This window comes from Hemibagrus wyckioides, linkage group LG29 (assembly GCF_019097595.1).
Source record: "Hemibagrus wyckioides isolate EC202008001 linkage group LG29, SWU_Hwy_1.0, whole genome shotgun sequence".
In the NCBI taxonomy this organism is placed as follows: Eukaryota; Metazoa; Chordata; class Actinopteri; order Siluriformes; family Bagridae; genus Hemibagrus; species Hemibagrus wyckioides.
This window is the reverse complement of record NC_080738.1, coordinates 10294010-10366098: the sequence shown is the minus strand read 5'-3', so window position 1 is coordinate 10366098 and position 72089 is coordinate 10294010. Positions and strand designations below refer to the sequence as shown.

Here is a 72089-nt window from a genome sequence, read left to right as displayed (position 1 = left end):
ACTAGCCACATATGTAACTGACATTATTTCAGACATTATTTTTCATTATTTCATTATTACATATTCAGATTTTTGATGTTACTGGGCCCTGTATCTTAGCAATAAGAAATAAGAGTCTTTCCGTTGGATTTGTTCCAGAATATTTAAAGCATTCTACTGTTAAACTGTTGTTAAAAAAATCTAACCTTGATGTGAGTTCCCTCAAATTTTAGGCCAAACTCTAATCTACCTTTTATTTCTAAAATCCTTGAGAAGGTAGTTTCTGTCTAATTATTAAATTTTTAGTGTCAAATGATTTTGAATCTTTTCAGTCTGGTTTTAGGACATTTCACAGTACAGAATCAGCTCTCTTAAGAGTGTCAAATGATATTTTATTATCTGTTGATTCTGGGAACTCAGTAATATTTCTGCTGTTGGATTTGAGTGTACCCTTTGATACAGTCAATCATGACATTCTTATTTGTCGTCTTAAAAGCTGTGTGGGTAATAAAGGTCATGCACTGAACTGGTTCAAATCTTATTTGAACAATAGAACCTTTTGTGTTTATATAAATGGATGTTTATCCTCCAAAGCAAGTCTGACCTGCGGGGTTCCCCAAGGATCAATTCGTGCCCCATTTTGTTTTCTTTATATATGCTTCCTTTGGGCTCAATTTTTAGAAAACACAGAGTATTTTTTAATTTTTATGCAGACGACACTCAAATATATGTGCCCATCATGCAAAATGACAATGCTGGTCTATCTGCTTTAACTGCCTGTTTGTCAGACATTAAGGCTTGGATGTCCAAAAATTTACTGAGCTTAAACGAGTGTCAAATAAGGCAATTGTGTTTGGACCGTTAGCTTTCTCTGGCATCTTAAAACAAGTGTTGGGCAGCTTAGCTGCTTATGTAAAACCATCTGTTAAAAACCTAAGTATTGTCGTTGACTCTGCCCTGTTATTTTATAAGCAAGTAAATGCAATTGTCAAATCATGTTTTTTCTAGTTAAGACTACTGGCCAAAGTTTTTAAACCCCATGAGTAATTCATGCATTTATATCTTCTCGTCTGGACTATTGCAATTCAATTTATATAGGTACTGGTCATTCCTATATGAACTGCTTGCAATTAGTCCAAAATGCAGCTGCTAGACTTCTTACCGGCACATATAAATTTGAGCACATCACTTCCGTCTTACTCTCTCTGTGTTGGTTGCCGGTTTAAGATTTTACTTTTTGTTTTTAAGGCCTTAAATGGTCTGGCACCTTCTTATTTATCTGAACTTGTGACTGTTAACATACACTATATTGCCAAAAGTATTCGCTCACCTGCCTTGACTTGCATATGAACTTAAGTGACATCCCATTCCTAATCCATAGGGTTCAATATGATGTCGGTCCACCCTTTGCAGCTATAACAGCTTCAACTCTTCTGGGAAGGCTGTCCACAAGGTTTAGGAGTGTGTTTATGGGAATTTTTGACCATTCTTCCAGAAGCGCATTTGTGAGGTCACACACTGATTTTGGCCCCAAATTGTGCAATAGCCTACCTTATCTATTAGGATAATCCCTACAGAATTGCTGTTAGAGTAAAACTTAAAACTAATCTTTTAGAAAAGGCTTATAACATCTGAGTCATCCTGAGAACAATCCTCTTCATGTACTATTTCCTGTACCATGTCATTTGACTGTGTTTTATTGTTTCGATTGGTGCTTTATTATTTTGATCTTATAATTTTTGTACAGCACAATTGTCAACGACTGTTGTTTTATTGTGCTATATAAATAAACTGAACTAAACTGAACTAAACTAAACTAAACTAAGTGGTTGACACGACAGGAAAGGAAAACAGAAGGTAGGGTGTGGCCCAACACAAATGGGAACTGACAAAGCAGGCTATGATGAGATACCTGCCAGCACTCCATCTGGTGGTCTGGCAGAGAACTGTCCCAGTAGCTCCTGACACCTGGATTTACACTTAGAGCCCTGATGACCAAGCCAAGCTATTCTCCAGCAATCTTTTTGGATCTCTGTCTAGTATAAAACAACAACAATCTCAGAGCAATCTTTAGGCTATCCATGTGGGGCCATCTTGAGAAGCATCACAGAAAAGCATTACCTTTTCTCACTGTGAGACACAGGGTATAAAATGAGAATTGCTAATCACACACACATATGTCTGCTCACCCCATCCTTCATTAACAAGCAGAACTTGTTCATGCTCCCACCGCTTAGTGACATATGATGCAATGTATATGCAAACCGAGATAACGTATGCCTGTATCAGTGTTGGGTAGGTTACTTTGGAAATGTAATAGGTTACAGATTACTCTGTTTAAAATGTAATAAGTAGTGTAACTTTTCAATTACTTTATAAAAGTAAAGTAACTGATTACATTTGATTACTTTTAAGTTTCTAATGGATATTTTCAATGAAATCATTTCCAAACATTTATCCCAGGCACGGTTAACCTTACAGTAGAACTCAACTCTGTTTACTGTTAGAATTTTAAATCTTTCATCACTTGAATTAAGATTATATTCATTTAATTTTAAGCACAGAACCAGACTTCATAACAAAAATTGTTTGATACTGATTTAGGAATCAAATCTTTTCATAGCTACGACAGGACACACTGGCAAGTAACAATGCCTTGGAAAAAAAAAACATACTCTGGAAAGAGTCATCATAATGTACGCTACAGTGCTAAAATATCTAAGTTATATTAGATCTGACATTACCAAGACATTTTCAAGGAGGAAAAGTGTGAGCTATATATTTTCTGTCTAAGGGTTCATAAATAGAAATGTGCCTGGTAAAGGTAGCTAGCAGCAGGGACGATTTCAGGATTTTCATTTAAGGGGGGCTCAGCCCCCAATGAGGGTACAATAAATAAATAAATAAATAAATAAAAAAAATAAAAAAAATGCAATAAAGGTTTGACTAACAGGGTAGGATGGTAAACTTAATGTAGCATTCCACTGTATTGCATAGATGTGTATAACATTTGAGTACTGAACGAGCCAAATACGAGTCTTGCTGATCACACACTCACACACACACACACACTCACACACACACTCACACACACACACTCACACACACACACACTCACACACACATACTCACACACACACACTCACACACACTCTCACACACACACTCACACACTCACACACACACACACACACACTCACACACACTCACTCACACACACTTGTCCTCTGATCCTCGCTCTGTGACGCCGCGGTCTGTGGATTGAAGAACGCGCTGAAAGACGGGAAGAGCCGAAATCTGCCGGAGTTTTCATATGGAATTTAAAGGGGACTGAGGAGATCACTTATTCGTGTACAGTTTATGGACAATCGCGGAATTTTAGGGGGCTTTAAAATGTCCTAGCGACGCCCATGACTAGCTAATTTGTTGTAAATGTTATGAATACAGGTCTTGAGGACACTATGGGCTCGATGAACGCGCAGGCGCGTGTTAGTGGATTTTTTTTCCACAGAGCAGCTTCAGTAAATCAACTGACCACTCCGTCACTTTTTATTATACAGAAACGAGTAATCATTCGAAACTAAAGGGTCTGTTTTTATTTCTGTACACTCACAATAATGACAAAAATTTTACATTTTTAAATATATTATGAAATAAAGAAAGGCTAGGTTCCATACCTGCAGATGCTTCCTCAGGTTCAACATTGAAGCCTTTGATGCTGAAAGCGTTTTAACAGCCGGCAAACAAATTTCCCACTGAACTGTTATATTTGCCCCTTATCGGATTTCAGGATGAAATTATTTTTAAATTTCCAGGACTGAAATGCATTTTTATCACTCACCATGGTGGCAACTCTCAGACAGTGCATTAGCCTAAAGCTTTCCGAGAATGTGGATTAACGTAATTGGCTGACGCGCCGCAAATTCAAACCAGAGAACCAATCAAAATCACCAGAATAGCACCGCTTTAACAAACAACGAATTATTATTATATTTATTCAACATATACTATTTTTTTTAAAGAAAATATTCAGATGTAACTCTATTTGTAATCTTTAACATTTTCATAAGTAACTGTAATTTTAATTACATATTTTTCTCAGTAACTGTAACGAGTTACTGTTACATTTATTTTGTAATTAAGTTACGTAACGCCGTTACATGTAACTAGTTACTCCCCAACACTGGCATGTATAAACAGGGCACAACATGGATGACCAACACATTCAGGTAAATGAAAAAGGCAATAAAGCATAAAGAATATTGAGAAATTGCATGGTGATATTATGAAAACCACCCACTTGGCTTGTCTTTGCTTCGACAAGGGTCCTTCCAATCTCTTTCTTCCAGCAAAGATAGACCTACCTCTTTTGACCGGATCTTATATATATACTCTTTGAGTGGAACAAATGATTTTAATCTCAACCCTCTCTAATTTGTCGACAGCAAGAGAAGTTGGACTAAGGATCAGTCAGTCTGCTTAGGAGCATAAGGAGCATGCTAAGGGAGTCCAGCAAAAGACTTCATACTTTGAACATTTTTCACTTGAGTTCATACAAGATTCTGTACTGAGGTTCTTGTGTTTTCTGGACCACTAGGTCAGTCTTTAATTGTAAAATCCTGTCATGCCCTCAGACACACTAATTGCAGCAGATCTGTTCAGCAGTGAAATTGCCTTGGTATTGCAACAACTAATCAAAACAGCAGTGGGAATCAAGTTCTTGATGTTCATCTGGCCCAGTTGTATATCCTGTAATGGGTGATTTGGCTCTGGTGAAAAAGGTCCAAATGTGACTAGCCAAACCTTTCTCATTCATGGACTACCACCTCTAAATGTATACACCACTTTTCTGCCTGTATAGGCCAGACAGGAATATGGTTTATGAATGCAAAATCACAGAAATTAAGAAACAGCATAACTAAAACCACAAACTAAAACAAGTTAAAAACATGATGCGCTGAATATACATACCTTTAGTAAGTCTGTATTAATATGCCATAATTACTACTTCTCAAAAGAATTCTTTTTACTGTCTGACAAAAGGATGCAACATTGACATCACTGACGAAACTAGGAGAGGTAACGAACAATTTAATTGGTACCCGCCTACTATAAAACACAGAGTCACTGAATCACCTTGTCACTTTGTTTCTGAACAAGTATGCATGAAGATCTGAGTGAAAAAGAGCACAGGTAAGAGTTCAGTCTAATATTTCTTTCTTGTCATTTCATTTTTATTTAATTGGTTTAATTAAACTGCTGCACACAGATCTCAGGTGTAATGCACACAGCCCTTTCTCAAAGTAACATTTATCTTAATACGCATATGGTGTAGGGCCAGGCAGGCCTGGGATGCTGCTCGGGAAACACCGATTATTACAGATGAGGAAAAACCACGAAAGTGTCTGAGCTTCATCCAAATCATCACATGTACTTTTGTGGGAATCTTGGTGTTTGGGCTTGCTTTCTTCAGTAAAGTAAGCTTAATATAAAAGGAATATATATATATATATATATCTAATGCGTTTTTTTTTTCTTAAGGGCACTCATATATTTTAAGGCATTTGTATAGGATAAATATATTTATTAATTTCTGTTTTTATCTTCATTACAGGCATCTCTTTTGCTATTGATAAACCTCTGCAGCAAAAACTCCACCATAAAATCCAAACCTTACGCTCTCCTCTTCATTGGGTGCCTTCTGATTGCTCCAAGTATTTTACTGCTGATCAAAAGCATTTGGAAAATTACTTTTAAGGATTCAAAAACCCCGTCCATGCAGACATTGCTATGGGTAAGTTCTGACCATAATCCAAATATATAGGATATTTATAAGCTTGTAAACTCAAATAAACAAAACATCCTTTTAAATTTAGCACCCTAAAGTTGTTCTTTTTTTTTTCTTTTAAAATGAAAACTTTTGGAAACATTTCATTTTAATCATGCACCCAGTAGAATTATTTTTTAATATTACTCAGCTAGGGTACTGTGCTGAATATCTTTGTGGAACTCTGAGCCTAAAGGTTTTATATGGAATCATTCACCAGAGATTTAATTACAATTGATATATTTTTCTCAGTAACCTGTCTGGTTCGAGTTAAGGTTAAGCACATTTGTTTTATTATAAAAGCCAATTATAAAATTATAAAAACAGAGCTGTATGAAATTGGCTCTTTTTGTAGTTTTTGCGGTGGCTGACGCAAATGCAGGTGGAGCAAATTTTATTAAATAAACAATCAAAAACACTAGGAAAAGCTGAAATGCATTAAACAGGCAGAGATCGGCCCAATAGCAATCGGCCATTAACAAGCAGGGGCAAGAAAATGGAAGTCAGAGGAATAGAAACAGAGGTCAGTAACACGAGAGCTATCCAACAAACAAACTATGGCTATAGGCGAGTAGGGAATACTGGGAACACTGGGACTTGTTGCAGGTGGTCATGAGAATGCAGCACTATTACTTCACTCCGAAAACATGACATACAAGGGTTAAATAAATAATAATAAATAAATTTCTGAAAAAAACATTCAAATTGAGTCAGGCATGTTGTGAGGTATTTGGGAAACAGAATAATTTTATATATTTTTTCATATTCTTATTTCCATAACTAGTAGCTCTAGGAATTACCTTATTAGTTATTGCAAAGATAATAATAATAATAATAATAATAATAATAATAATAATAATAATAACTACCATCATTCTTACATAAGATGTACTTATATGAGATGCTTTCCTGCTCACTCTGCCAATTGCATCTGAACAGTCATTTCTTTGTACAGCCATGAAAGGAATTGAAATTAATAAGATGGAGTAAGATGATAATAAACTGTGGTTTAAGTGTGGTGCACTCTGTATAGTATAGTATAGTATAGTATAGTATAGTATAATATAGTATAGTATAGTATAATATAGTATAGTATAATATAGTATAGTATAGTGGTTTTTTGTCACTGGCCATGACTGATATTCTTCAAGATATACAGTGTGTGCTGAATACACCCCTGAATGTTTCTGAAATCTTTAGTATGACATAGATTGTTTAATCATTTATAGCCCGAGTCTTCGATGCATTTCTATGTATTGTGTATTACTGGACAATGGCATTAACATCAGTTTGCTAATCTGTGTTCAGATTGTTTCAGTGGAAACTTTGGTGGCTCTCGGATCTTCCGTCCTTACCCTGGTCACTATGCCCAAATTTGACGTCCTGACTAATGTGATGCTTCTGAATGGCATTGGTACATTATCAGCCATGCTGCAGGTGATCGCAAATACAGTCCAGCACGGAAGGAGGCGATTTATTGCAACTTCATTAGCCGCCGTCATTTTCCTAATTGCAGGTTTTTGCTTATTCGCTACTAACTACCTCAGAAAGCAATATGAAACGCAGAGCCAAGGGCTATTCGTTGGTTTAGCCATAGGAGGCACTTTCCTGGTCTCTTTGAACTGGTGGGAAAACTACGCCATGCTTTTCAACATCGTCTTCTTCCAAAACACAGTCCGGGACATCAAAAGATCCCAAAACTTTGTGAACATTGTGGCTAGCTTAGTGCGAATTGTTGTGACCTCTACTGTCCTTGGAGCATATGTGAACCTCTCGGGCCAGGATTGGTCATCAGTGCTGTCAGTCACCAGCCTTACCGAAACACTCGTCTTGAGCCTCTTCGCTATTCAGGTTCTAGCTTCAGCTCTGTGTCGATACATGGCTGTGGTTGCGTGCAAAATGCATGCTGTGCGCCGCAGCTTCCTCATCCCCATGATCTTCACTTCTCCAGCCACGCTGGGTGCCTTCTTCCTGGCTATCTGGATTCCCTTTGAGGAGTACAAGCAACAGGTAATAATAATAATAATAATAATAATAATAACAATAATAATAATAAAACATATCATTTTTGCATGTGTGTCTGTGGTGTCCTGGGGAAACATGCAGATAGCCCTTTACATGTGTCGGTGTTGTTCCACTATGTTTGGGTTCATTAATTAAGACACATTAATTAAGACACACGCAAAAACCTGATCACAGCATGACAATTAGCTATTAAACTTGCTATTAGTGTCTATTAGCTATCTTCTTTATGCATACTGGCTGTTTTTACCACTACATTTGTTGACCTGGCTCCTCATTTAGTTTAGAATTTTTAGTAAATAGCGGTATATTATTGGCAAAAAACATACTTTAGGTATTTTTGGTTGTTTGTTAGAACAATAGATGAATTTGTTTAGCTTTCTCTGTCTGTCTGTCAGTCTCTCTCTCTCTCTCTCTCTCTCTCTCTTTCTCACACACACACACACATAGTTTAAAGTTAATATAAAAAATGTTTTTTTGTTTTAAAGTTTTGCACTTTTTTCACTTTTTAGTTCAACAACAGTTCTTCCATACTATTTGCTGACTACTGTAGCACCTTTAAGACGGTGGAAAGCCCAGGCCTTGACATCATGAGAATGTTTCTGAGTAATTTAACTCAGGACATGTGTTACCACCACATGGCAGACAAGACAAATACAGTGGGAATTGGTCTGCTTGGATCGTCTTTGGTTAGCTGGTGGCTCGGCCTGGTGCTCTGCACACTCTACATCTGGTTCTTGAACATAGGACGCATTGTCAGGACAAAGGAACTGTTTGTGTGCAACCTTTATGAAGCAGCGTTCATTGATCAGTCCATGCTCCTGAACACCAAGTTTGAGGTTGTGCTCCAGCCAAAACAAGCCAGGTAGTTAAGTCTATGTGCTTAATGAAGGACAATGCATACTGATGTATATCATCATCTGTAATAAACATTCATATATTTTCATCAATAGGGAACAGGAGAAGGTGACCATCTACCTCTGTGCAACCATGTGGCATGAGACTCTAGATGAAATGATGAAGATGATCATCTCTATGTTCAGGTATTCTGGTGGTGAAAAGGATCTTTCATCTGAGAACTTCATGGATCGGTCTTAAATGAATGTTTTCTCCATTTCCTGCAGGCTTGACAAATACCGACCCAAGAAAAACCAATTTAATGATGTTGTGTTTGAGTCTCACATTTATTTCGATGATGCTTTCCTGACCAAAGACAACAAGCGATGTGTCAACGAGTATGCCGAGACCCTGGTGGAAGTCATCAGAAATGTTTATGTGTAAGTGATTACATTGTGAATAATATAGTAACATCTATGTGGGTTTAGAAAGAAAATAGGAAGCTTGGGACAAAGCTGGGCTCCGTATATTTCTATCTTTTAAGTATCTTTTGCGCTTTCTATCTAAGGGTCTCGGACACACAAACACAATACTCAAGATTTTCCACACTATCTAGAAGTTCTTGTTGTAGTAAAGCACCTGGTTCTGTACAGAACCAGTGACACACACACATTATGTTTTTTTTGTGTGTGTATGTGATGAGGACAAATAAAAAACAAAATTGTTTTCATAATCATTTGAAGGCACTATCAAGAAATGTTTGTAATGTGCCATAGAACACTTTAATGACACTGAAAATGATTGAAGTAGCATGTTTATTGTAAGAGAAAATTACACCTTCTAAATACTCATCTACTTTTCTTTTCCTTGTACTTATTACACCTCCAGTAGGCTACTTCGTTCATATCGAAATCGGAAATTTCCTGATCCTGACTAGTTAATCCTGTTTCTCATCATAGCCGCATAATATTTGATTATTATGTGACATTTTGATGTGATATGTATCAGTTCAAATAGTTTCTGACCTCTGTGGTAATATATATATATATTTATGAAGCCTTACATTATAAATGCTGATGTGGTCCAGGCAGAACTTAAGACATACAATACAAGTCTTTGTTCTTTTCCCCTCCAGTCAAGTCAGGTAAAATCCAGCATTTATTGGACAACCTAAGACCTAATACACCAGACACCAACAAGCGGTAGAGCCAATGCATATCCTGAAAAGAGAAAAAAAGGGTGAAAGTCATTCACAATAGATAGTATTGGAGGGTCTTACTGTGAGGACTCTCGACACCAGTGTAACACTCTGGTGGGTTTGGGAAGAGATAAATACACAGAAGGCAGGAGGGACAACTCAAATGATCTTTTATAACTCAGGGACTCACACAGAGACACACAGAAACATGCATAGTTCAGCTCCGCTCAACAGACCTCACTGAAACAAAACCTATTACCCAATAGTGCATGCTCATCCTACTCATGTGTTCGACTTGTCTCCATTCACATGTACTGTGTATGTATATACCACAAATGGCAAATGGCAACCACAAATATATAGAGCCAAATGCCCCAAAACACCATCAGTGCTGCAAAAGACCTGTGTTAAAGTATTAACACATTGAATAGTCATGTATTATATATGGTATAATATAATTATAATAATACATGTATTGTTTTACCTGCATTATGAAAGGAAAAATTGTGTGTGTGTGTGTGGTTATTTACAGCTTATTCACAGAGAATAGCAAAAGTGTATTCAGAGACAGAAAGCCGCTTCCCGACCAGAAAATCTTCCAGACACCGTACGGCTGCCGGCTGCAGTACACACTTCCACACGGCAACATCCTATTTGTTCACTTCAAGGACAAACACCAGATCCGCCACAAAAAGAGATGGTCTCAGGTGAGCTGCTGCAGTCTCACTAAATTTCCTGAAACACTTCCTCCACAGTTATTACTCTTAACAATTGTAGAGTGCTGCTATACTTTATTACTGGTGTGACTGCATACCATTATGATTATAAATAATTCTATTACTGGAATCATTCTTGGTGTAATTGATGAAGATGCAAACAATAACGAAATAAGATATTATTTAATGAGTATTAGATAATTGTTTTATATAGTTTACAAAAGATAAATCTGATTATATTTAAAGACCAATAATTATTCATTCATTCAATAATCATTATTACTATTATTTTTAAAATATGATTGTCTCTATTAATTACTGCAGCCCTACTAAAAACCATATTATCAGTATGCTTAAAGTATCCTACTTACAGGATAATTGTAAATATGCTTCTTTTCGCTAAAGATCATGTACATGTACTACCTTCTTGGCTGGAGGCTGCACAAGAAATACTATGAGATGTACCTGGAAGGGGATGAGCAGCTGATAGTTGTTGAAGACCAATTAAAAGTAAGTGTGATCACCCTAAAATGATGTTACATTGACATTCATAATCTAATCTAAAAAGAATTTTCTTTCTCCCCCAGAAAGCCAAGGAGAACACATACCTTCTGGCTCTAGATGGAGACACGGATTTCCAGCCTTCAGCCGTCATGCTTTTAGTGGATCGGCTCAGGTTGTACCCTGAAGTGGGAGCCGCTTGTGGAAGGATCCATCCTACTGGCACAGGTGATTAATAATTGAAGGGGTTGTGAGTACATTAGTTTTACTGACAATTATAAATATGTATCTATGGTCAAATAGTATTATGTGCATACTTAAGCACAAGTTATTAGAAAATGCCACCCAAAGGTGGGAGTGATATTCAAAACCCCTCAATGCGGTGTCCAAATTTGGTGCAAATGGTGCATCCACATCAGACCACACACATGTAGAAGAAGGAGCAGGGGTTGATGCCACATGAATGCATTTATTTTCCTCCGTATCCCAGACCAAAACGTGCAGCTGTAAACTGGTTTTTAACCAATTTGCTCTCAATCTGGTCCTTCACCTATTCCCACCAGTTACCTGGCTGTCCGTTATCATGCAACCAAATGGGGATGATGAAGTCTACATGTGTTTCTTTTGAGATGAGACCCCCACATTTGTTTGAATTGTTGCTCCTGCTGCATCACAGGGTGGCTGAACACTCAGGAAAGAGTTTACCTCTAGATTGAATTGTATTGCTTCGATTGACAGTATAGAAAATACCACCCATACACCTGGTTCAAGAAGGTCTGGTTTAATTGTAAATCACAGCAACTCAACAATGCACACCTCTTGATAATTCAACCTCCTCAACTTTATTATTTGCAATGAGTTATACAACATGTAATCACAACTTGTGGTGCATGAACTGTTTAAACAGTCAAACAGAGCTTTTATTGTGTGTGTCGCAGGTCCGATGGTGTGGTATCAGAAATTCGAGTATGCAGTGGGTCACTGGCTCCAGAAAACAGCTGAGCATGTGTTCGGATCTGTGTTGTGCAGCCCGGGCTGTTTTAGCCTGATGCGTGCAGAAGCACTCATGAGCGACAATGTCATGAAGAGATACACAACAAAAGCGACTGAAGCTTCCCATTATGTACAGTATGACCAGGGTGAGTGCAGCAAAGACGAGATAGATTACAGAGTTACATGTTGCACAGTACAGACTCTTCATTCCTATAGGTTTAATCGCTGATGATTGTTTAGTCTACAAGAGTTTCATTAAAATTCTGAAATGAAATGTTAACCAATCTGTCTATATCATTAGCTATAACATGGCAGTAACATGGCAGATACTGCTAAAGTTGTTGCACTGAGTCTTTTGTTACACTTACTTATGAGGAGAGACGGAGAAGCACATCAGTGCCCAAGATTGATTTAATTCAGAATTCATGGAGAAAATCCTGGTTCTCTCAGCAGTCTTGATACTGACAGAAATCTGCCTTTTGCCTATATTAAAAACCACAAGCCTCCACCATGTTTAATGTGTATTCACATGCAGCTTGTGTGTTCTGGCTCTGTGTGTGCAGGTGAAGACCGTTGGCTGTGCACACTGCTCCTGCAGCAGGGATGGCGAGTGGAGTACAACGCTGCCTCTGACTCTTACACCAATGCGCCACAGGAGTTCAGAGAGTTTTACAACCAACGGAGGCGCTGGGGTCCGTCCACCATGGCCAACACTCTGGACCTTCTTTCCAGTGGCAGTGTTACTGCACGACTCAACAAGTCCATATCGCGACCCTACATTCTATACCAGATTATCACCATGGCTGCCTCGATCTTGGGTCCAGCTACGGTCTGCCTCATGATTGCAGGTGAGAGTTTCGATGCTCAGAACTATTTCACCGTTAGCACTCTGTGTATTGTGCATATCAGCATTTGTGAAATTTGAAAGCCGATTTTAGTACAAGGCTCTTGGTGTCATCATCCTTAACCATCACTATGTGATGCTGTAGGCATGCATAAGGAATTTAAAGCAGGAAATGTACAAGAAACTTAACATATTTTCAGCTTTGAACTTTTGATTGAATCAACTTTTGATTGAATTTAAAAGTTTGACCATTTGAAATGGTTAATAATTTGTCAGTACTTGTACTGCATACTGAGTACAAATCCTCTGAGTGATGTGAAAGTGTCAATGCAACACTGGAATATTTCCCTATGGAAGATGAATGATTAGAATAATGAATAGTACAAAATAGAGTCGCTTTACCATACATCCAATGGGCTTATTGTAGGCTCTCATACACAATACTGTCCCATCACCATGATATCCTGTACTTTTCTTTGCTACAACAGAGCTTAATGAGTCTTTTACTCAAGTGTTTCACATATTAATAATTATAATTTAATTATAAATCAGGTTAAGCTGAATTCATTTTCAGGGGTGGGGTTTAGGGAAGTTTGGTCAATCAACTCCAATGCATATTCAGATGCATATCAAAAAGATAACATCATTTTTCTTCAGTATCAGACCCAATTATTCAAATCCGCGATGCAGTTATGAAGGTATTTATCTGAAAAAGAGAGATATTTTATTATATTTGAGACACGTTGTGTGAAAATCACCTCTCTTGTCAACAGGAAGCTTTAAGTTCGTTCTCAAAGTAGACGCCAACGTTGCTCTTGTGATGGCAATTGTTCCTCCTGCAATCTACATAATTCTCTGCTATTATCTCGGGCACGCAAAGTCAGACTTACAAATCAGCATTGCTGGCATCATGAGCATATTCTACGCTTTTCTAATGACAGCAACTATCTTATCAATTGTCGGTGAGTGAAGTTTTCTTTTAATTCAAATCTTTTCTTTTATTCCGATATGCCATAATGCATTGTTTTGATTAAACACAAGAAACATGGCCCTTACCATGTTTATGAGAACTTTCTACGATATACACTGCTACATATTCATCTTTGGGGTTTAATTTTATTGTGCTCTGCAACTGCTCATGGCTTTATACCTTTGCTTTGCTAATTTGGTAACAATAGGTAAATAATTCGCAGTGTCCATTAATATTGTAGTTTACTGTGACTGTTTGATTTACGATTTCCTTGATAAATAATACTGTAGTGAAATAATACAGGGCTGTACATTGTTTTTTAATAAATTCTTCTTGTATTCGTGTGGGTTTTCTCTGGGTAGCATGTTTAAATTAAGATAAGATAAGATAAGATAAGATAAGATAAGATAAGATAAGATAAGATAAGATAAGATAAGATAAGATAAGATAAGATAAGATAAGACACAGATGACTCTGTGCTGCTCAGCTCTCTCCTTCCCATGGCTCCCCATTTCATCTTTTCTGCTGCTCACTGAAACACAGAGCACTTGCTAGAAACATCCTGAACAGGTCCTTGACATTTACCTTTCTCAGCTCCGCCCATTATTCATAAACTGATGCTTGACCACACCCCTGCCTCCACAACATCATTGTGCATATTTCATACCATTATTGGTCTGCTTACCCAAAATCTGTTTCTGTGTGTGTTCAGGGGACCTGGTAATCCAGCAAACTTTCATGACCCCAAGTGGCTTGTTCTTTATTGGCATAATCATCATGTACGTTACCACGGCCCTTTTTCATCCTCACGAGTTCCATCTTATCATGTTTGGCTTCATTTACATGATCTGCATCCCCAGTGGCTACCTGCTGCTGGCAATTTACTCCATGGTCAACATGAACAACGTGTCATGGGGCACTCGCGAATCTGCCAACACGGCCGGCGGACCTGAGCAGAACATCCAGAAAAATGTCAAGTGTCAGAAGTTGTTCAAACTATGTGGCTACAACTTTGAGTTTCAGGTGAACAAAGAAGAAAAGGTGATAAGTGCAGTGCCAGAGAATGCTCCTGAAGCGACACTTATGAATGATGATTCTAAAGTACCCACCCAACCTATAGAAAGGTAATATATGTAAAATAATATATTAACATTTTAATTTTAGCTATTGTAACTGTTCAACTACTGTGGCTGTAGTGATAAACACTAAATTAATGCAATTTTGCTTCTTTCTTTTTTTTTTCAGACCTTTCAGTGGGAACTGTGAGTACACATATGTTTTTGACATCTCTTTTATATATTTCTATATAATACCACAGTACTACAGATAATTAACAAAACTTTCTTTGATAGATTTTATTCAACAGTTGGCAGAAAGCTCTGGTGAACTGGCTCTTAGGGAGCACAGATTTAACTTGGTGCGTATTACCGTTTCTTTTCCCCCAAATTACTTAATATGCATTTTATAGGTCTTGTGTTATATCACAGTCTCTTTCTTCACTGTACTACCTTTCCTATAGCACTGTATAAACTTATTGAGTCCATAATCTTGTATTTTGTAACTGACCATTTTTCCAATTTCGATGGTTTCTGATACCTAGGTCTTGTAATACCAAAATAACTTCATTGCCTTACATAAGTTATACTTGCCCTCAAACTTGCCTTAGTTTCTCAATTGGATCGGGGTCTGATTTTTGACTTGGGTAGAATTATACACATACAGGTTCTTGGTTTCTGTTGGAATTTTGAGGGTCATTGTCCTGTTTGAACCAGAAATAATAATTTAGGGGTTTCACAACCTTTGTGGTGAATACTTATGCAATAACAGCTTTTATGTTTTTATTTGTGCAAACTATAATAACTATAATGCCGCAATGTCCCCAATATCAGGGCCTATTTTGTGATCTATGAAACTCAGTTACATCCCTTTCACTTCCACACAACAAAATATAGAGTACATAAATAAACACATATAAAACTATGCACTGCGTAATGCATTATTAAATAAGGTGTGCATATTGTGAAAGCAAGTTCTTCAAGTTTGAGTACAAAAGTGGATTATAGGTCTTTAACGTTCCTCTATTGATTTGATTGGTGGAGCAGCATTCCAGCTATATTTCCATAATGGCACTAGGCCATGGGACGTTTCACTTAGTCTCTCTCCGGCTTGTAAAATTTCAATACCTAGTTCGAAATTAAAGTAATGTCATCCTCAGAGGACTTGACAGATTATACTTTTCAGTAATATAAACTTCTGACTTTTGAATATGAAAGTTTGTGAGATGAAGATGAAAAGCAGATGGAGGTGCCATAAAGCATGTGTAGCATCTTCAGGACTAAATATATATTTATCTATTCTAAATATTATACTCAATTCTAATGTCTTGTTTATAGAACTGTTGTGTAAAAGCAATCTCACAGTGATTTGCAGTCATAAATCTACACCAGTGCTGATCCTATCTAATCCGTACTGATTCCAATAAACAACAGTTCCTTTAATGGATTCATTTGATTTTGCAAAGTAATTTATTAGACTGCAACCTCTAGCCATGTACATCATAATAACCTTTTTATAAAGCTTTGTTTGTGTAATTTATAGATAATGTCTATTGTTTTTATGTCTATGGGTTGGCTTTTCACCATGTAAAAATAGTTGACTGCTCACAGAACATAATCCTAATCGCTTTTGTTTATTTATTTATAAGGAAGAAGAAAAGTTTTGGAGAGACCTAATTGAACAATACCTAAAACCATTGGAGACTGATAAAAAGAAGGAGGAAAAAATCAAAGCAGATCTTAAAGACCTACGCAACAAGGTGTGTCAGTAGGGAGGTTGACAAAAAACTCTGGCCTAAATAATATTTTTTTGTCTCTTTGTCCACATTGTCCCCATTAGACATTAAATGAAAATTTGAAATACTTAAAAGTAAATAGGACACTCTTGAAATTTCTCAATAAAGACATCAACCACAGTATATTTTGAAGAAAATGTATACTGGCAATGGTCTAATTAATCCTCTCTACATTTTCAGGCAACGTTTGTGTTTTTTATCTGTAATGCCCTGTGGCTCGTGGCTACTTTCTTTCTGCAAGCCATTGGCACCGCAGTGAGCATCACCATCCCTAAAGTTTATGCTAATGGAACTGTTGATCCTGATGCAAAGATATTTATCGATCCTATTGGACTGATGTTCCTTTTGAGTTTTGCAAGCCTCCTTACTATCCAGTTCTTAGCTATGTTGTGGCACAGGTACCAAAAACGTGAATCTTGTGCTATAATACATTTCAAAGTGCTTTGAATGATTACTACTTGACATTAACATGTATGTTTCTTTTGTTTTGTTTTGTTTTTTTGTTTAGAGTCCAGACTTTAACACACTTCATTGCTTACATTGGGACTGAGGCCGAGGTTAAAAGGAATATGAGGAGTCACACTGTGGCACTGATCCCTGAAAACAGAGATGAAATTGTGAGTTGTTTGTTTTTTTTGTTTGTTTGTTTGTTTGTTTATTTTTATTTCCAGAATTATTAATGCCTTGGAGTGATTGAGCGTTTTAATATTTAAAATTGTTAAGCATGATGACAGATTCATTTAATAGGTTTATTTTTCTCTGCAGAATTTTCTTTAGGAGGAGATTAACTTGATTGAATTGAAGCCTAGAGGTGCATGATCCAAAAGATGGTATATGAACACACAAACCTCAAGAAGAATCATCACACAACCTGCTTGTTGGAATTGAAAGAAATATATATTTTTTAAAACACTTTACAATCTGTTATCTGTTACTTCTCTTTCCACTGTAGTGATTCTTCTTCTTCTTCTTCTTCTTCTTCTTCTACTTGTTATTATTGTTATTATTATTTATTGTTGTTGTTGTTATATATAATTATCTGAGCCATTTTGCTGTTGTTGGATCTTAAAATTACATACAAACAAAGCAAAATTATTGTAAATTGTCCAAGAATGACTGACAGATCATAAACATGTTTATTATTTTGCAATAAACCATTGGACATAAAAATGGTATGCGAACAATTTTCTTTCAACCACACCTTTGTACTGCTAATTAAACTCGCCCAAAATTAAATGGCATGCAAACACACCATGATGTTCTGGGAGAAAATGAATCACCAGGAGTGAGGCCATGAATCTACAGTTAAGCCCTTTGTAAATATGAATGCAATTTGCCGTTCAATAGCAAGCGCCTTTGCTCTTCATATTCTGTCATTCTACCAAGAGGATTCAAATTGCTTTCACAGAACATTAACATAACCTTAATCCCATTTCACCATCACAGAGATGACTGCATATATAGATATAGATAGATAGATAGATAGATAGATAGATAGATAGATAGATAGATAGATAGATAGATAGATAGATAGATAGATAGATAGATAGATAGATAGATAGATGATCCATATGAACCAGTTATACTAAGCAGGTGTTAATAATCATAACAGTATAATTTGATTGATTGACTCCAAATTTGTTCTGCAGCAGGACAATAGAAATAGCCTTTATTTGTCACATATATATTACAGCACAGTGAAATTCTTTCTTTGCATATCCCATCCTTGGAGGTTGGGGTCAGAGCACAGGGTCAGCCATGATACAGCACCCCTGGAGCAGAGAGGGTTAAGGGCCTTGCTCAAGGGTCCAACTGTGGCAACTTGGCAGTACTGGGGCTTGAACCCCCAATCTTCCAGTTAATGACCCAGAGCCTTAACCACTTGAGCCAATGGGACAATGACCTCAAATAAACAGCCATGCTGTTGATATGCATGCTACTGATCCAGTTAAATCAGCACTTCGAGTATGGAGGCTCTGACATGCCACAACAGAAATGTGTTTGCCCTTGTCAGAAGATTGTGAGTCCAAATCTGTGGATTGGAGTCAAGAGAGAAAAATCAGCCGTACTCTAGGCATTACTGTCTCTATTCTTCCAGTCAGAGTGACACTAGCCAATCATGAGCAACAGTGATCATATGTTTGAAGAACAGGGCTGGACTTTTTCTAGTTCTTTAGTTCTTTCATTTCAAATAATATTGCTGAGATAAGAAATATGGTGTCATTACACAGCACAAAAAACTATTTCAGGCTTGTGTTACCTCTCGACTGGATTACTGCAATGCCTCGGTGTCACTGATCTTTTGTCTGGAGAACAAGGTCTGTGATTTTCTCTGAAGGTGTGTAGTGCTGTGATGCAAAAAGTGCAGAGTTATTAGATTCATGTGTCAAGGAAGCAAGTGTTAACCTTCACCTTCTTCGCCTGTTAGTTGTCATGTGATAGGGGAGTTTAAGTTTGCTTTAATGTCAAATGTTCCCCGGGGTAATAAGAAGCAATAAAATCTGTCTGTGCCAGACATACACACCTAATCAGAACAACAATAAGACAGCTGCATAAGAACGTCACCTGTCCAAGTATTGGCCAAACTTCAATTCAATTCACTTTATAGCACTTAACAATGGACATTGTCTCAAAGCAGCTTTACAGAAGTATAGAAACAGAGAAGAAAGAAAAAAGTTAAAAAGTTTAAAGTTAAGTATCTATTTTATCCCTAATGAACAAGCCTGAGGCGACGGTGGTGAGGAAAAACTCCCTGAGATGATGTGAGGAAGAAACCTTGAGAGGAACCAGGCTCAGAAGGGAACCTCATCCTCATATGGGTGACACTGGACAGTAAATACTGTAAATGTAAATAATGTCCTTTCTACAACAGCAACCAAGGGCTCATGAGGAACTATTAGGTAGTTCATTATAGACACTACTTCCTTGCTGTCGCAAGCTGACAGATAGTCTCCAAGTAGCTCTGTCCACAGCTCTCTCCTGGTCACAGGCTGTCCACACAGATCTATCCACAGCAGCAATATCAAACTCTTGAATCTCTAAGATCCTTGAAAAGTTTGTAGCACAAAAATGATGTGCATGCCTACATAAGAATAACATTCATGATATGTATCAGTTAGCATTTAGGCCCCATCATAATACAGAGGGAGTACTGGTTAAAGTGGTAAACGACCTACTATTGGCCTCTGACCAGGATTATGTCTCTTGTGCTGGTGTGCTTGATCTTAATGCAGCTTTGATCATACTATTCTCCCTGATAGACTAAAATAGAGTTTAGAGAACATCCCTCAGGTCTTATTGACTGATCGCTATCAGTTTGTACATGTAAGTTGTGACTTCTCTATGTACACCCAGGCAATGTTTGGTGTTTGGCAAAGTTCTGTTTAGTGCAGCAGTAAATACCTTGGTATAATTATTGACTTCAGTCATTTGATAATATCACTATCCTTCTTTCATTTCAGGAATATTGCTAAGATAAGAAATATTATGTATTTACACAAGGCAGATAAACTAGTTCATGCTTGTGTTACCTCTAGATTAGATTTTTGTAATGCCTTACTGTCTGGATGTTTTAGTAAATGCATAAACAAGCTCCAGTTAGTCCAGAAAGCGGCAGCTAAAGTCCTAACTAGAACTAGAAGATATCATCGCCCCTATCTTATACTACTTATACTACTTTCCAACAAATATGCATTGATTATAAAATATTACTAGTGACCTATAAAGCACTGAAAGGTTTCATGCCAATCTTTGACTATGATCTGCCATGTCTAATTTCAATAAAAGATGCAGGCTATTTGTTGGTACCTGGAATAGTGATGACCAGAGGGATTAGAGCTTTCTTTTACAAAACCCCATAGTTTTGGAACAACCTTCCAATTATTATATGGGACATATTAAGTCCAGGCTGAAAACACATTTCATGGGCGTATCAGTGAACTAGAATGTTTGGGTGTTGTTGTGCCCCCACTCTCACTCATTGTGGATAATACCACATAAGAACCATAGTGGTTGACTGCTATTGCCACAGACAGTTCTGCGCTGCCATTCAGTCTTTTAATTGTGAGGTGATCTACATCCCTGGGGCCAGATGACTGTGGGAGATTTCTAATGAAGGGATTGGCAGCAGACCAGATGGTTTCTTAGCCATGACTTCAGGCACTGCAGGTATGTGGCCGCAAATGTGTGTTTAAGTGATGACTGTGAATGGGTGGAGAAGTCACAAAAATCAAGCGATGTAATGAAGAGGTATAATGGATGTAACAAAACATTGCCACCACCTGCATATAATTAAAGATGAGCTATTTTTACAATGTGTGTTTTCAGTAAATCTACACCAGTGTAAAAACAGCTCATCAAAAGCTTGAAGAAGAGAACAATCTGTTAGTGTGTGTGTGTGTGTGTGTCTGTGTGTGTGAGAGAAAGAGAGAGAGAGAGAGAGAGAGACAGCACTGTCGTCTCTCATGACTGCCTTCCATCTTCTTCATGTCCTCCAGGGTATCACAGGATGTTTTCTAGCTTTAAGCACAATAAAGTAAAATATTTGCTTCTAAAACTTTGATTAAAACAACCCATGATCTGCATTTAATAGTCTCTTTCAACTACTAAATGGTCTTGCGCCACAGTACCTGATCCGTCATGCCTACTCCGATCAAAAGGGTGCCAATTAGTGTCCAATCAGCCTTCCAATTAGTGTTCGGGATTCAGACACAGTCTCAATGTTTACATCTAGGCTGAAGACACATTTGTTTAGTCAAGCTTTTAATATTTAGTTCTTCTTAGGTAAAAGAGCAGATCTGGAAGGTTCACGGGCATAGAGTGTTTGGTGTACTGGGATGCTGTCGCCTTACCACCCTCACAAGTCGCTCAGGTTTGCCGACTGTGAAATGGTTGGACGCTTGTCCCAGAAAGCCGTGATGTCTGTCACTTTCTGGCTCTCCCTTTTAGTTATGCTGTCATAACTAGTCTTGCCAGAGTCCCTGCCTGCACTTTACACATAACCTACATTGTCTTTGCACATCACATGATCACAAGTATACTTAATATCATTCTCTTTCTGTCTGTCTTTCTCTGTCGAGCTATACACCCCACTCCTGAGCTCCCAGTTTTCTGAGTTTCCAGTGTGACCACTTCTTCTTTCCGGACCTGCCCAATCCATCCAGACGCTCTACCCCTGGTCAGAGTCTCGTCACTTGGTGGTGCTCACTGATGCTGTGGATAGGTCTGTGTAGACAGCCTGTGACCAGGAGACAGCCGTTGACAAAGCCACTTGGAGACTATCACACCATCACAGATCTGCCATTACATCTGTCAGCTTGAGACAGCAAAAATTTAGTGTCTATAATGAACTCAGAAACTACACTGACCTCATAGTTCCTCATGAGCCCATGGTTGCTGTTGTAGAAAGGACATTATTTACATTTACATTAATTAGTGTCCAGTGTCACCCAAAAAAAAGATGGGTTCCCTTCTGAGTCCTCATTTTTTCCTCATATCATTTCAGGGAGTTTTTCCTCACCACTGTCAGCTCAGGCTTGCTCCTTAGGGATAAATAGGGATAAAATAGTTATTTTAGTTCACAAAAATGTTAAACACCTGCAGCAATGGGTCTAATTGAAATGCTAATATAATATATTACAATAAAACTTATATAACATATAACAAATATATTTTTTATTTGGAAAAAAAACAAAGCATGAAGCCAGTAGGTTAAGGTCCAGTAATTCTTTTATTTGCCATTGCTCAGCCATAATAGTGTTATTGTCATAAGTATTAAACTTTGGTCCTCCCATTTTAATACCAATAATAAAATAATACAACCGATTGCACCCAGTTTTCCTATTGTGTACAAACAGTAGAATCTATTTAAAGCAGCGCTTTTATTTGCATCATTTTTTGATGATTCACAAAGTTCAGCCCACAAATTGTCCATAAAGGAAACACCCAAATCCTTTTATTTTTCAATAGGAAGAAATTCAAGGTATTTGTTACTCCTACAAATTTGTTCCATCCATCATCAAGCTCTTTCTTTGCGCACTGGAAACTGGAACGTCAGGCCATTCAGTTTTATTTGTATAATGAAAATTGTATCGTGTCTCAAAGCAGGTTTGCAGGAATATATAAATTCAGGACATAAATTGTCATTTTCAAATTTAAGATGATCCCTAATGAGCAAGGCAGATCTGACGGGGTCAAGGAAAATCCCTGAGATGATATTAGGTAGAAACCTTGAGAGCAGGCTTAAAAGGAAACTAATCCTTAACTGTGTGACACTGGTAGTGTGATTATAAATAAATTCCCTTTTACATAACCCTAAGATAGTTTTACCATAGTCTATCTTGTCTAACAAGTCTATCTTGTTGAACTTATCAACTTTCCACTGATGGAGACCTGATAGTGGCAACTGAAGTTGAAAAATAGGTTTAAAAATAATAGCATCCACTGTGTATCTCCAGGCTGTCCATGTGAGGTCATCCTCAGCAGCAGTGAGCACCTCCAACTGATGAGACTCCAACCAAAAGTAGGGCTTCAGAATGGATCAGTCAGGTCAGGAAAGTCACATGTGTTCAGGTTTACTGGTGTCTCAGGAGTCATATGATTAGCTTGACAGTGTGTGTGTGTGTGTGAGAGAGAGAGAGAGAGAGAGAGAGAGAGAGAATGAAGGGAATCCGGCAAGTATACCTATGACAATATAACTAAAATGGAGTGTCAGAAGGTGACACAGACATGAGGGTGCCCTGAGACATAAAGTGACCAACCACTCCACCATCAACAAGCCTGAAAACTGTGTAACCACCCACAACTCTACACAGGTATAGACACTACAGTCAACGGTAAAACTATACTGAAAATACTGTTGTCATATGGTTATCAAAAATATTTTGTAAAAAAACCCCAAAAAAACATCTCCCTCACAAAAATCGCTTTCCCTTTCTAGATTTCTAGATTTCTGCTGGTTCCTGGTATCTATCTTTTAGTACCTGTCTGTCCCTTTTTGTACGGTTTGCCATCTCCCTCTACTGGTTTATACCTTACATACTTTCTCTCTCTCTCTCTCTCTCTCTCTCTCTCTCTCTCTCAACTACTCAGTTGTATTCTGTCTCAAATGTCAGCCAAATAACAACAACAACAAAAAACCTACAGTGGTCATGGTTAAGGCTTAGTGCTACATGTGAAACTCAGGAGTGAGGATCCATATGCAAGAGGCTTTTATAAAATAAAAATAAACCAGATTTCATGTTAATGGAAGGCAGTGGTTATAAACATACAAAACTTAAGAAAGTAAATAAAAAATAAAATAAAAAATGATGGTTCAATAATCCACAAGTCAGTCAGTATAGAATAAGACTCAGTTACATAAGAAATTACACAATAGTTTGCTTAAATAGCCCAAAATCCAGGAACAACACAGAAGCACTTAGACTTCAGATTTCACAAGAATTCTAGGAAATGTGGCCTCTGTTCTTAGGGACGAAATCCTTCTTGGCTCTAGTTACAGAAACCACCTCCCACCCTACTGCAACAGAGTCTTCTTCTGGGCCTGGGAGTAGACAATTTGTCTGGGATATCCCCTGTGGGGACCTAGGAGGGCTTCTCTGTACCATACCTGTTCAAGTCCACAAGTTACGGCATACAATGAGCCTGGCTTTTGAGTCACAAATTTGCTGAACATAGTATGGTGGTCCACCCTCAATATCGAGATGGAAGGAGGCTTAGCTTTGCTTAACGACCCCTAATAGAATCAGAAAATGTTAGCAGATTTTAGCAAGTATGGAAATTTGGTGCAATTTTAGATGAAGGAAGTCATTTTAGTCTCCATCGAAGGTATTGAACAGCGAAATTAATTCATTTGTTATTACTATATATACTGAAGACATTTGATTTTGAGATAAAAAAAAAATGAATATAAGAAGATTAAAGTCTTAATTTCTTGGTATTTACATCACACGCAACTTAGAACTTGACACCTTTTGTTTAAACCCACGCATTTCTCAAGTAATTAAAATATTTGAACAGATGACAGGCGTTTCGTGTTACCCAGGCGTGTCTTGCTTGATTGATTGTTAAAAATTATTAACAGATGAATGTATTGGTTTGTGCTCTGTGACCGCATTTGTTTTTAAAAAGGATAAACCAACGTAAAGATCAGAGAGCTGTGTACTGGAGAAAACCAAGCAATTTTGAAGCTGAGAAAAGACCACTCATGTTTGGATTGCACCTTTGGCTGTTCCGGGTCAGCACAGTGTATTCCTATATGACCATGTAACCAGCAACTTTTGTAACCCAGCATCTTGAGTGCAGATTAAGTTTACAAAACTAATGACAACATTATATGTTACCATTTACAGTGGATGAACAGCCTAATGGTTACACAGGTATATATGATCACTTTGGGGCTTTCTCACCTGTGTATCCATTATGTTGTATGTAATGTTTCCATTAATAAATTAGATTTGGATAAGACTTAGTCTACGTTCAAATAAACTGTAATACAGTATTTGGCCAAATGCTTGTGAACATCTGACAGTTTTGGAAAATCTTTGATCCATAGTGAAGATGGACAGGAGCTTTGTCTTACTCGTGCTCAGTCACCACAAGTCGCTGAATGTTTATCCTTCACCTTGATGTTAATTTCCAAAAAAAATGACCACAATTGAAAACCCGGCAAATGAAAGTCCAGGTGTTCTTGTGTGCGCGAGCATGGTCAGTGATTTATTCCGCTCTCTCTTGCCAATCTCCTTGCTCTTTACCTCTTCTGGCACTTTACAGTGCACCTGTGACCAATTTGCCTTCTTCACATATAGAGGGTGCACTTGCACGCAACAAAATACATGTTAAATAACACAGCATTTAAATCAACTTGAAATATATTTATAATATATTTATAATATTTATATATATATAAAGCTGAGCTGTTTGCTTTTTTGCAAAAAGAGTGGTATAAAGTTCCCCAACAGCAGTGTGAAAAACTGGTGGAGAGCATTTAGCCAAAACGCATGCAACATGCAAATAGGGGTTATTCCACCAAATACTGATTTCTTAATGTTATTTCACCAAAGCATTAACACAATTTGTTTAGAAATTATTTGCATTCTGTTTTATTTGAGTTATTAAAGCTCTGCATATACTGCATGATCTTGGGTTATTTTGATGTGTTGTCATTTCCTTTAAATATACACTCGAAATAACAATAGTTATATTTTGAATTTAGGAGAAATATTGTCAGCAGTTCACAAATAATGATACAAAACTATTCATTTCACCAATACATGAACCTGTAAGAAAAAACATAAGAAACTGATTATTTTGCAGTGGTCTCTTATTTTTTTCCAGAGCTGTATATATATGTCTCCTACATGACTACCATATCAATATGTAAAACTGCTTCTACTGGACCCTTAGCTCTAAACTATTCAGTTATATAACTGAGACACTTGTAAGTTGCTGAGGTTAAGCGTATCTGTCGAATATGATTAATGTAAAATGCAGCACGAGGGCCAGAAGTTATATACCTTCAGCTATACTTGGAACTTGCTCCACCGTTTCACCTACTTTTAGATCAGAGGTTAAAAACCAATCTCCCTAATCCTCCCAACCCTGCCGGTTAGAATAAGGCTTACAGTTCTATCACCAGTAATTGGACACCAGTAATCAGAGAAAAACAAGCCCATACAAGCTAGAAGGAGTTCAGAAACGCTCACAAAATAAAGCCTATAATTCACACCATGTCTAAGCCTATGGAAACCTGTTAGCCTAAAGCAGACAACTTTAAATCGTTCTGACTCAAATTTAATGGTTTAAACTCAAATACTTCAATTATTATGCTGACATTTATAAGAATATATTGTTTCGGCTGTTGTTATTAACATATATTGTTAATTTTCAAATACAGTGAAATGGAGAACATTCTTTCATTCCTCACACATAGCAGAAACAAGAAAGACTTTCTATGATGGAGGAGATACAACATTAAATAAAATTTCACTATATAATCTGTACAATCCTTTTCACACACAGTGTACAAGAGCGCTGAAAATGGCAGACTGGTTTAGTCATGGATATGAACACATGACCGAGGGTGTCTAGACCTTGATGACATCTGGCTCCAGTCCTGTGTACAACTGGGTTGTACCTTAAACTATTGTGTTAAACTGTCCTGTTGCCTAATGCGTACCTAATTGCTTTTGCCAGGCCAAGTCTTTCTCGGTTCATGCCTTGCGACAGAGCTACAAATTTTTTAACTGAATAAAATAAGATCTCAGAAAAGATCTAGCACACACTTTAAATCTGGAATGGTGTTGATGGATTAGACAGAATAACAGTATAACAGATCTCAGACAGAACAGCAGGATGTGAAGGAGCGAGGTCGGTATAGTGTTATTCCATGAGTGACCAGGTTATGACATCATCTAACTGTGTGGTAGCTTCCCAGAATTTCAACTTCATATATCTGCTGCTCAACAGTAATGTAAAAAGAAAGTCAAATTGCCAGTCATTCATCCACCTTGCTTTTTTCCAGGTGTTCCTTTCTGATTCTAGGTATATTTTTGTTCAATATAATTGCAGTCATATACTTATTAGGCTCCTTGAAGAGAGATTTAGGCGGGGAAGATTCCTTTACACTCCGGAATAAAAAGAGGAGAAGATATCTGAAACATACTTTCACATCTTGATATATAAAATTTCCTTGAATGTAAATTTCCTTGACCACCCTGACCCTTAAAAAAATTCAATCCAATCTCATTCCCACCAAATATCCATATTAGTATAGGTATTCCCATTGTGTGGCAGTAGCATCAGGCAGATATAACACATGGAAAAGGCAATGCAGCTTTGCCCTCCAGGACTTTTCTAATCCCAAGAAAGTAAAATGGCTGGAAAAAATCTTTCACATTTAAAATGGTCCTTATTCTTCTTAGCTAATGAAGAAATCATGGCTTGTGTCATAGTTGGTAGAAGTCAGTTTGGCACTGAACCCTTTTTAAAAACTGATTTAAAGAAGTCAATTGAGCTTTAGCTGGCTTTATATCTTGATAGCTTTGTCAATTCCAGCACCTTTCGTGACTGGTTCAAGGCTACTGCTGCCAACATTTTAGGAAGGCAATGCTTGTTAGAAAAAAAATTTCATTCAGAGGCTTTATAAAAGGACATTGAGTCAGCCTCTGATGACTGGTCACTGAACTGTCATAATGTTCCCTTATGCACTTTATGGATGACTGCATTTATTTACCCAGTACCCAGCAACACCTAACAGTATGCAGTATGTATGTACTGCTCATACAAATTAAAGGAACACTTTATAATCAGAGTACAGCGTCAAGTCGATCAAACTCCTGGGATATTGATCTGGTCAGTTAAGTAGCAGAGGGGGTTGTTAATCAGTTTCAGCTGCTTTGGTGTTAATGAAATTAACAACAGGCGCACTAGATGGGCAACACTGAGACGACCCCCAAACAGGAATGGTTTTACAGGTGGAGGCCACTGCCATTTTTTTCACTACTCATCTTTTCTGACTGTTTTTTAACTAGTTTTGCAGTGTCAGTGTCACTACTGGTAGCATGAGGCGATACCTGGACCCTACAGAGGTTGCACAGGCAGTCCAACTCCTCTAGGTTGGCACATCAATACATGCCATTGCCAGAAGGTTTGCTGTGTCTCCCAGCACACTCTCAAGAGCATGGAGGAGATTCCAGGAGATAGGAAGTTACTCTAGGACGGCTTTACAGGGCTGTAAAAGGTCAAATACAGGTCATATATAAATATATATGTGTGTATATATATATTGTGTGTGTTGTTTCTTGAAACTGTCTTAGCTGCTGTAACACAACAATTTCCCCCATAAGATCAATAAAGTATCTATCTATCTATCTATCTATCTATCTATCTATCTATCTATCTATCTATCTATCTATCTATCTATCTATCTATCTATCTATCTATCTATCTATCTATCTATCTATCTGTCTGCCCAAGCTGATGGCACAGATGTTTACCAGCTCATTCCCTATGCTTGTAATGATTAACGTGATTCTAATTAAAGATCCTCAACCACAATATTTATCATATTTTGATGTGACATTTGTCCAAAATATAGGGTGCCTAAGACTTTTGCACCCTAAAGCCTAGTCCACACTACAGGATTTTAAGCCCGATTTAAGCCCGATTTGCAAATTAACGAGCAAATCAGCGGGTGATCAGCGCTCGGCAATCTTTATGTGTGAACTACTCAACGACGTGTCAAAGAGGCTCACTGATGCGTCGCTGATAAAATCCAGATATCTGGCATGTTAAATATAGGCTTGGTCACACTACAAGATTTTAACCGTCGGCAGATCGCTTTGCTGTTCAGACTACATGACTTCACTGTATGTCTTTTTGTCCTTGTGGTGTTCACTACATACAGTGAAGTCATGTAGTCTGAACAGCAAAGTGATCTGCCGACGAATAAAGTCTTGTAGTGTGACCAAGCCTTAAAAGTCAGCATTTTCCAGAGCATCACACTGCCTGTGGTGGCCTGCCTTCTTCCCATAGTGCAACCATGTGGCATCTTTTCCCCAGGTAATGATGTAAAAGAAAACGTGCTTCATCAGACCAGATTGCCTTCTTCTCTTTCCTCTTTCAGCTCACAGTAGCTCTTGCGGGATTGGGCCAGACAGGGTAGCATTCGCTCTCCACGCAAATAAGTTAGTCTTGGGCACCTGTGACCCTGTCACCAGTTCACCGGTTCACCGACTGTCATTCCTCTGATCATTTTTTGGAAGGTATTAACCACTGCATACTGGGAACACCTGAAGAGACCTGCTGTTTTGGAGATGCACTGACTCAGTCATCTAGCCATTACAATTTGGTCCTTGTCAAAGTCACACAGATCCTTGTCCATTTTTCCTGCTTTTAGCACATAACATTCAAGAACTGACTGCTCACTTGCTGCCTAATGTAATCCTACCCCTTAACAGGTGACACTGTACCGATAATAAATGTTTTTCACTTCACCTGTCAGTGTTTTTCCATTGCTGAATAGAATATGCTGTAAATACCAATGTGTATGAATTAATGAATGTTAATAGCTTACAATATTTATGTGCTCATTCTTCTTCTATACCGTATTTAAGTAGGGTTACTATTCCTTATTGTTCTTTTAATATGCCACGTTACATTTGATTAAAAAGGGTTGATAGTTTCCTCGCTTTTGGTCTTTGCCCTGTATATAAACTAACCATTTCCTGTTGAAGCCACAGAGGGAAACTCTACTCAGTTGATCCTTGTACCTGTTTATGACCTTGTGCGTTATAAATGAGGCAGGGCTAAGGGTCCAGTCATAACTCGAGGAAAAAGACTTAAATAAACCAGTCTGTAGATGCGACTTGATTCCATACAGTTCATGGACTAGCAGAACAACATGGAGGAGCTGAGGAATAGGGGCCAAAAGAGAGAGGGGAGGCACAGGTACCAACAAATATAATTTGAATGATATATGACATATTTTGTCTAGTCGAGAATTAATATTAATATTTGCCATTAAGTGGATCAAGTAGATATGCAAGAGTTTATATTTTACAATTATTATTATTATTATTATTATTATTATTATTATTATTATTATTATTATTATTATTATTATCCATCTTGTTAGATAATAATAAGTTAAAAAAGACTATTTTGTTGTATTAAGTATTAATAAGCATTAAATGCCACTGTGGCCTACATGTAGTCCCAGGTTATGGATATAAAAGTAGCATGCCCTTGATTAATTTACAGTATAGACAGAATGTACATATTATTGTCACCCGGAAGAATGATTTTCCTTGAATTGCCTTTTCCAGAGTATATTTGAGCGTCTCAAAATTGATGCTACACTAATGCTTTTACAGGGACACATGGGATCCCTTTCAGCTAAATCCGATCGGAGCGGAGAAAGAAAAGAAGAGAACATGTTTGATGTTAATGCAGCACTTCATGGCGGTGGTTATAGGCATTTTAGTCTTGACCAGTGCCGTCATCAGCAAGGTGAATTGTAACACTGAATCTTCAGCACTACGTACACATAATTTATAAATCATTTATCGCATCATCTTCATAACAACAGCCACACCTGTTTCTGTTTATTCTACCAAAGTAACATCGCACACGATATGCAACTGCTGCTGTATCTACAGCGGTTTACAACGGAATTTATGATAGCACTGAGCTATGACTACTTTGTACTCTGTAATCTATATCATCCTGAATGTTCCTGAATAGTCCTACCCTCACTGGTATAACGTGATATCCTAGCAACGTGAACATAGAACAAACCAGTAGTCTTATGTATTGGTAACTTTTGCAATAAGGAAGTGAATGAAGAGTTATTACAGGGATCATTAGGGATCGTAAAAAAATGCAAATTCGCAGTGTCATGTGAGATCATTGAAGATAACATAATCGGTGATACTGTGTTTTTTGTATTATTATTTTATTTTTTTTATTATTTAATTTTTTCCCAAGATTTCTCATTTCAAAGTCAACACACGTCAGGGAGTCTCCTAAATCGACTTCACAAGGAATATGCAATCTATTCCTTAATATTTCACACAATGCACCTTTAAAGGAAAAATACATGCTGAATGATTTGCATATTAATCTTTTTTTAAACTAGTGATCTTCTTTTAAATCTTATTACAGGGTTCTCTCTTGACACTGGCCACACTTTCCAGTCCAAAATCCCTCAGGAATTCTACAGATAGGCAGTTCTACACCCTACTGCTGATGTGTGCCCTGGTAACACCCAACCTGCTGGTGTTCCTCAAATGTCTGTGGAAATGTGCCTTCAAAAACTATGTTTCACCCACCATGAAAATCCTGGGGATTGTAAGTTGATTTTATGCAAATAATCTAAACAAATTCTACACTAATTGCTGACTTTTTTATGACATTCCCAGCTTCATTTATATGTACTATGTGTTATAATACTATATTTATATGTTCATTTACAAAACCGTCTTTGTTTGCAAAGGGTTGGATAAGCGGCTAACGTGACTGAATGGCGGCAACAGTTACTTTTTAATTCTTTACCATTAATGATTAGTTTATGGATACAAATAATTAAATGTGCTGGAGTTTTGTTGTGTAGTGGAGCTTCATGTTACCATTTAGGAACATAAGTGTATATTTCTCTGTCTGTTTGTTTAGACAGATATTTTAATGATTTTAATAAACCATGTGAATTTGCTAAAGAGCAAGAAAAAAAAATCGGATGACTCTTCTGATGTCTCCAGCCCTATAGTCTCAGGTCTGAAGTTGGCTTCAGTTAAAAAATGTACATAAATGCATGTGACTGGAAAAAACAGTGACAGAAGATGAGCTACAGAAACAGCAATGGTTAATGAGGACTGCATTCCACCAGTTGATGACCCCTACTATAGACAATATATCATCTGTATCTGTTTTTATTATTTATAAGTGTATATAAGTCTACATGGATTTAGGGTCAATGATTCAGAACACTTTAGTGGCCCGTACATGCCAAGTGAAGTGGTTCATAAAGATGTTGTCATGTTATTTTGCAGATTTCAGGGATTGAGATCACGGTGGCACTGGGGACCTCAATCTTGGTTCTGGTTGTGATGCCTCAGTTTGATGTGCTGACCAACCTTTTCATATCTGGAGGAGTCTGCATTGGCACTGCCTTCCTTCATGCGTTCTTTCGACTTCAGAACCAAGGCTGGATGATCATCTTCCCTATTTGCTCCATTGTTCTAGTGTCCACCGGCTACAGCCTGCTGGCTATTGATTACTATGTGCGAATATCTTCTCATACTGCACACCAAGAACAAGACTGTTACTATTATGTTGCCATTTCTATATTCGCCTCTCTTCTAATTTCTTGTAATTGGTGGGAGAACTCTCTACAGGCCAGCAGCAAGATTCAGGATATGCTTAGTGAATTAGATAGCTTCAGAGATTCTGTCTTCATGTTTACCAGTCTCATGCGGATTGGTGTCACTCTCGGGGTCTACTTCTTTTATTATTGCCTAATAGCTGAGAACCGCATCAACTGGGGCGCTTTCACAGAAATTACACAAGATACCCTTGAGGTAGGCCTTGGAGTGTTTTTCCTCCAAATCTTCTGCTCTGCTGCCTGCCACTGGTTTGGGGTTGTGGCCTGCAAGATCCATGCTGTGAGAATGAGCTTTGCCATGCCAGTCTCACTGACAGGCCCTGTTACACTGATTGTAGGCATAACACTTTTCCTAACTCAAGCGAGCACCTTGGGTGTGGAACCAGAGACCTCATACTACTCTGAGTTGTCAGCCAACTACTCACCAATCTACAACCCATTTCTGGATTTTTGCTCTGGTCTTGTGAAGCTGAAGATCTCTAACAGCACTTTGCTGATCATCCTGGAGCTCACCAATAGTATCTGCCATACAACACTGAGTAGCCATTATGCAGTTTGGCCTTTCTCCATGCTTGCACTTGAGGGGGTCTGCATGTGGCTCGGGTTGATTACGTGCACATATTATGTGTGGAGCATGAGGGTGCCACGTATCGAACGGACATCACAGCTCTTTGTTCGGCGGCTGTATGAATCCGCTTTCATCGATCAGTCACTACTACTAAACACCAAAATGAAAGTGAAGGACCTAGAAAGGTAACATGATTCATTTAACTTGGTTTGAACACCAAGCCTAATTTTGGTGACAAAGTGTTTCTAAAACGTTTCTAAAATGTATGAATTTCAGCCTTGAAGAGGCAGAGAGTGTTGTCATATATCTCTGTGCAACAATGTGGCATGAAACATATGATGAGATGCTTAAAATCCTTACCTCAATGTTCAGGTAAAATTTGCTTTTGTGTTGTTTATGTAAGAATCATTGATCTACTTTAAAGGTTTAGCTCACTCCATTTTTTCATGGTTTTAGATTGGACAGGTACAGAGGTGATCCAAAGGAAGAGCATAAGAATTTCTTTGACTTCGAATGCCATATTTATGTGGATGATGCCTTCATGGTAGAGAAAGAGACTGGCACTAAGTTGGTCAATTCATATGTGGAAGATCTAATAAATGTGGTCATAGAAGTATACAGGTAAAACCAAAATTGTTTAAAAATGATATAGTTTGTGATTTATCAAATGATTATTTCCTAATTAAAAATTTAACTACTGTGCTGTTCAGAGTATTCACAAACAAAGAGCCGGATGAAGTGTCTATCATTGAGACTCCTTATGGTGGCCGGATTGCATTTGTGCTACCAGAGGGAAATATGTTGTATGTCCATCTCAAGGACAAACAGCTGATACGAAACAAAAAGAGATGGTCACAGGTGAGATGGAAGAAATTATAAATACTGAGCTGTATTTTGGAATAATGATCATGAACGGAAACTTTTGAAATGTCTCATAATTGAATGTTTTTTCTTTGCAGATAATGTATATGTATTATCTCCTGGGTTGGAAAGGTTACATAGTGAAAAATCCCCAGAAAATCACTGTAAGTCTTCTTATAATATCACGTGTTACAGTGTTTACATATTTCTTACATGCTAAGCACGTTAACTCATTATTCATGTGTGTGTGGGTGGGGATGTTAGGGGCATGGCTTGGCTTGGTGGTTACCATATTTGACTCGCCCCTGCAGGGTTGGGGGTTTGATATCCGGGATAGCCATTTGATTTCCTCCGGGTAATTTGGTTTCCTCCGCCAGTCCATGAAGGATGACTGGCATCTCTAAATTGTCTGTAGTGTGTGAATTGTTTTGTGAATGTGTGCCCTGTAATACGTTGGCATCCCATCCAGGATGTCCCCTTGGTACTCTTGTATTTATGTAACATACCTTACACCCTGAGTCCTCTTGGATAGGCTCCAGGTTCCCCACAACCCTGTGTAGGATAAGCAGTATAGAAAATGGATGGATGTATAGATGTTTATGTGGACTTTTCTTTATGTGTACTAACAGAGACAGAACAACATATGCCGTGCAAGTCTCATATCACTGGATGGAGAGGCTTACCTCTTACCAAACTTTGACAATGATAGTAAAAGGAAATACATATCAGATGACAACACTTATATCTTGGCTTTGGATGGAGACACTGACTTCCACCCCTCTGCTGTGATTTTACTGGTTGATCGTCTGAGAATGTATGCTAATGTAGGTGCTGCTTGTGGAAGAATTCATCCAACTGGAATGGGTAAGTATTCTTTGTGCTAAAAATTTCTCTCCTTCCTATTTAAAATGTACCTACTTCAGGTGGTAATGAAAGCTCACATTTTGATTGCAGGGCCAATGGTGTGGTACCAGAAGTTTGAGTATGCTGTAGGTCACTGGCTTCAGAAAACCGCAGAGCACGTATTTGGGTGTGTGCTTTGCAGCCCGGGATGCTTTAGTCTGTTCAGAGGGTCAGCTCTAATGGATGACAATGTGCTGAAGCGATACACCACCAAGGCCACCAGGGCTTCTGAGTATGTCCAATATGATCAAGGTAACAGTTATTCTCAGAGACCCACAATCCAACACCTGCAAAATAAAATATGGGGAGGTTATTATGGCCAAGGGAAATTGTAACATTTAACTAATTTTTTTAGGTGAGGATCGCTGGCTTTGCACATTGCTTCTCCAGCAGGGATGGAGAGTGGAGTACAATGCTGCCTCGGATGCTTACACTAATTCTCCTCAAGAATTTAAGGAGTTCTACAACCAAAGGCGTCGCTGGGGTCCCTCAACTCTTGCAAATACTTTAGACCTTCTACACAGTGGAAAAGAAACTGTAAAGAGGAACTCTTCCATATCCATGCTCTACATCTTCTACCAGATCTTCACTGTGGCTTCTTCAATTCTTGGACCTGCCTCTGTTACCTTGATGGTAGCTGGTCAGTATATCAAGGTTTTTACATTTTAGGGAGGTGTGGGACTCAATGCTGGCATTTTATTGATCAGAAAATGTCACTGATACATAAATATAAAAAATGGGCTGTTTTATATTAGTGACCTGAGACATATTTTTTTTTATCTTTCTCTTTTCTTTAGGAGCGTTCCAGTTTGTGTTTAGTATTGAAGGAACTCTGTCCATTATCATAGCCGTCATACCACCGGTTGTTTACATGCTAGTTTGTTTCTTTACCAAATCCAACTTCCAGATTACCATCGCTGCCATTCTCAGCGTTTTGTACGCATTTCTAATGACAGCGTCTTTCTTCTCCATTATTGGTGAGTGATAGCCTATTAGTCCAAACTTGCATATCTGTTATAGATATCTTACATCTAGAAAAAAACCCAATAGTGATATGGCCTTTTATAGCACTTTGTGATCCCTTTGTTCTACTAACATTTTCAATGTGGCAACAGGTGACATGGTGAAAGAAGGCACATTCATCACCCCTACTGGGATATTTCTGGTGTCCATGTCAGTTATGTACTTGGTCACAGCAATACTTCATCCACAGGAGTTTGGCATGATTGTCTACGGTCTCATGTACTTTATATGCATCCCCAGTGGTTACCTCCTCCTTACTATCTACTCCTTGGTCAACATGAACAATGTCTCCTGGGGCACTCGAGAATCCAACAAAGAAAAGGAGCAGAAGAAGCATGTTGGAGTTTTGTGCAACCGCAACTGCAAACTCTGTTGCTGGGATGTAAATATCCAAGTCACTCAAGAAACTGAAAACTTGATGCTCCAGCACATCCAGCAGGCAGTTAATCCAAATGGTCCAGCCAATGGTACACCCAGTGTTCCATCGGCTATGCCAGAGAAGGAGACAACTACACAGGATGCTGAAGAAAGTTTAAAATGCTCTGAAACTGAAAATCAACCTATTGAAAGTAGCAGAGGGCTGAGGGCAAGAGACATCAAGAAACTGACCAATGACAAGGAAGATGCCAAATCTATGAACAGGTAGACCTGCATTCAGCTACTTTTTACACTGAAATGTAAATGACAGTGTCTACCATGTACACTTGAATATTAAGATTCCAATTGTTGAATTAAATTGGTGAATAAAAATGATTCTGGATGTCTTAATATTTACATGAATTTTGATTAAAGACCTACATTTGAGGCAAGGGTCATTTTTCGTATCTGTCTTTTACAGTACAAGTGACCTCAGCATGGATCAAAAAACTTACACATCATATGAAGATGATGAGGATGATGATGATGATGACTTAGATACATACAATGATCAGGAGGAGCAAGAAAAGGAAGTTGTTCCCGAGAGCGGTACGTCTTAAAAATATGTTCTTTGATTTGATCAACTTAAATCTTTAGAAAGCAGTATTAGCAAATCTTCAAGGATCTACTATAATGGCTTCATTTTTGTTGAACAGACTGGGTCGGACCAGTGAAAACTGTATTCCTGAGGAAGCTTACCTATGCAAATCTCAAGAGGAACCTTCAGGAGCAGATTAGGTACACCCTCAGAAACAAGAACCAGGAAGACCTGTGTGAGGATCTTGCGAACACTCTAACAGAAACACTCAGTGACGAACTAAGGGACAAAGTGGGCCCGGAGGACATTTTGTCAGAGTGCCAACTGGAAGAACTACAGGATGCACTTAACGAGTCAGCAAGGAGGATCCTGAAGAGCAACCGCATGCAATTCAACCACATGAAGAGGATGGAGGCAAGAGTCAAGAGAGCTATTGAGAAAACCCTGGTGGCCCCCAAGGCTGTGAGACTGTCTGAAGTAAGGACAGCACTGGGCTCTTTCTGTCTAATTTCATCACATACTGGAACCACCAATTCATGGTCATCTAATTTGTTTTTCTTGATGGTTATTAGCTGCTCTTTATTAAGTTCAGCCCGGAAATTAGCAACCTGAAATTTATGAGGAGGGTTGGTCTGTACTGTAGATGATTTTATTAGTCATAACGATCATTTTTATCAAACATTTGTTTAACTATCTAGGATGAGACAGACTTCTGGAACAAGCTGATAGAGCGCTATCTGAAACCTATAAATGATCCTAAAAGCCATCTAGAGCAAGTGGAAAGGGAACTGAAATCCCTACGGAACAAGGTAACAATCTAGACCTTAACTTCACTAAAATCCATTAATCTAGTCCTTTACTTCATTTAAATCCATCTTTCCTACTCTGCTTCCATTCCAGGCAGTATTTCTGTACTTTATTGTGAACGTCTTATGGGTTGTGGCCACGTTTTTTCTTCAAGCCATTGGCAGTGACGTAATTAGCATCAAGATTCCTAAATATCTGCCTAATGGCAGTTTGGCTGATGAACCTTTGAGGGTGGAACCTCTAAGTTTAATGTTCTTGCTGTCTTTTGCCATACTTCTGTTGATCCAGTTTCTGGCTATGCTTTACCACAGGTAAAATACAGACAAAATATAGCGTGATACGGTTTAAGCAAGATTTCGTCGCTTTAATGTTGGATCGAGGATTTTATATGCTGTCTTGTTTTTTTGTCTCCGGTAACAGAGTGTACACCTTGATCCATGTGTTAGCCTACAGAGGCATGGAGAAGGACTACAAAGAAAGGGATCCAGTGAGTAATCATTTTGACTTCATACATTTGAACACATTTTATTTGGGCTTCGGACCCAATATACCAAAAATGTATGATAAAATCGGTTGGGTTTAATCTATTGACAATTATTTTTTTGTGCAGGACGAGGAAGCCATGATCTTGGAGAACCAAAATACAAATGATCTTGTCATAACTAGTGATGACCTGTGAAGAAGAGATGAGCGATTTTAGTATATTTATATTTACTTAAGACTGCACTCTTTTAATGACACTTTTAGGGTACAAGTTTTATTGTACTTAAAAATGCAAATGAAAATCCAACCAAGAGAAAGGGAAAATAATGACTCAAGTATGTGCAATAAATACCGGGTACTGTATTTATATATATATATATATGTGATTCTTTCATGGTGGAGGCAAAAGAGAAAAGCTGTAGCTGAAAGACTTTGAAAGTCTTTGTGTTAACCTAAACAGTCATAAAGTAATTTTTATTCAAATGAAAATGTTCAGCCTTCATTGGAAGACTAGTGAGGTTTTAATAAAGCTGGAATATCATATTATCATTTACATTCAAGGGCAACCAACTTGGCTTGTGACTAGGCTTTCCTTATTGGTGCTGTATACTGTAACTCAAAGTCACAGCTTCCTGAAAAAGGTTTGTCATCGTTGTAAAGGTACAAGGTCCCCAGATTCACAGGACAATGCTGTTTTTTTTTTTTTCAATACATGTTCCGTGTGGTACGGTTTTACAACCAAATGACTGTCCATTTACAACCTAGATGCCAAAGTACAAAAATGATGCTGTAATCTCTTACTGCTGGATTAGACTTAGCAATGCACAAGATGACTGCGTGATTATGTGATTTTTTGTTTTTCCAATACCAAGTGTAATAATTGTCTTGCTCTTTAATAGTATAAATGGTGTTTTTTTTGTTGTAACTTTAATCAAATGCTTGCTTAGTTCTTAATCTAGATTTTATGTGATTTGGAAAGCACATAGCATCATAGTGTATGAATGCAAAGTACTGTATTTTTACAAGGATCAGTATTTGTGGTGTAGAAAAGGTGAAGACAAAACAAAACAACACTGCTTTTTGTTAGCAATGGAAGGTGCTAGATAAATGAGTGTTGAATAGGAATGCTATTCAAATATGATTTTTAATATCTGAACACTTTATCCACAAATAACACCTTTTTGTTGGCTGATTGAATTTGCATAAATAAAGAAAAGATGATGTAGGTGGAAAGTGGCAGATTGAGATGAAAAAAGTAACATTATGACCACCTGCCTAATACACCTACCATCACAATTTGGCCCTTGTCTCTCAACTCGCTCAAATCCTTACGCTTTTTTCCTGTTTCTAACACATCAACTTTGAGGACAAAATGTTCACTTGCTGCCTAATATATCCCACCCACTAACAGGTGCCATGATGAGGAGATCATCAGTCTTTATGTTGAAGCCTAACCATCATGCCGTTATGCCAAACTTCCCCAAATTGCTGATACGATGGGGCAGGTGTCCCATATGGTCTAGCGGGCAGGATTCTTAGTTTTCACCCAGGTAGCCCGGGCTCAACTCCTGGTATAGGAATGCAGCTTTGTTATATTGCCTGCAAAACAGACAAGGTGTTCACCAAATCACTTATTTAATAACAGTTGTTGAGGGTAGGATCAGGGTTCAAGCCCCAGTGCCAACAAGCCCCACTGCTGGGCAATTGAGCAAGGCCCTTAACCCCCACCATAATACACCCCCCTCCTGCTCCAGTGGCACTGTATCATAGCTGCCTCTGTGCTCTGAACCCAACTTCCTTAGCTGGGTTATGTTAAGAAAACAATTGTTTTGTATGTGTGGCAATAATAAAGGCTTCTTATCCTCAGTTCTTCTTCTTGAAGCACATAGTTGTCTAGAATGTCTTTGTATCATGTAATATTAGAATTTCCTTTTACTAAGAGACCCAAACCTGCCCCAGCATGACAATGGTCATGCTTAACGAAGACATGTTGTGTTAAGGTTGGAGTGGAGGAGCTCGAGTGTCCTGATCAGAGCCCAGACCCAACACCAGTGCCTGATCTTACTAATGCTCTTATAGCTGAATGATCACACATCCCCACAGCCATGCTCCGACATCTAGTGGAAAGCCTTCCCAGAGGAGAAGAGTAGAGCACATTATAACAGCAAAGTGGATTAAATGTGGAATAGGATGTTCACATAGATGTGACAGTCAGATGTCCTGCTGCACCTGATACCAAGTGTATATGAGTTTTTTGCATACAACTTCTTCTATTCTTTTTTTAGTTTGAGTCCCATTGTAAGCTATTCTTGGTAATCACCAACATGTCTACTAATCGTGCACGCACATACAAGCCACTTTTATTAGGGGGTAAAATCTGCGCCTGACGGAGCACCTACATGTTTTCAATAAGTGACCTAGCATTCTGTCACAAAGCAGAAGCTGCCTAGTTCTCAGATTTCCCACCATCTCTTTAATTGCCCAATTAGTAGTTAATAGCTTTAATTAGACAGTAATTATGGGTATTTTTTATAATGTGGTAGTGAGGAAAGTTTTTGCTGGTTGTAATGGATACAAATGATTATGTAATAAAACCCACAGTTGCAGAATGTTCTAGACATTTAGTATTTTTTAATAAAATCTATTTAAATCATTACGGCTGTTTTGTTTTCATGTATTAGAAACCTTTTTACATGTAACATCTAGAGCATGTGCACTCCCCCTTGCTCCCTAAAACATTTTTAGATTCCTGTACAGTTTATATTGCTATATAAATAAAATTGAATTGAATGAATTAATCATAATCACCCTAATGGCAGATTTCTACTTATTTATATATTCTAAATAGATCAGTGGTTGGATATTTGGTATAGAGACTTGTTATGAAGGGATTGCTGTACTGTGAAGGAATAGAAAATGGAGAGTGTGTAAGGGTTAAGAGTTTTATTTTTTGCTTTGGGGTTTTTTTACACTTGATTGAATATGAATTTGTGGATTGAACAATGCACTGAACATGTTTACAGTCAGAACAAATCAGCAGCTAATGCAGTAAATCAACCTTTATTCACTACATTCACCGAGATTAACCAGATGTTCTCCACTCAGTCGTGAATAAATTATCCTGAATGACAATTCCAGAAATCAGTAGCTTGACGTGTACCATAAATGTAAAAAAAAAAGTGTGCGTAACAGTCCATGAAAAGATCAAGTTCTTTATATACATTTTATTCCAATCTATTCTCGAAGTCTGCATCCCTTTAACATGGGAGCTCAAATGTACTAATATCATTAGTCTGATAAAAGCCGTGCTTTCTGTGTACGAATTATTATTTGTGAAAGTTACGATCTGTTTGTTATGGAGGAGACCTCTGCCGGTCACTGCTGGTCATCATTTCGCCATTTTTTTCTCCATGCTGCAAAAAAAGGAGAAAGAAGATATAAATATGGTTGCAGTACAGAGCTGTTCTCAAAGGTTTCAATACTGAGATAGAGAATTCGACATCATTGTAAATTTCAGTTCAGTTCAGGTCAGCTGGCTCTTACTAAGAAGGCAATAAAGATAAGATAAGATAGATCTTTATTAATCCAAAATTTTGCCAGAAACTGCTTCAGGTTCCAAGAAAAACTCAAAATAACTCAAAATAAATGAAATAATCTATATATACAAATGTATTAAAAAGGACACAATGTGGTATATTTATATATTAATATTCCAAATGTATGTTTATATTAAACTATATATTTATTCAAAAAATATAAACTATATATATATATATAAAGATAAACAGAAATATAAAAATATAAATAAATAATGTAATATAAATAAGTAAAGAAAGAAAGAGAAATATTCTAGTACAGTAAAAATTTTAATTTTATATATATACAGTGTATATATATATATATGTATGTATATATATATATATATATATATATATAAAAAAGATAAACAGAAATATACAAAATATAAATAAATAATATAAATAAATAAAAAAGTGAAATAATCGATATATACAAATGTATTAAAAAGTACAAAATGTAAATAAAAAATATAAATATATATTTATATACTAATATTTAATAAATATTTATATTAAAATATATATTTATTCAAAAATATAAATGGAAGAAATATTCTAGTGAAGTAAATTTAAAAAAATAAATAAAATAGAATAAAGTAAAATAAGAGAAAATAAAATAGAACAAAACAGATGAAATAAAGTCAAATAAAATAAAATGTATTATAATGAATAAATATTTTACAAAAAACAACAAAAAAATGAATATTTAATTTGGGGTATACAAATGACATTCACTACTTTATTCTAAATCACTAGTTAATGCTTATTAGTCAGTTAGCGGTTAGCATGAACCAAATATGCAGTGGACAGTCCTAAAACAAAAAAAAAATTGAAAGTCCTCCCTTCAACAAACACACAAGCTTCACCATTCACTAAGCAAGATTTTAAATTAAAGCTAAATTTTCACTCATCTGACCCTGCCTGCTTACCACGAATACAAAAAGAAAAACCCTTAATCTTTTCATTTTGACGCAAATCATGACAGAAAAAAAAAACAAAAAACACACTACTGTCCCTGACCTATGTGACGGTCTTATAACGTCTAGCATGACTTATATGGATTTGCTGACCGGAGTTTTTTGGAGTTTTCTTCTCATGATTTAAATTAATTAGGAGATTTTTCACCTCAAATTGAAGCTTTGAATGGAAAAAAACTTCTGTAGGTCAGAGGAAAGTGGGGGACAGAAGTGGGACATCGCTTGTTTGTTATCCAAAAACAGAAGCTCAGCTGTCCTGTGTTTAGATGTCCTTTTTTTTTTAAATGTTCTGCATCAAGTAAGATGTTGAGGTTCTCTTTGGGAGTGACACGGTTGGACAGGATTAGGAACGAGTACATCAGAGGGACGGCTCATGTTGGACGTTTGGGGGACAAAGTTAAGGAGGCCAGATTAAGATGGTTTGGACATGTTCAGAGGAGGGAGAGTGAGTATATCGGTAGGAGAATGTTGGACGTGGAGCTGCCAGGCAGGAGGAAAAGAGGAAGGCCAAAGAGGAGGTATATGGATGTAATAAATGAGGATATGAAGCTAGTGGGTGCTGAAGATGCAGAAGATAGGGATAGGTGGAGAGAGATGATTTGCTGTGGCCACCCATGAAGGGAAAAGCCGAAAGAAGAAGAAGAAAAAGAAGAAGTAGTTCTACATCAAGTGCTACATTTATGGCAGGAGCAATGTTATGCATAATAAAAAATAAATAATAAAAATGTAGAAATACATAAGAACAGGCACACACAAAGAAACAGGCAAATAAATACATTAATACAAATGAATAGAAAATATTTTAAAGGGTAAAAGGACTTAAAAGTATTAGATATTTCACACTGATCAAGGTAAACATCTCTTAAAATACTTTACTGACTAACACCTTTATCTGATGACAACATAAGTAGTAGTTTCAGCTTTCCTGTGACTCACGGACTACAATTTTAAAGCAGAGGATTAAAATGTAATCCTGTATATGCCATTTTAATTAACAAACAAAAGACTTTTCTCTCTAATAATGAGTTTCTGAAAGGAAAAAAACAACACTTCTCCATGAATTAGTAACATTCCCAAAATAAAAGACTTTCAGACAAGATAATCATAGCTGAGGTTGTACGTTTACATTGACGCAAAAGGTAAATTATTAAAGAATAAGGAGAGAGATCATAAAAAATTGCAAAGTCCTTAGCTGTGTGATAAAACAATGTGTTAAGAATAACAAAAACAGCTACAGTGAAGTAAGAAATTAATGACGATGACAAGGTCTTACTTGTATTTAATAAGCCGTCCTCCCTGAATGAGTTGTGCCGCCTCGTTGGTGAAATGGCAGGCGAAGAGGAGCCAGTTCCTTGGCTGTACCTTGTAGGCAAATCTCATGAACAACAGCGAGTAGCAGGTCAGAGCTGGAGAAACAGTGAGATAAACATCCTGTGTAAATATACAACGCCTGATATGTACGGTGGCTGAGAAATGCAAAACAAAAACTGTAAAAACAAAATAACAAAATTGAAAACAAAATATCAAATCCAAAAACAAAGTAAAGAAAAAACTAAAACAAAATAAGAAAACCAAAAAGAAAATAACAAAATGAAAACAAAATAAAGATAAAATGAAAACAAAACAAAAAGAAAATAACAAAATGAAAACAAAATAAGAAAAAAACTAAAACAAAATAACAAATCTAAAAGCAAAATAACAAATCCTAAAACAAAACAACAAAATCAAAACAAAATAAGAAAAACAAAAACAAAATCAAAACAAAATAAGAAAACCAAAAACAAAATAACAAAATGAAAACAAAATAAAGAAAAAACTAAAACAAAATATCAAAAGCAAAAACAAAATAAAATAAAAAAACTAAAACAAATCAGAAAACCCAAGGACAATTCAGACAAACTGGAAAAGCTAGGTATAGTTTGAGAATGGAATTCTTACCTCTGATTGGACGAGACATCTGTCACTCAGGATATCCAAGCAGTAGGATACTGTTTATCTTAAACTTTATTTCTTCTACATGTTTGGAGTTCTGCGTTCACGTTAAACCAAAATTTAATTCTTTTGACGCTACTTTGTGGAAGGACGTTCATATGCCGTAATTTTAGATATTCTGATAGCGTATGATGGCATAAAGATTAGTTGGTGATCTCTAAAAACACACCTAAAGAACGCAGAAATGTTTCAAAGACAAAACTATTCCAGAGTAAACAATGTAAGGAATGCTATAAGAGCAGAGCTGCCTTCATACACACACCAATCCACTCTCTACTGCTGCAGCCTGCTGGACTTCCTTTATAACTTGAGTGACAGATGTCTCGTCCAATCAGCGGTAAGAATTCCATTTGCAAACTAGACCTACCTTTTCCGGCTTTGTCTAAATTGTCGTTATGTTTTTATTTTGGATTTGTACATAAGGCTGTGCTTAACACTGATACAGCTGAGAGGGAAAAGACACTAAATCAGTGCAAGATGTTTCTGCGCAATGCTAAGGAGACTACAGACTAAACTAAACCTCACTCACTTTCACGATGTTCTCCGCTTGAACCTGAAGCGCTGCTTGAACCAAACCATTTTTTTAATATCGTGTCATAATCAAGCATATTAAACATCTCAAAAGCATAAAAAAGACAACCTTTGGACCAGTGTTCCCTTAACGCTTGTAACAAAAGAGACAAAGAAACCTTTTAGGTCAGAAATAGCATGCAGGTAGGATGAAGCTCCTGTTATATCTGGATTGAGAGACAGACTGAAACCTATTATTTTCTAAACCTAAAAGCCTGGATGCAGCTATTGCGTAAGAAACGCTCCGGAAATATTGGCACTCTTGTAAAGACGGGTTAATTATAGGATTATGGAAAAAATTGGCTGTCTTTATTTAGCTTAATCTCACATGGGAAACTGAGAGAAATCTACGAAAAGAAATTTATCTTAAAGTTCAATATTACAAATCAACTTTTTCCATAGTCCTTATGATTTTACTGTTGAAGACCTGTGTGTGTGTGTGATTGATGAACAATAATGATGGAAAACTGACTAAAATCCAAAGAAATAAGGGTGCCAATAATTTTGGATATATATCCAGAAAAAGCAAACCAACGATGTCATATTTTATACTGATTTATAATATGTGTGCGCCAACTACAGAGAAAAGCATCAGTTTGTGAAACTATTTAAACTAGTGAAATCACATACCAAAGGTCATTCGTCCGCTGATAATTTCTGGACTTTTCTTCATGTCACTGATGGCAGCAATCGGCAGTCCCCAGTTTGCTACTGGACCCCAAAAGTGCTGAAAATGAATAAGACAGATCAGAAATAGCCCAATCCTAATCCCATTTAATCAGACATTTCTAGAAAATGCTGATTGATGTGTGTGGGACATGTCATGAACACACTAAAAGGGATTATTTTTTACATGTGTAGTAAATAGTTTATAGGGGGTCACAGTGTAAAGCCCTGAGAAATACAGAATACTGGGTTATCTTGGGTCACACTGCTCATAGTTCACCAGGGGTTAACAATTAATCCATGGACGTTTCACACGACGTTCCTAAACCCTGGGTTCTTATTTGCATATCTGTGCTGTCAACAACCATGACGGGATAAATTCAGCCTGATTACGTTAAAGAAAGGTCGCGTCTGTCTTCTGTGCTCAGGCAAACACTGTTATCTTTCACGGCTTTGTAATCTTTTTAAGTTGTGTAGCTAACCAAGCGTTTGTTGATAACCAGCTTCTGTCACTTCTTGAAACACTGAATTTTCTTAGCAGAACTAAAAATAAAACCGTCTCCATCTGACACTGATTTGTTCTTAAGCATCTTAACACCACGCTGCTTCACAGTGGCACCACAAAATGCTTTAACTTCAGACCAGGGTTTACAACCTTGAGAAAAAGTCATGCTTACTAAAAAACTTACTAAATGTGTTCCCTTTACCAAGGAAAATGACTGTTTATAGGGGTTATAATGCTCAGGACTATAACAACAGGACTAACCTGTCACAAGGACAATTCCAGGATAAAAAAATGTAACTCTAAACTTCTAGTAGAAAAAAGGCTAAGACATCAAAGATGTAATTGTTTTTGGTGTCACTGAGGAATAAGAGAAATAAAACACTGAGTTATGAGAGAAATGAAGCTCTCAGTAACAGTAACTCTGCTTGACGCTGGGTCACATAACCCTGTCCTGTCACGGATCATTTTCCTATAACAGCGTGCGTTGGAGTCTTTTCCTAACATATAAAATCATAATAAAGAAGACACACTTACTGTGCTGGTGTTGAAGGTTCCATGTGCAGTGAGGGGGGAGGGGAAGGAAAAATATTATTAAAGGGAAAATGAAGCCAAGATTAATTCATACAAAATGACATCAAGTGTAAAGAGCAAATTCTCTCAGTAGAAAACTCTCTCAATACTTAATTGATAAAACTACTCTATATTGCCAAACGTTTTGGGACACCCCTCCAAATCATTGAATTCAGGTGTTGTTTTTCAGGGGTTTGGCTCGGCCCCTTAGTTCCAGTGAAGTTTCAGCTTCATACCAAGACATTGGTATGAGTGAGTTTGGTGTGGAGGAACTTCACAAAGTCCTGACGTCAACCCGATAGAACACCTCTGGGATGAGGCCAAAACTGGGACGTCTGCCTTTACATGCACATGAATTTAAGATGGATTTGGCTCGTATTTTGCAGCTATAACAGCTTCAAATCTTCTGGGAAGGCTTTCCACACGGTTTAGGAGTGTGTTTGTGGGAATTTTTGACCATTCCTCTAGAAGCACATTTGTGAGGTCAGGCACTGATGTTGGACGAGAAGGTCTGGCTCACAGTCTCCGCTCTAATTCATCACAAAGGTGTTCTATCAGGTTGAGGTCAGGACTCTATGCAGTTCTTCCACACCAAACTCACTCATCCATGTCTTTATGGACCTTGCTTTGTGCACTGGTGCGCAGTCATGTTGGAACAGGAAGGGGTCATCCGCAAACTGTTCCCACAAAGTAGGGAGCATGAAATTGTCCAAAATGTCTTGGTATGCTGAAGCATTAAGAGTTCCTTTCACTTGAAGTAAGGGGCCAAGCCCAACACCTGAATTCAATGATTTGGAGGGATGTCCCAAAACTTTTGGCAATAAAGTGTACTTAAGAGAAAAGGTCACTTAAACTATGGCTAAAGACATATATTTAATAAATATTCGTATTATATGGTGAAGGGAAACGTCCAGATAATTTGTTTCTTTACTTTAAATAAGACCTTTTTTAATTTGCTTGTTATTTTGTCAGCACTATCAGCTGCTGACATGTAAACAGGGGAGCTGTGCTCTAATTCGCCGTCACTTTTCTACATAGTGCACTATGTAGGCTGCTGACGTCACTACTCCATACACTCCCCTAGTGCACACAGTGAAGGGAGCGGAGTGTCATTTGGGACATGGCCGCAGATTTTGCCCTTCAGTTCGGTCAAAGCTCATTTCTGTTGCCCTTCACTACATATGACAAATGTATGTAAAGTGAAGTGAGATTAAAAGAGCGATTTCGTCGATTATTCGAGTAACTTGTTCGCGAACGGTCAGAATTTGGACTTTTGTACATCTGGAGTCAGCTCACGCAGACCGCCTTGGTGAAAAGCGAGACTTCCGAGTCATGACTTACCTCATCAGATAGTCTCTGAACTCCTTGCTACGGAGATGATCTACAGCTTTACGAGCCAAAGTGCCGGCCATTGTTTTACTGAAGAAAAAAACAAAATGTGCAAATTTAAAAAAAAAATTGAGATCAGGAAGGCCCAGGTGATCGTACAGGAGTCGGCGGAAAATAGAGGACAAATCAGTTTTACGCTGCTGGCAGTGATACGTCACTTCCTGTTTTAGTCTCCGTTTCAGTGTAAGAGTCCACACTCCACCCAATACACTATACCGCGCTGTATACTGCATTTATGACATATACAATTATATATTGTCCATTAGTCTGTGTACACAGCTGATGAAATGACTTTCTGCCTAAACAAAAAGAAACTCTTTTTTTTATCTCAAAATACAATTTAAAATGGGTCCAGAAAGCTGAGCCGAGAATAACCTTGAATGGACTTATTGCAGTTATAAAGACTGCAGGTGTCAATTATTGCAGCCATGAAGAATGGAAATGTCAATAGCTTTTATTCTCAATATGTTTATTTATCTACTACACTAAGTGCTGTCAGAATCGCACAGAATCCGGAGAAAACACTGGGTTCAGGATGAACATACCCGCACGCACACACACACACACACACACACACACAGAGAGAGAGAGAGAGAGAGTGAATGTTTTACATACATTTATTTATTTGTTTGTTTGATTGTTTGTTTGTTTGTTTGTTTGTAGGGGCAGTGGTGGCTCAAGTGGTTAAGGCTCTGGGTTGTTGATTGGAGGATCAGGGTTTAAGCTCCACTGTTGGGCAATTGAGCAAGGCCCTTAACCCTCTCTGCTCCAGGGGGTACCCTTGCTCTCTGACTTCCTTAGTTGGGATATGTGAAGAAAAAGAATTCCACTGTGCTGTAATGTATATGTGGCGATAATAAAGGCTTCATGCCCCTCAGTTTGTATTTCAACTGCTTGAGCTTAGAAAGGTAAGAAGTGTAAAACACACACACAAAGGGCAAAGGAGGAAACCAGAGAGCCCTGATAAAACCCAATGTATTTGTCCAGAGAAACTCCACACAGACAGTAAACAGAAACCACAGAAGCTGTTCTACTTCTACTTCTGCTGTTAACACCCCTTTCCTCATACCAGTATATATTTTGGTGATATTGTTGACAGTACTTCACAATAAATATTCATTTGCAATAATACACATGAATTAGTTCCTGGGTAAAAAAAAAAATGAATGCAATTGATTTTAATGTGATACAATGAACTAGACTGGATTCACACTGCAGGCCTTAATCTAAACATCTTGCTGAAAGCATTAAATGTTTCAGATAACATAATAAAATCCAATCAGACAATATTAGTGATCAAAATGTTTTAATAAATAATTAAGTAAGTAAGTAAGTAAGTAAGTAAGTAAATAAATAAATAAATAAAGCAAATGCAAAAAGGGTAATGGAGTTTTTTTTTATTCTGATTATTTTATTATTAGGATTATTTCTGATACTCTCGTTTTTTGTTGTTTCTTTTTCTTTTCGTTGCAGGTTTTTTTCGACCCTCTTGACTTTTAGCACATTTTGTAGTGGGCGTGGTCTAAAAAGGCGTTCACCTCACGTCTTTAGAGCGGGAGGTGTTCGGAAAGTCAGTCACGCCTACACTTAATTCACCCTTAATTCGTGTTTCTAGATAATGTTTATAGTTTTTCCCTTATCTTTTACATGCAAATATTTGTATGCATGTGATTTGGTTGTTAATCAATCAAGAAAAACTCCCTGAGATGATATGAGGAAGAAACCTTGAGAGGAACCACACTCCGAAGGGAACCTCATCCTCATTTGGGTGACTCTGGACTGTAAATACTGTAACTGTTGATATTAGCCAGTTTTATATATTTATTTCATTTTTTAGTATCTTTTTTCACAGAACTGATTAGCCTCTTTTGTGGGGATTGCTGTTATGATGGGTTCATTCATCATAGGAGGCTTATAGTCATTTCTTGGTCTTTTCTTGTAAGATTTAGTGCTAATATTGTTTTTTAGGATTAATGCTGAACTATTACTTCATTACAAATGTACTGAACCATCATATAGAGAGGTTAAATATATCATTAAAACAAACAAACAAACACAAATAAAAGCCTCTGTGTGCTCGTTTGTTTTTAATTTCCGCTTTATCCTCCACCAACACTAAGGGGCGCAAGCACGCCGTACCGTTTACTGCAAGGTGGCTCCGAGCCACAGCTAGGAGAAGAAGCGGCGCTCCAAAATGGCGATGGACGGTATGTCCACGTCTGCATCAGGACTACCATACCATCATGTTTCCGACTACTATCCGAGGAAACTCGGACCGAAGCCGGACGTGGTGCCTTCTGGTGTAACCGAGAGGAAAACCGTACCTGCAGATAAACCTGACATGGTCTCAGTGGACATCATCAACTTCAAGGACTCGGGTATTGAATTAGCTTAGCATCTCCTCTCCCCGGCCAGTCTGTCTGGGCTGTATCCCAAACGGCGGCATCACTCCCTAAATAGGTGCACTACATAGTGTGTAATGCAGTGGTCTGTATAACCTTTGTAGTGCACTTCTTGTCCTGTAGGGAGCCGTTTGAGATTCGGCCTCAGGTATTTGGCTAATGTTTATGCAATTTAAAGAATATATTTCTGAGCATTATATTCACAATTACTGCGAAAATTAAACATATTTCTGACAATTAAATCAGATATGTGATGTTAAAGTGTTACCTACAGTAACAATAATGAACATATAATATACTGTGTCACTGCATCCTGTGTTGTGATGATAACAGTTAGCCTCTTGCTAGCTGAGTGTCGAGTGATATATGATTAAATGCGGCGTTATGTTTATAACTGTATAGTGAATGAAATAATGACATTTATTTCGTAGTTAGTGTAATGTGTCTTTAGATGGGTTATTTTGGTAACAAAAAAAACTTTGTTTCTTGTATTTATTTACAGACAGACCAGTACACAGGAAGAAACAAGAAACAGACACATATGTTCTGGTAAGTTCTTCCTCTTTTATAGTCTGTGTCTTACAAACGGGTTATTTTCAGTTGATGGGGATTTGTTTTCATTTCCCATACCAGGTTTTTGCTTTATATACACTAGATTGCCAAAAATTTTGGGACACCCCTCCACATCATTGAATTCAGGGGTTGGGCTCGGCCCCTTAGTTCCAGTGAAAGGAACTCTTAATGATTCAGCTTCATACCAAGACATTTTGGACAATTTCATGCTCCCAGTGTTGTGTTTTGGGATGACCGCTTCCTGTTCCAACATGACTGCACACCAGTGCACAAAGCAAGGTCCATAAAGACATGGATGAGTGAGTTTGGTGTAGAGGAACTTCACAGAGTCCTGACCTCAAACGGATAGAACACCTTTCTATCAGGATTGTGAGACTGTGATCCAGGCCAAAACTGTGGTGTCTGCCTTTACATGCACATGAATGTAATATGGAGTCGGTCCACCCTTTGCAGCTATAACAGCTTCAACTCTTCTGGGAAGGCTTTCCACAAGGTTTAGGAGTGTGTTTATGGAAAATTTTTACTATTGCACTAGAAGTGTAGGGAGGTCAGGCTGTCTGTAATATTTAGAGTTTTACTTTCTGGTAGAGTGAAAAAAAACAAAACAGGAAGAACAGGTCTCTGTGGAACAGGCTATGTAACCTGGAGGAGGTGAAATGATAGTGATGATTGATAGGATGTCGACTACAGGAACTTCAAATCATGTGTCAGGAAGGTAGTGTGTTTACGTTCTTTAAACCATATATACGCTTTTGAAAATTAAACTAAAAATACACTAAGTCTTAAGGACTTGCTTGTAAATTTAACAAACAAAATGACCTAAAAGCAGAAAGAATCCCCAAGTCTTTTGCTTTTCTGTATTTAAGCTTAAAATCATAGAGCCTGTGAGGAAAATCTAATTAGCCTGCCACTGTGCAGTGCTGTTTAACCAAAAATAGATCATTTCTTTTACTTACGATCAGCAAAGCCTTGCTCTTATATGTGTTTCATATTTGTTGTGTGATAAAGTTACAAACATGCTAGGAGCCAAAGGGACTTCACTGAAGTCTTCTCAGAAATACAGTCTATGGTTTATCACGTTGCTGTTTTTGAGCTATGGGACTTGATTCTTGACTCACCTTCATTACTGTGGACTACCAGTGTCCACACTGTCAGGTCAAGGAGGTGTTGATACTTGAATGTCAGTTCAGGAACAACAATGTATTTCTACCTTTAGGAATTTAACTGTTGGTAATTTTACCTTAACTGTAAGGTAAAAGGTTAAACTTGTTGTCAGTGTCTCCTTTTACAATGGCACATTTGACTCAATGAATCAGAATTATTGATGGCTTCCTTTCAACCATTTTCCTTTCGATTGTCTTGGGTAGTTTTGACCGCTTGTTAATTAGGAATACATTTCATTATATCTGGAGTTTATATATTTCTGTAAAGCTGAAATTTAATAAAATTATACAGATAAAATGGATTTGAACGAAACGAATCACTCACTCCACCCACCTGGCATCACTAATAGTAGTGTTACCCAATACCGGAAATGACCAGGTCTTGTTAAAAATGAACGAGTCCCAGACTCCTCTTTATCCAGTCTCGTCACTGCTGATGTGAAAGCAGGGTTTGGAAATAGGCTTAATTTTGGGGGAAGAAACAGAACAAGGATTAGAAAACCAGAACGTGTGAAAACTCCCTCAGAGCAAGAGGGGGACAAGACAACACGTCATTTCTCTGTGGATGTGCTGTAGCTGTCTTACATCAATTAAGTTGTACATGTACTTTTTCTATAAAGTTTGCCAGAATGTGGAGACACAGCAACATTTTCAACAATGCATATTGAAATCTTCATTTATATTTTTGTTCATTTATTTATAGTTATTTTAATTTGGTATGAAATCATTATCATTGAGCATAATTATTGATAAATTTGAATGCTGTGGAATTTTTTGTCCCCATCACCCAAACCTGATTCGAAACTACGTTTTGTTTGTTCTCTCTCAAAGGGCACCATTCATCCTTTCCGCAAGTCACACAAGTCCATCTTTAGCAAGTTCATCCAGGAGTTTAACTTGGTCACTTCAGATAGACGGGTGAGTTCCTAAACTTTTTTTTAATGCAACATCTTTCCCTCCTGTGAAAAGTCATCTGCTTATTTGTCTAAATCACTGTAACTACAGCAAATGAAGTCATGTTGTGTCACAGTTGGGTTGTAATACTGTTTTTTTTGGCCGAAGTGCCCTGCTTTACAAACCAAGCAGGATTGGATTACTTGTTATGTTTTAGCAAGTCAGTAGGGGTCAAGGTTGGGAATTTTATTTGTCACATCTTTGGAAAGTTACTAGGTTCAATTCAGTAAAACACACCGCCACATCATTACATTCTTACCCAATGGGTATGGAGTGTTTTTGTTATGGCTTGAGACGACTGATGAAGGTATTGAGAGTTGCTGATATACAACTGGGTCCATTTGTCCATCAGGTATTTGACAGTGCCACAGTTTTCGTCTCGGTTCCCCAACACTATGGAAATTAAGCAATCAAGAGACTTTCGTCATTTCTTTCTTTACTTCCCCCCCCCCCCCCCCATAGTCCCTCCATGAGCAGTTTCATGGCCAAGTGTGGCCTGTTTCCTCAGTATTTCATGACAAGTTAAGGAGATAAAAGGTCTAGAGTTGATTCCAAGAGTTGATTTTGACCTCAAGAGGTAACCACTGGTAACACAACAGAAGTTTTTTTTTTTTTTTTTTTGGACCGAAGAAATGAAGATGACCTTGGTTTTCAACTTGAACTACCTGAATGATGGGAAGAGAATAACAGGAAGAAAAAGAATGCTAATAGAAGTACCAGGGTGAATTGTAATAGAGATTCTGACGGAGCTCAGATTCAGTCAAACGCTGACAGGATAGCACTTTACAATACAGATGGGTAATGACCCAAAACATACTGTGTCCAGCTGTAATGTGAATGGGTTTGGCTGACACACTGGAACACGGATGGGCGGGACTAACCAGATGTAGTGTGAATGGACTTTATTAAATTAAATTAATGACTGTTATTTGATGATCGTTCTTTCGTCTGCTCCCTGTTCGGGGTCGCCACAGCGGATCATTTGGTCCGCATGTTTCAATTTGGCACAGGTTTTATACTGGATGCCCTTCCTGAATCAACCCTCCCATTTTATCCAGGCTTGAGACCGGTACTGAGAGTTAACTCTTCAGTGGCTGTGTTAGCGCCCTGCCTGGGAATCGAACCCTGGCCGCGGCAATGAGAGCGCAGGATCCTGCCACTGGACCACCAGGAGGCAACGACTGTTATTTGATCAAATTTTGGGCTTCCTAATTGTGGCTCTGTAAGAACATCTTGTTGGCTTTATAAACAGTAAACAGGGGTGGCTACAATTTCAGTTTCAGTAACAGCCACGTTATTGGCTATTGGGTATGTAACAGTATACCAAGGTGATGGTACACTTTGTATCTCAGTTCAGGCTTTTTCATATAACACTGAGTATTACTATTGGAAGGTTTTATCAGTTATACGTAAAGGGGAGATACAGCCTTGTAATACTAAAGTCACAATCTGTGTCTCGGTTCTTCTTGAAAATGAATTTTTTGACCTTGTGAAAATGTTTAAATGTGTTGCAGTCATGGAAGATCCTTCTGTTTGGGGTGCTGAACGTAATCTGCACAGCTTCTCTGCTGATGTGGTGCAACTCCACTAACAGTATGGGTAAGTACATGGCCACGTTTAGATAATAAACCTCAGAGAAAAGCACTCTATTATTATAGTGTGTCACATGGGACAGCACAATGTGCTTAGAGTCATTGAGGAACCCCAGGAAAAAAGCCACTTTATTTTTCAGTTGACTTTCATATGTACACGTTATATGTATGTATACAAAAACGTATTAAGTATCAGCCGACTGTGTGTGTGTGAGGGGAAAGTGCAAAAATATAGACAGACGGCAGAAACTGCCACCACTGCGCTGTACACAGGAAATGGACGCCGCTCCTGTATTGAGCAGAGAAGCGAAAGCCGATCTGGACGTCAATACCGAGCAGACTGATCTGCACTTCTTCCTGCAGACAAAGGACAAAAGATCCAGAGGACAAGAGTGTGTTGGTACACTTCACATATGGTGTTTATCCACACCGAAATGAAACGCTAATATTTATGGCATTGAGGGGAAGATTTTGTTTCTTACATGCTTGCTCAAGTTGTAGAGACAGAATCTGCTGCATCCTTTTAGAGATATACATCCACTCACTGATAGCCTGACTAGGAAAAGCTGTACACTTGCACATTTATGGAATTTTCCCATCAGTCACGTAGCAGCAGCGCAATACGTATCATGAGCTTCAGGTAACGTTCACATTTAAAACATTAGAAGGCAAGAAAACGTGATCTTAGGTTAGGGTCTTTGCAGGGTTGTTGCCGTACGAGCATAAACATGAGACTTTCATGCACAGCAGTCTATAGAATTTTCACAGAATGGTGTGAGGAACAAAAAAAATTCTATGGTCTGAACCTCTGTGTAAATGAGAGAGGGCAAAGGAAGTATGAAGAACCTCCAAGAAAATGGCCTTTGTCTTCCCAGGAGTGAGAATCCCAGGAAATCTAAAATTTGGAAAGTTTCTGCTGTAACAGATGATTGGTGTAAATAGATTATACACTGATCAGGCATAACATGATCACCTGCCTAATATTGTGTTGGTCCCCCTTTTGCTGCTAAAACACCCCTGACCCGTCATGCACTGTGTATTCTGACATCTTTCTATCAGAACCAGCATTAACTTCTTTAGCAACTTGAGCAACAGTAGCTCGTCTGTTGGATCGGATCATAGCCTTCGCTCACCACGTGCATCAGTGAGCCTTGGCCGCCCATGACCCTGTCATTGGTTCACCACTGTTCCTTCCTTAGACCACTTTTGATAGATACTGACCACTGCAAACCGGGAACACCACAAAAGAGTTTTGGAGATGCTCTGATCCAGTGGTCTAGCCATCACAATTTCCCCTTTTTTCCTGCTTCAACTTTGAGGAAAAAATGCTCACATGCTGCCTAATATATCCCACCCACTAACAGGTGCCATGATGAAGAGATAGTGTTATTCACTTCACCTGTCAGTGCTCATAATGTTATGCCTGTTCGGTGTAGATATAGCACCGTCACAAAAGTCCCTCCAGTGAAAGTAGCTTTAAACATGAACAGGTTAACATCTAATTCTTTCCCTGTTTTATTTTTCCAGTATCAATCTTTATGCTCAATGATGGTTTTGGCAACGTGATGCCCCACACGTTTGTCTTTGTGTGTCCATTTGTTTGAGCTTGTAAACAATCTTCACGTCCCACAGAAAACTCTAAAATCTAAAACAGATGAGTCTACAGGACGCCGCTTGCATCAGTCAGCTCGCCGAGATCAAATTCTGCATCGGAAGACTGTATCGCGTTACCAGCTGTCGAAAATGTACACACTTTAATCCAATACGCATATTCTTCTTTTGTCAACACTTCTTTTAGCTAGATGAATGTGGCACAACGTCTCATACTGATGTGGCTGGCTATACTGTAGGTGCTTCAATACAAAAAATGGGAAGAGCCCTTCTGTGTGTTCTTTGTCGGCTTTAGTAAAGTGATGATCGGTATTGTTAATTTTACTGTGGTTTATTTCAGGAAAATTAACTACTTGCTTTATGTAAGGCATCCTGTCTTTACTGCATTATATGCAGATTCTCCACTCAGATTGTGCTGAGCGTCTGTATCAAGAGCAAGTCAAAGGGGGGTGTGTGGTTGTTTCTCTCTCTCTCTCTGCGTGTGTGGCCAAATTAGTGGGTCACCGAAGGTCAAATGTCTGCTTTTCCAAGTGACCAAAAAGCTTTCTACTTTTAACTTTACTCTTATTATACATTACACATCGTACCCTTCATTTCATCTTTCGAATCTTTACCCTAACACACCTTTGCTCCACAAAGAATGTGACTCCATTTAGTTCATTTCCAGTTCCTTAGTAAGACTGAGTCGTACTAAATTAGCCATTGTTTCAATGATCTCCTTTGTTTCTAATTCCTCTGTTGCATTTTCGTCATCTGCTTTTAACTAAGAGAAGGAGAGAGGCAGATGGTCACCGATGAGATCTTAATCCTGAGTAAAATATAATGAAATTTTACTGTATTATTTATAATGCAACTTGTGAATGTTTCGATTTTCCACAGCAATCTCCGTTGTTGTTAATACCAATTAAGCATCAGTGTTTTCTTTCCAGACTTTGATTTTTTTTTTTATTTAATTTTTTAAAAATTATTATTAGTTCTTTTTCGACCGATTAATAAGTGTTCTGGTTGGAAGCCCTTAAGGCCATGGGATGTCAATATAAGCTCCTGTGAGACGTGTCTGAACTCTTCTATTCATTACAGACAGCCTACTTAACGTCTTGTATTCCCTCCTCCATCTGTGGCCTTGCCCTACAAAAACCTATTAATTATTGTTTAAAACCACTCCCTCCTACAGTTTCAGTGAAGTCCTCATCATTTATCCTGTCATTGAGTGCTGTAACAAGCTGCTGTTACACAGAGAGCTGCTTTCTGCTCTTCACTTAGGAGAGAATTTTTTATCCGTATCTCTGGTTATATTCCAGATTTCTTTATGATGTTTGATTGTTCAAGTTATTTGAGCCCCATCATCGTTTCTGTGGTGACTTGAACAAGCCATTAGACAGCTGAAATCTCCCATCAGGAGTCCTTTTAGTTCTGTGATTTCTTTTTTTTTTTTTTTTTTTTTTTTTTTCCCCAGAGCCAATCATGAACCAAATATTAATCGCCTTGAACGGTCTTGTTGCTCTATTCGTGACATTTATATAGTGAGAATAAAGAGTTGTAATTAAGGCTTGGTCAACAAAATTGAATTTGCTGGCAATATTATGCCCAGTCTCTTGTGTCTGTTGTCCACATGGACAGCGTTTGTCTGTGGCATGCTTTCGCCTCAGCTCTACCAGCAGCGGCGTCTCGGTTTACTCCCAAAGAAGCTCATGTCAGCAGGACTCGCGTCCTTCCACATTCTCCTGTTTCCCTCACCAGGTGTTACATTGTAGTCGATCAATAAGGCTTTTGGTTTACATCTGGGCCGATCTATCGCTATTTCAACGTGCCGCATCAACAGACACCCGAGCTCGATGACAGCCGAGCGCTGCAGTTTGCAAATTTTCACTCTCTTATGGAAAATACCTGGCTACCAAGCGGTTTTGAGACCGCACAACAGAAGGCGAATCCGATCATCATGGCTGTGCCTCCTTAGCGTTACGCTTCTGTTTTGAATAACCAAGCAGCGCTTAATGCTGTTTTAATGGACTTCACAGTCCCACAGGGAAGGAAGGGAGAGGGGAAGGAGGGCAGCTAGCAGTGGGCAATTTGACATGTTTTGGCGCTCAGGCCCTGCAGACGCTTATTAAATATTTATCTCCCTGGTCCGGCTCCGTTTACCACCACTGCTTCTCCTCCTTTCATACGCATTGATCGGGTCTGTAAACATACACAAGTGACCTTAATCTGCTCACAATATGCTACAAGGGTTTGGTTCCCATCCACCAGGGATTCGGCTGTCTATCACTATTCAATTTCGCTTGTATTCTTCCTTTTCAGCATTTTGCAGATGAACCCAGCATCTTCAGTTTTAGGGTGTTTTTGCGAATCATACCATCTAACAGAGTTTTTATGGTCACCTCAAGGTTTTGCTGCCATGTTTGATATGTAAGGCATATGACCGTTGCTTTGTGTCGACTTTTATTCATGTTGTGCGTTCTTTTCACGATGAAATGAATCGTTCAGAGCCTTAATTTCCCCTCCATGTCCATGATATACACAACATTTCGAAATGTCAGCCTGGCTTTCTCAAGTTTTCTGCAAAGCACTTTGAAGGCACCACCTTTTATGCCACAATTTTATGCCCTTTATTCACACAAACTCTTGTGTTCTGTTTCAGCTTTGACGGCCTACACATACCTCACCATTTTCGATCTTTTCAGGTGAGTGTCTACAATTTGCACAACCTGATAAAGAGCAGCTCCAGTAGTTGCACAATCAACTAGCAGCAAAATAAGTCACCAGTCGAAGCTTAGCCATGTTCAATTATATGCACTGGAATATACAGCGTTTGCTTCATCACATGCTGCTAAGAGTCTGAATGGATCACACAGGCACAGTGTCGTTATTAACTTTCAATTATTGTTTTAATCAGTTGAAAAACAATTATATAAAAGCCTAAAGCACACATTTATCATGCACTTTTATTCTTTTTTCGAAAATAAATCATGTTGAGAAACCACAGTATAGTCTAATAATTCAGGACAAGTTTTTAAATCATTTGTTTTATTTTCTAAATAATCATAAATAGATCACATGACTGTTCCAAGGTAAAACATACTAAAGATTAGAATTTTCTTGATGGTGCGACATCAGTGACAAGGAAAATTTTGTTTGCTGCCATTATTTAGAAATATACAAATAAAAAATAAAAAAAAATAGTGATTCCATGAAATTTTCTCGTCCCATGCCCAGGTTACTGATTGATTGATTTATTTATTTATTTTTATTTTACTGTTGTTATTTTTTGCGATCTTTTTCATGGCCAATTTGCTGGAGTTGATCTTTTATATTCTTTTAATATACAGGCTTAAAACGTGTTTTCGTATAATGTATGGATGGCATTAATTGCATGTTATGTGCTTTCTCATAGCTTGAATTAAAAAAACAAAAATTCTCATCTGTTCTATTCCAGTTTGATTACATGCCTCATTAGCTCCTGGGTGACTATGAAAAAGCCGAGTCAGGCCTTTTCGTTTGGGTAAGTGCAAGATTACAATTTTTCATTAGTGTAAGACCTCCTTATTCCACAAGATTTCAATAACATCTTTAGTGTAACTCCGAACAAAGGACACTGACGCTTTCTCTTAATTGGCGTTAATGTTCTCACAGATCAGCATAATGTATCCATTAGAGATTTGTTCTGCTTTTTCGCCCAGAGTGGGCATGAGCAATACTAAAGTGTTTTGTTGTTGTTGTTTTGTCAGTTTTGAGCGTTTTGAGGTACTGGCAGTGTTTGCCGCGACAGTGCTGGCTCAGCTGGGTGCTTTGTTCGTCCTGAAAGAAAGGTGAGTTCTTTCCATCTCTACTCCTTCCTTTACGTCATCATTGTTTATTATAATTTACTGTATCTGTTGTTTAGTATGGTATTAGTCTAAACCTAGTTTATGCTTGCAAGAGCATTCCGAATCTCACTTCACATATTATTCTGTCTCTATTGAAGTGAGTAGCATTACACTGCAAACACTCCCTTTGTGCTTAAGTTATGTCGACTGCCTAAAAGTGACCACTGCCTAGACCATTTTTGTATGGAATATGAAGGTTATGAACGTAGTATGACTCCGAGCATAACTGAATGTCTCCCTCAGAGCAGAAACAGCAACGTTTCAATGTTCATGCGTATCCATGGGGGATGTTTATCAGAGCATACCGATAGGAATATAAACCTTCACCAGTTTGTACATATTACTGCCCCATAAACCTTCCCATTACAGTAGTGCTGCTGGTCTAGATTTTGGGTTGTTATGATTATAAATGTGCATTCAGGCTGGATTTTAAAGACTGACCAGCAAGCTGCTTTATTTCTGTCATTATTTATTTTCAGTAGTATTTATGTATGATGAAATGGTGCTTGTAGAATAATGTTTATTATCGTCATCTTTTCAGCGTGGAGCGCTTCATGGAGCAGCCGGAGGTGCACACGTAAGCTTCCATTCCTTTTCACTTACACACACGCTTTCTGAATGTGCGCAGTTACACATGTTCCCAAAGTGTGTGTACATACACACAGCACCTGATCCTACAACAGTGTCAGGAGACAACAACTAACCTCCAGCTGACTCCATACAGAGAGCACTAATCCTCTCCACTCCTCAAATGAGATTTTCAGCTAGTCTTCCCATGTTTCTCCAAACAATAGAGTAATGATTACATCTGTAATCCCTTTCTTTTATGGCAGTTCAACTGATAAACATTGCGTACTTACACTGGTCCAGTGAAAATGCCTTCTCTGACACATTTCTGTTAAGACTTGTTAAGACAATCTCGTCATGCTTTTAGATAATGCCGTAATGTTACAGACCACCTGTCGTGTAATCTGTTTAAGCGTAATTCCTTCCTGACCTGACTTCACTTGGTTGTTTGACTTATTGTTGATCTGAATTGCTTCTTCCCTGTAGAGGGCGCCTTTTAGTCGGGACGTTTGTGGCTCTGTTTTTCAACCTGCTGACTCTCCTTTCAGTCAAGAACAAGCCCTTTGCCTACGTTTCTGAGGGTAGGCTTTTTTTTTTTTCCCCATTGCATTTTTTCTCAAGAATCATTGCAAGAAACTTAAATCTAAAGTGTCGCATTCTTAAGAGACCAATCTGAATAATTATAAAGGTGTAATAAGTCTAAGAGTATACAGATGAAACATGGCTGATTTATTTCACAGCACAATAAGTAAATGTACAGAGTGTGCTTTCTCCTCGATTCTCTTTCTGCATTCTCTTACATAAGATACACAAGATGAAGTGAGCATCTCCGGGAATCCTGTAAAGTTGAAGTAAATACTAAAGAAGAGCTAGACATTATATGAACCATTTAGACTGTAGCTGTATTTCCCAAATTACTTCTCAGATGGAACACTTACAGATTTTAATTAACTGTGGAAGTATTAGCCGTTTCCCAGTCAAAGGCATATGATGTACTGCGACTTAGTTAGCTTTAGCACTTGATGGTGTATACTTAAATAAATTATCCAACATAAACCTAATTTGAAGTGTCTTGTTGGAACTTTCAGTGTGAACACACTACTCCCACTATTTATACTACAAAACAAGTTAGCATCAGTATACGATTTGGGGCATACGTTTATATTTGCAGTGTTCAAAAAAATTGTCCGGCTTCAGCTTAATGAGTTGTGTGTTATGTTTATAGACAGTAAAATCAATGTGAATATAATAATAATTTGCATGTATTGTGAGTGCCAAGTGCCTGAGAATTTCACCATGGGGTGAGACTCAACCCTGGCCTGATCAGGTGACAACATGGCAACTGTTACCTCACTTACCCACAAACACAAGAGATCTGGATCAGGATTTTTCTTTTACAGTCTTTCTTCTTCTTTTTCCCAACAGCTGCCAGCACCAGTTGGCTCCAGGAGCATGTGGCTGACCTGAGCCAAAGGTAAGATCCTTTTTCACAGAGTCATCCATCTGTGACTGATCCCTATCTTTTTAAGTCCCAAATGGAACACTTTGACTTTCAGAGACTAGTAGTATGTTAAGGAAGACGTAATTATAGCTGAGATATGGCGATACGCACAACCATAACTGAAAACGCAAGCTCTCGCGTGAATGTGGTGAGTACAAATGCTCTACAGGATTTCCCTCTTCATGTTTCCTAAAATTACCCTTATGACCTTAAGGGCAGAGCTGCAACTGAAGGTCATGGATTTCCTTAACTTCACAGCTGGTGTAATTACTTGGGGTCACTGGAATCTTTTTGTCCTCTGATACCCCCCCTGTCTGAGCTTTCTCATATTCTTTTTTCCTTTGTAGGAAAGAAAGAGTTCAACTGCGAGCTTTTTCGGTTTTTAAATAATGTATGTGAAGGCAGCATTCTCAAACCTGAAGCTACTACCAATTTCCCCAAAAAAGACACAGACACTTAAACTGTAGTCATTAAATGATAATATGGCAAGGGTTTATATTTAACTTTCAAATGTAATCACTTATTGAGGTTTTTTAGATGTAGGGTTTAGTATTTTAAATTCAGACCCTGGTGTTTTGCCCCTCTCAGTGCAGTAAGTCAATTTTGGCCAAATATGTGATTCTGTTGCAACAGAGGAAGGTGGTATCTGTCCTGTTTCATGGACAGAGCCGCTTGGGGACTTTCACACCGTCACAGATCTGCCATTACATCGGTCAGCTTGTGACAGCAAAGAATTAGTGTCTATAATGACCTCAGAAACTACACTGACCTAATAGTTCCTCATGGGCCATTGATTACTGTTGTAGAAAGGACATTAATCAGTTACAGTTACATTATTTACTGTCCAGTGTCACCCAAATGAGGATGAGGTTCCCTTCTGAGGTTTCTTCCTCATATCATCACAGGGAGGTTTTCCTCGCATCGTCGCCACAGCCTTGCTCATTAGGGATAAAATAGTTTAATAATTTATTTTTATTTCTAGTTATTTTTTATTTTCATTTTTTTCCCCCTCCCCTTTCTCCATTTCTCTTCTTTTCTAAAGCTGCTTTGAGACAATGAAATGTTCATTGTAAAAGGTGCTATACAAAATGAATTGAATTGTTTCATGCAAACGTATTTGTAATTATTTGAGAAACATTTGAGATCCATTCTCATGCTGTACTTCTGGTTGGAGTTCTCCTCACTCAGGGAATCACTTGCTGCTCCACATGGACAGCCTAAAGATACATGTGGATGGTACCACTTAGCCATGGACATGGCTTTGGACTGCAAACAGTTTCGCACTCCATAAGCGAACCGCTGGTAGCTTCAACAAAATAGACTTTGTCAACACTAGAATGAATTTCTTTATGTAATTGAACGTTTTTGACCATATAGTACACGGTTATTGAAGGAACTAGAGCTATTTATAATCACTCTGTCCGGTGTCACCCAGATGAGGAGTCTGGTCTCTCTCAAGCTTTCTTCTTCATTTTGTCTTAGTGAGTTTTTCCTCACCAACATATATAAATTATACTGAATTTATATATTTCCTTATATGTAAAGTTGCGGTGTGACAGTGTCCACTCTATGCAAATAAAACTGAATTGACTTGCATTACCCACCAAGGAACAATAAGGCCTGAGTGTAAACTGTTTCTGGGAAGTACAAGCTTATTGATTTTCCATTTGGGAGCATCTTGGAACAGCAGAATGCTAAAATGTGATAGAAGTATGCTGAAAGCATGTAGTTCAGTGCTGTGATGCAAAATCTGTCTGCACAGAAAGTGTCTCATGTGAAAAACGACCTCTTTTATTTAATATAAATTCTAACCATGTAAATTTTTGGAGGGTTGCTTGAGGTCTGTGAGTCAGTGAGAGACGATAGCTATAAAGGCTCAGCTTGAGAATGGTCAAATGATTAAATAGTGATGTGGTTATTTGACCATGGTGACAAGCTTGAGTGATTACAAACTAAAAAAATCCCGTCGTATCTTACCGCTGCTCACTAGAGTGGATTTACTGAGTGTATTGAGATTTTATGTAACATATCAACTATTTGTTTGCTTTGCCATAATCCCATGTTTTCCATCACAGAGGAAGCAGGATTATACAATAGAAGGCGAGGCAGGGTTTGGCCTCTGTGATGGAATGACGACGCATGGCTTCCACTAGGATTATATGAGTGCTTCAGTGAGATTATCTGATTATTAGGACGAAACGTGCCAGAGATTTTTTTTTTAAATAGTGAAGTTGAGGAATAAAACATGTTCAGAGTTTAGACTGGAATTATTTTGACTGTTTTTATCTCTTACCCTGGTGTTAATCCAGTATTGAGCGGCTTTATTTAAACGAAAAGTCTCTATACATTTTTTAGCAAAATATCCTTTACATTTCTTTATTAACACACGAAAATATTTGTCTTTCTCACTCACAATGAACTCGTGTTATTCATGTAAAAACACTTCGAAGGGCAGCCTTGCTTCCCGATCCACCAATGAGAATGATTTCAATATGTTCGGCTTTGGTAAAATGTATTATATAGAGACTTCTGGGCCACCCTGTAGTTCTGTAGATGTACTCAAGATGTTAAGAACCCCAAATGGGTTTGAGTTTATGTCTTCTGCAGCAGCACTTCCAGTTCAGATCTCGCAATAATCCAGTTTTATTTCCTGGCCACGGAGCTGACTCAGTACAGATAGAGAAGATAGATACTTTATTCATCCCAAAGGGAAATTCACACCCAAAAGGAAAGATGTGAATGTGAAAGAATAGTCAGAAAGTCCTTGGCCGGTTTTTTGCTGGAGTTTTAACACTGCAGAGATATTTATGATCATTGCGATGTTTTTGTGTTTGCAGTCTGTGTGGGATCGTCCCAGCGCTGAGCAGCGTTCTTTTGCCGCGAATGAATCCCTTCGTCCTGATCAACCTGGCTGGAGCTTTTGCTCTCGGAATCACTTACATGCTCATCGAGATTAAGTAAGAACGTTAAAACATTTCCCAGATATATCTGAGCTACTGTTACACAGATTTGCATGTGAATCAATAACTGCGTTTATTTTTTCCATGTTTTATACCTGTCAGTATATGAAATGCAGAACTAGCGTCAACCACCATGTATGGTTGAGATTATTGAAAGTGCTGTGAAGCATATTGTAACACTAGTGGTACTAGTTTAAGAATCCTGATCAATTTCTTTTTAAATATAATGCTCATGTAATCAAACACGTTTCTGATTCTGTGTTTTTGCAGTAACTATAATGCAGTGGACACTGCGTCTGCTGTAGTAATCGCCCTCATGACCTTCGGCACCATGTATCCCATGAGTGTGTACAGTGGAAAGGTCCTTCTCCAGGTAGAATAATATCGTTTAATGATATTAGTAAAATCCGTCCAGGTATAATAATACCCAACATTAGTGCTCATTAAAACTATTTATTGATGATGTTTCTTACTTTATGCACAGACCACTCCTTCCCATGTCATTGGACAGCTTGACAAAGTGCTTAGAGAGGTGAGTTTCATCGCAGTTGTTGTTAGCAAGATTAGCTAAATCATTCTTTATACATTATACTGATCTTTGTTAACAATGCATAACTTTTCCTCCAGGTTTCAACACTGGATGGGGTTTTGGAAGTTCGGAATGAACACTTCTGGACTATAGGCTTTGGCTCTCTGGTACGGTATTGTTTTTATTTTATATGTATACCCTGTAGCATAAACGTATCCCATTTTCAGACTGATTTTCCTTTTTTTTTTTTTATTTTCAGGTAGTGTTTTTATAGTTTTCTTCTGGCATTGGTTGTACTGGAAATGTTATTCTTTTATGTTTTTATTTCTCAGTAAGATAAGTAAGCAGTTATAGGAAGGTGATCAATCCTGAGTGGTGTGATGGAGCTAGACCTGAACCTACTCAAGGGATCCTTTTCATATAAGAGTATATTCCCGAGGGTTTTAACTTGCCAACAGTTATTATTTTTTATTTATTTAAGTATTATACGTTTTAGTTAGTCATAACTAATGTTGTACATTTATAAGCTTTTTTGTATTTTACATGTACAGTGGGCACTGCCTCACTAAAACTGGACAGTTGAAGATTTTCTACTCTTCTGTAGTCCACTGTAATCTTAGATACCTGATTTGCTCCTCTTCCTTTTAGGCCTTTTTGTGATGCTTTTCTGCTCATCATTGTTGTAAAGAAAGGGTAATGTGAGTTGCCATAGATTTCCTGACAGATCAAGCTATTTTGGCCATTTTTCTCTGACCTTCCTCATCAACAAGTCATTTTATATGTTTTTCACCCAATTTTGTGTAAATCCCACAGACTTGTATCTTTCAAACATTACAACAAAAAATTTACATCTTTTAAATAGTATTATCGTGTTTATCCATCCATCCATCCATTGTCTATACCTGCTTATTCCTAATTAGGGTCACGGGGGGCTGCTGGAGCCTATCCCAGCGCACATAGGGCGAAAGGCAGGGGTACACCCTGGACAGGTCACCAGTCCATCACAGGGCTTATTGTGTTTAATGTAGCTTAAACCTGCAGAAACCAGTGACTGTAGACAAGTCCTCACTTCAGTAACTGTTAAGTGTGTAAATTCTATAGTTTTAGTAATCATATTTGTTTCCTTTGTATGTAGGCCGGCTCCGTCCACGTGCGCATCCGGCGGGATGCCAACGAGCAAATGGTGCTGGCTCATGTGACCAGTCGTCTCCACACACTGGTCTCCACACTCACTGTACAAATCTTCAAAGACGACTGGACACGTCCATCCCTGTCCACCGGCCCTCTCAATCTCTCAGACATGGCGATGTCATCCGGAAAGCAACTTGAAGAACTGGAGCCACTGACTTCTACGCCCTCCAAACTTAGCAGCCCCCCTCCTGAGTTCTCTTTCAACACACCTGGAAGGAACGTGCGACCTGTTTTACTCCCAAATATTCATCAGCAACGACCGTATAACTTGGGCCTTGCATACGGATCTTCTCCGTACAATACGATGCTCAGTCAGGGATTAACCCAGCCAGGAAGCAGCCTAGGTGTGGGTTTAGGGACAGGACCAAGAATCCCCTCCATTCAGAGCTACAGGACTTCTTTTAGTGCAGCTCCAAACATATACGGAAGCAATCTGCTGCCTTCACAGAGCAGTCAGTATAAACACTGATGTACTGTCCAGCCGGCTGAGCTGCAGAGGACCGTAACTATTATGACTCTATTTAATTAATAGGACCAACAGTCTTCTCCTTAAAGAATTTTCTAATTCCATTTTTTTGTACCATTAAACAGATGTATTAAAAATATGTGATATGCTGTTTTCCCCACTGATGTTGCTTTAAGAGGGTTGTGTTCTAAAGGTCAGGATTTAGTGTAACTTTTGGACTCCACAGTTAGTGAATCAACTTTTCTGTCAGGAAGACTTGGGTGTGTTATGATTTGATCCGAGTTCTGACCAGGAATGCTTGAATATAAGCATATACCTGTATTGTGTTTAAGACATGATTGAATCATCATCTGTTGTACAATCCAGTTTTATCAAGTAACTACAAACAATTACTCATATTAAGTACTGGTAAACTGTTTTAATGGGGAAAAAATGCAATGCAACATCTACATACTGTATATTAAATATTTCTACTTAAGGGAAACATGTAGGTGTTGTTGTGACTTTATATTTAGGAGCAGATACAGTAGCTGTGTAAAATTTCACTATCTTCAGTTAGCTTTAAACCAAACATTTTATTTAGAAAACGTATGGTGGTCTGAGAAGATGACTGGCTTTAATTGTAGAAAACTGTGTGTGTATTGTACACTGACCAGGCAGAACATTACGACCACCTGCCTAATATTATGTTGGTCCCCCTTTTGCTGCTAAATCAGCCCTGACCCGTCCTGCACTGTGTATTCTGACACCTTTCTATCAGAACCAGCATTAACTTCTTCAGCAATTTGAGCAACAGTAGCTCGTCTGTTAGATCGGATCACATGGGCCAGCCTTCACTCTCCACGTCCATCAATGAGCCTTGACCACCCATGACCCTGTCGCTGGTTCACCACTGTTCCTTCCTTGGACAGATACTGACCACTGTAGACCGGGAACACCCCACAAGAGCTGCAGTTTTGGAGATGCTCTGATCCAGTCGTCTAGCCATCACAATTACCTTACACAATAACCTTCATCAAACTCGCTCAAATCCTTACGCTTGTCCATTTTTCCTGCTTCTAACACATCAACTTTGAGGACAAAATGTTCGCTTGCTGCCTAATATATCCCACCCACTAACAGGTGCCATGATGAGGAGATCATCAGTCTTATTCACGTCACCTCTCAGTGATCATAATGTTATGCCTGATCAGTGTGTGTGTAGATAGATATAGATATATTGAGAGAGACAGAGAGAGGACAGGTTTTAGGGGGTTAATATATTTTTATTTTCTTTTTAATTTTACCTGTGCTCGGTTTCTACTAATATCATAAAATTATGTTGGATAAATTGTACAAAGTTGTTGGATAAATCTGGTGGTAAAAACGGCCTGCCTAAAGATATTTAAAACCTTGCTAACCTTGCTAGCTAAGTAGTGACTTCCTTACTGAATGTATAACCGGCTTTGATCAAGTTGTTCTATAGCTCCCATAGTGAAACCATCGTAAGCCTAAACAATTGTATCAGTTGTGTAATCACACAACAGTCTGTCTGCGCATTTCCTGCCAAAACCTTTCACATGAAGAAATTTCTGTATATATTATAAAATCTAAAAAATTTCACCATATGAACAGTTTTCCCAGACCCCCACACAAATGCCGTAAATAATATCCTCAGGGTCAGTGATCAGTCGGTGTGTGTGTGTTACATTAGGCTTTTATTTGTGTCTCCCAACATGAACCTCTATGCAGATGAGCATCTCAGTCATCATGGCAACATGTCATGAATAATATGTTTCCCAGTAACAGCCATAAAAAATAAAAATCAAGATCTTCTGAGGCATCATTCCAAAATTAAGTCAAGGACGATTACACGGTCGCTATTTTAATTCGATGTAGATTCGGGAATCGTTCTGCTATATGAGACTTTGGCATACATTGGTGAGAAGAATTCGCTTCTATCAGCAGTTGTCTAAAATCATTTCTGGTTTATTCATCTAGGACTTTCAGCTTGAGTGCATACTGAGTGATGGTTCAAGTTTAATCAAGAAATCTTGTAGCAATTGCTTTGAATTGCCCATAAATGCTGCCCAGGCACTGATCCATTGTTCCTCTATTTACAGAAACAAGATACTTGGTGTGTACTATGACCTGCCATCTAAGTCGTTGTGTAATCATAACACAACAGAATGTCTGTAAATTTCCTGGGAAAACCTTTTACATGCTGAAATTTATGGATATAATTTAAAAAAAATCTCACATTTAGCCCTAAATAAAATCCAAAAGGTATAATAGACAATCTTTGCACTTTTGCAGTGCACATGTCAGATCCAGTACTCCATAGAAGATGCTCTAATTGAAGTTGAACGCTAGTGGCCTTATAATGTGATGGTAGCAATGAGTGTATGAATGCCTGTTTGTGTATTCTTACAAATCCATGATAAATACAGGCCAGGATTCTCAGTCTTTGTGTCTATTAGTGGCCATAACTTGGGTGTCTAGGAATGAAGTCCGGGTCAAGTAGACGTATTTCCAGCAGCGTCTCAGAACCATACATTTCTGCAGGGTAGGCTGGCTTTAATAATGAAAACCTTAAACAAAATAGTGAAGAGGCAGGCTATCACCCCTGACTTTTTACGTTACAGTAACCCCTTAATTGGTAGTTTTGTAGAGTGTTGACAAAATATATATAGTCATCGAGGACACAGCCTAGCAACTTGTTTTCATCTGTGTTTGATACAAGTTGTGCAATACTACAAGACGACAGTGCAATGCCGATTACAGGCCAGCAGCTTCGGGTAACGTTCACATCAACCACAGAATGGGGGAAAACGTGATCTCAGTGATTTTGGCCAGGGTATAGTTGTTGTTGCCAGATGAACTGGTTTGAGTATTTCTATAAGTGCTGATCTCCTGGGGTTTTCACACACAACAGTTGGTGTAATAAGGAAAAAAACATCCAGCGAAGGGCCTTTGTGCTGAAAGAAAAGCCTTGTTGATGAGAGAGAGACTGGTTCAAGCTGACAGGCTACAGTAACTCAGATCATCACAACTGTGGTGAGCGGAAAAGCATTTTAAATTGCACAACACTTCAAACCTTGAGGTGCATCAGAAGACCACATCAGGTTCCACTTCTGTCAGCCAACAACAGAAAGCTCAGGCTGCAGTGGGCACCAAAACTGGACTGGTGAAGACTGAAAAACATAGCCTGCTCTGATGAATCTTGGTTTCTGCTGAGTCACGAAGATGGCAGGGTCAAAACTGATAGAATATACGGCCAAGCGAATAAGCACTCAAGCATTATCTATAAGATACAGTATCATGTTTCTTGGCCATTTCTCACCATCATACACATTCATAGTGAATATTGCAGGTGTTGATAGGGTAAAAAGTGAGGGTCTGTGAGGGTTTCATAACTAAGGAGTAGATTTTAAGATTACATGAGCACTGGGGCACCTTAAGGTTGTGTGTTCAGCCCATTGCTGTTCACTTTGCTGACTCACGGCTGTGCAGCAATCTACATCATCAAGTTCGCCGGTGACTCGACCGTGGTCAGTCTCATCAGCAAGAATGAGTCAGCATACAGAGAGGAGGTGCAACATGTGCAACTAACAGTCTGGTTTAGACCTGTCTCTGAACCTTGACAAAACAAAAGAGATGGTTGTTGACTTTAGGAGAGCACAAAGCGGCCATTCTCCATGAACATTGACAGATCCTCTATGGAGATCGCCAAGAGCATCAAATTCCTTGGTGTTCATCTGGCGGAGAACTTCACCTAGTCAACACCAGCTCCATCTGTAAGAATGCCCAGCAGGATCTCTACTTCCTACAGAGGCTAAGGAAAGTCCATCTCCATTACCCCATTCCTACCATGTTCTTCAGAAGGACCATCGAGAGCATCCCTAGCAGCTGTATCACTGCCTGGTTTGGGAATTGCACTGTCTCGCATTGCGAGACCCTGCAGCAGATAGTGAGGACAGATCATTGGAGTCTGACTTCCCTCTATCATGGACATTTACACCACACAACTTTATGGAGGACCCCACACACATTCTTCACCCTCCTGCTGTCTGGAAAGAGGTACCAAAGCGGTCAGGCCCTTACAGGCAGAGTGTGTTAGAATTTCTTCCCTCAAGCCATCAGGCTACTCAACATCCAGAACTGAACTGTACCAAACTCCCACACACACATACACTGTGTGAACTGACCTGTTTCAAACTCGAGACTCAACACACACATCTCTAACTCCGCCCACATTAGAACTGTTTATGAC

At 38.2% G+C, this 72089-nt stretch overlaps 4 protein-coding genes across 5 annotated transcripts; 3 read left to right on the top strand and 1 right to left on the bottom strand.

Moving 5' to 3' along the window:
* The first annotated feature begins 4959 nt into the window (after positions 1–4959).
* LOC131349367 (chitin synthase chs-2-like) lies at positions 4960–17832 on the top strand. The gene is made up of 20 exons (XM_058384989.1): positions 4960–5172; positions 5315–5456; positions 5594–5773; positions 7115–7816; positions 8341–8693; positions 8782–8871; positions 8953–9105; positions 10396–10570; positions 10985–11089; positions 11167–11308; positions 12019–12219; positions 12637–12921; positions 13691–13879; positions 14600–15011; positions 15133–15149; positions 15240–15304; positions 16592–16702; positions 16919–17136; positions 17247–17355; positions 17504–17832. The coding sequence occupies exons 1-20, from the start codon at positions 5141–5143 to the stop codon at positions 17513–17515; spliced, it is 3693 nt and encodes a 1230-aa protein (XP_058240972.1). The 5' UTR covers positions 4960–5140; the 3' UTR covers positions 17516–17832.
* Positions 17833–29983: 12151 nt separating this feature from the next.
* On the top strand, positions 29984–41313 carry chs1 (chitin synthase 1). Its single transcript, XM_058384959.1, has 19 exons — positions 29984–30184; positions 30610–30745; positions 31400–31585; positions 32284–33368; positions 33460–33555; positions 33640–33804; positions 33894–34041; positions 34143–34208; positions 34674–34908; positions 34999–35199; positions 35303–35587; positions 35745–35924; positions 36063–36612; positions 36809–36936; positions 37044–37402; positions 37624–37734; positions 37826–38043; positions 38153–38219; positions 38343–41313. Exons 1-19 carry the CDS (start codon positions 30138–30140, stop codon positions 38409–38411), a joined length of 4332 nt encoding a protein of 1443 aa, XP_058240942.1. The 5' UTR covers positions 29984–30137; the 3' UTR covers positions 38412–41313.
* Positions 41144–48609, bottom strand: mpc1 (mitochondrial pyruvate carrier 1). Its single transcript, XM_058384960.1, is given in 4 exon segments — positions 41144–41628; positions 44044–44176; positions 45963–46059; positions 48411–48609. Coding segments are annotated over 4 exon segments (330 nt in total). The 5' UTR covers positions 48486–48609; the 3' UTR covers positions 41144–41603.
* Positions 48610–50596: 1987 nt separating this feature from the next.
* Positions 50597–69081, top strand: slc30a6 (solute carrier family 30 member 6). 2 transcript variants are annotated; one of them, XM_058385068.1, is made up of 15 exons: positions 50597–50840; positions 51367–51413; positions 53432–53518; positions 55069–55153; positions 59399–59441; positions 60194–60259; positions 60486–60566; positions 61165–61200; positions 61677–61771; positions 62616–62664; positions 65529–65648; positions 65922–66024; positions 66136–66183; positions 66279–66347; positions 67316–69079. In XM_058385068.1, the coding sequence occupies exons 1-15, from the start codon at positions 50657–50659 to the stop codon at positions 67838–67840; spliced, it is 1638 nt and encodes a 545-aa protein (XP_058241051.1). In that variant the 5' UTR covers positions 50597–50656; the 3' UTR covers positions 67841–69079. The 2 variants fall into 2 exon arrangements, with proteins under 2 accessions (XP_058241051.1, XP_058241052.1); XM_058385069.1 differs by lacking the exon at positions 50597–50840 and adding an exon at positions 50900–51012 and having other exon boundaries at positions 67316–69081.
* The last annotated feature ends 3008 nt before the right edge of the window (positions 69082–72089 follow it).

What these genes read in the sequence shown, in the direction of transcription:
- LOC131349367 (XM_058384989.1), top strand. Translation starts at nt 5,141, where the DNA reads ATGCATGAAGATCTGAGTGAAAAAGAGCACAG. An exon ending in CTGAGTGAAAAAGAGCACAG is followed by an intron (nt 5,173 to 5,314) that starts GTAAGAGTTCAG and finishes CATATGGTGTAG; the next exon opens with GGCCAGGCAGGCCTGGGATG. An exon ending in CCATGCAGACATTGCTATGG is followed by an intron (nt 5,774 to 7,114) that starts GTAAGTTCTGAC and finishes ATCTGTGTTCAG; the next exon opens with ATTGTTTCAGTGGAAACTTT.
- chs1 (XM_058384959.1), top strand. Translation starts at nt 30,138, where the DNA reads ATGGAGGAGCTGAGGAATAGGGGCCAAAAGAGAGAGGGGAGGCACAG. An exon ending in AATTCATCCAACTGGAATGG is followed by an intron (nt 34,909 to 34,998) that starts GTAAGTATTCTT and finishes TTTTGATTGCAG; the next exon opens with GGCCAATGGTGTGGTACCAG. An exon ending in GTATGTCCAATATGATCAAG is followed by an intron (nt 35,200 to 35,302) that starts GTAACAGTTATT and finishes TAATTTTTTTAG; the next exon opens with GTGAGGATCGCTGGCTTTGC.
- slc30a6 (XM_058385068.1), top strand. Translation starts at nt 50,657, where the DNA reads ATGGCGATGGACGGTATGTCCACGTCTGCATCAGGACTACCATACCAT. An exon ending in GAGCAGCCGGAGGTGCACAC is followed by an intron (nt 61,201 to 61,676) that starts GTAAGCTTCCAT and finishes TCTTCCCTGTAG; the next exon opens with AGGGCGCCTTTTAGTCGGGA. An exon ending in GTGGAAAGGTCCTTCTCCAG is followed by an intron (nt 66,025 to 66,135) that starts GTAGAATAATAT and finishes CTTTATGCACAG; the next exon opens with ACCACTCCTTCCCATGTCAT.